The 72,089-nt window shown below is 41.1% G+C and overlaps 2 protein-coding genes across 2 annotated transcripts; one reads left to right on the forward strand and one right to left on the reverse strand.

Annotated features, from left to right (window-relative positions):
• Positions 1 to 41,658: 41,658 nt before the first annotated feature.
• Positions 41,659 to 46,581, reverse strand: ZIC2 (Zic family member 2). Its single transcript, XM_063425404.1, has 3 exons — positions 44,995 to 46,581; positions 43,504 to 43,667; positions 41,659 to 42,739 (listed from the first exon to the last, which is right to left on the reverse strand). Exons 1-3 carry the CDS (start codon positions 46,115 to 46,117, stop codon positions 42,530 to 42,532), a joined length of 1,497 nt encoding a protein of 498 aa, XP_063281474.1. The 5' UTR covers positions 46,118 to 46,581; the 3' UTR covers positions 41,659 to 42,529.
• Positions 46,582 to 55,981: 9,400 nt separating this feature from the next.
• On the forward strand, positions 55,982 to 64,502 carry ZIC5 (Zic family member 5). Its single transcript, XM_063444675.1, has 2 exons — positions 55,982 to 57,100; positions 63,985 to 64,502. The coding sequence occupies exons 1-2, from the start codon at positions 56,044 to 56,046 to the stop codon at positions 64,419 to 64,421; spliced, it is 1,494 nt and encodes a 497-aa protein (XP_063300745.1). The 5' UTR covers positions 55,982 to 56,043; the 3' UTR covers positions 64,422 to 64,502.
• Positions 64,503 to 72,089: the final 7,587 nt, after the last annotated feature.

Raw genomic sequence — 72,089 nt, forward strand, 5'->3', positions numbered from 1 at the left:
CAAGTCCCTAAGCAGCAGTTAGTGGTACCCAGGAAGTTCAGGGCAGAATTACTTAAGTTGAGCCATGATATCCCCTTAGCCGGCCATTTAGGGGCTTTTTCTGGCCAGGGATATCCCAAGATATCAAAATTTATTGCAGGACCTGTGACGTGTGTCAAAGGACAGGGAGAAGGGGAGATCGCCAACGGGCCAAGCTTCACCCGTTACCCATCATTGAGGAACCCTTTCACAAAGTAGCTATAGACCTTATAGGCCCACTTAGCAAGTCCAGTACCTCCGGGAAGCGCTACATCCTCACCGTGGTAGACTATGCTACCCGGTACCCAGAGGCAGTAGCCCTATCCAACATCGAGGCGGAGACCGTAGCTGTGGCATTAATCAAGATTTTTACTCGGGTGGGCTTCCCCAGGGAGATCTTATCTGACCAGGGAACCTAGTTCACCGCAACTGTGACCCAGCAGTTATGGCAAAGTTGTGGTGTCAAACCCCTGTTCAGCTCTCCGTACCATCCCCAGACGAACGGGCTATGTGAGCGTTTCAATGGTACCCTTAAACAGATGCTTAGAATGTTTACAGCGTCCTATTCAAACTGGGAAAGGTTTCTTCCTCACCTCCTGTTTGCCTACCTCAGGCCTCTACAGGGTTCTCCCCCTTCGAACTTCTCTACGGGAGAAAAGTCCGGGGACCCTTAGACCTTATTCGAGAGCACTGGGAGGGCAATACAGGTGAGGAGGGAGTCCCTATCGTGCAGTAAGTTCTGGAGTTCCGGGACCGCTTGCAGGCGGTCACGGAATCAGTCCGGGAGCACCTGCAAGCGGCCCAGAGCCGCCAGAAGCGATGGTACGATAGGGGGGCTCGAGATAGAGTCTTGGAAATAGGGCAGCGAGTGCTGGCTCTGAAGCCCTCTGAAAAGGACAAACTTCAGGCCACATGGCAGGGGCCTTTTAAGGTGGTGGAGAAAATTAGTGACACCACGTACATAGTCAGCAAGTGTTCAGATGAAAGGATCAGAAGAGCCTTTCATGTGAACATGCTGAAACCTTATTTTGAACGGACAGCTGTATGCGCTCCTGCCTGTGAGGACAGCAAGGGGCTGCCCTTACCAGACTTACTAGCCCCCAGCCCCAACTCCATAGATCAGGTACAGCTGGACGAGAAGTTAACCTCCCAGGAAAAGGGCGAGGCCTCTCAGCTGCTTCAGGAATACCGGGCCATGTTTTCTGCCTTACCTGGGTACACCTCAGCTGCTGTCCACCGCGTGGAGACCCAGGGAGAGACCCCACTAAGACAGCAGCCCTTCCGTATTCCTGCGGCCGTTAGAGACAATATGCTCTCCGAGATACAGGAGATGCTCCAACTAGGGGTTATAGAACCCTCCCAGAGTCCTTGGGCCTCCCCGGTGGTACTGGTACCGAAGCGAGACGGCACGACTGGCTTCTGTGTCGACTACCGGAAGCTCAATGACCGAACCATAACCAATGCCTACCCCATGCCCAGAATAGATGAACTCTTAGATAGAATGGCTTGGGGGAATTATCTCACTACCCTGGATTTATGTAAGGGATATTGGCAGATCCCTCTGGAGCCCGCGGCCATCCCCAAGTCGGCATTCGTCACCCCATTTGGGCTATTCCAGTTCCCTTTGGGATGAAGAATGCCCCGGCTACCTTTCAGCGGATGGCTGACCGACTCCTAGAGGGATTTCAGGACTTTGCATGTGCCTATCTGGATGACATAGCCATCTACAGTGGCACATGGGAGTCTCACCTCGAACATGTCTCCAGGGTACTAGAGAGAATTCAGGCAGCAGGGCTTACGCTTAAGCCCGACAAATGTAATGTAGGAATGGCGGAGGTTCAGTACCTCGGGCATCGGGTGGGTTCCGGCAAACAGCGGCCTGAACCCGCCAAAGTAGAAGCTATTGCCAATGTTTGCGTTTGCGTTTGCAAGTGTTTGCGTTTTTAGGGACGGCAGGGTATTATCGGAAATTTGTCCCCGATTTTAGTGCCCTGGCCAAACCCCTCACTGACCTAACCAAGAAAGCCCTTCCAAAGTAAGTAGTTTGGTCCCCGGAGTGGTTGGAAGCATTTCAAAAACTAAAGGCCGCCCTCAGCGAGGCACCTGTGTTGGCCGCCCCAGACTATAGCAAACTGTTTCTTGTACACATAGATGCCTCCATGTTTGGGCTAGGAGCCGTACTAAGTCAAGTGGGGGATGATGGAATGGAGCACCCGGTGGCGTACCTTAGCCGCAAACTACTACCCCGGAAAGTCAGTTACGCCGCCGTGGAGAAAGGATGCTTAGCCTTGGTATGGGCCTGCAAGAAGCTCCAACCCTACCTGTATGGCTGCCCATTTACTTTAATGACTGACCACAACCTATAGCAGTGATGGCGAACCTATGGCACGCGTGCCACAGGTGGCACGCCGGGCCCTTTCTGTGGGCACGCGGCCATAGGTTTGCCATCGCTGCAGAGTAGGCACCTACCTGCCCGAAATGGCAGGCGCCTACTCTGCTTCCGGTTCGGGAGGCAGGGGGAGGCAGGGGAGGGATCTTTGCAGCAGCAGCTCCCCTGTCCTCCCGCGAGCAAGCTGTGTGGAGCGTTGCCGCGCGTTACCATGGCAACGCTCCACACAGCATTGCGCGGGAGGACAGGGGAGCTGCTGCAAAGATCCCTCCCCTGCTTCCCCCTGCCTCCCGAACCGGAAGCAGTACTTGCCACCACCGGACCACCAGGGATGACTGTGCCCCCCCCTCCTTCATTAAAGGTAAGAAGGGGGGGTGGGGGGGGGGTAGAAGATAATAATTTAATGTACTTTTTTTCAAACGTTTACCCCCCCCCACACCCCATCCCCCCACACACAGCACCCCTACCCCCCAGCAGAACCCCTACCCCACACACACAGCACCCCTACCCCCCAGCAGAACCCCTACCCCACACACACAGCACCCCTACCCCCCAGCAGTACCCCTACCCCCCCCACACACAGCACCCCTACCCCCCAGCAGTACCCCTACCCCACACACACACAGCACCCCTACCCCCCAGCAGAACCCCTACCCCACACACACAGCACCCCTACCCCCCCACACACAGCACCCCTACCCCACACACACACAGCACCCCTACCCCCCAGCAGTACCCCTACCCCACACACACAGCACCCCTACCCCCCAGCAGTACTCCTACCCCCACACACACAGCACCCCTACCCCCCCAGCAGTACCCCTACCCCCCCACACAGCACCCCTACCCCCCCACACAGCACCCCTACCCCCCAGCAGTACTCCTACCCCCCACACACACAGCACCCCTACCCCCCACACAGCACCCCTACACAGCCCCCCTACCCCCCCACACAGCACCCCTACCCCCCAGCAGTACCCCCTACCCCCCCCCACACAGCACCCCTACCCCCCATCAGTACCCCTCCCCCCTCCCCCACACACAGTACCCCTACCCCCCCAGAGTACCCCTACCCCCCCCCCACACAGCTCCTACACACCCAGCTCCCCTCCCCCACTTCCAGCACCCCTCCCCTCCCCCACACCCGGCACCCCTCCCCTCCCCCCTACATACAGCACCCCTCCCCTCGCCCCTACATACAGCACCTCTACCCCCACACACAGCACCCCTACCCCCCCACACACAGCACCCTTACCCCCGCCCAGCACCCCTACCTCCCCACACAGCACAGCACCCCCACACAGCACAGCACCCCCCTCTCACACACAGCACCCCTCACACACACGCAGCACCCCACACCCACCACCCCACCCCACACACAGCACCCCTCACACTCACACACAGCACCCCTCACACACACACAGCACCCCTCACACACACACACACACACACAGCACCCCTCACACACACAGCACCCCTCACACACAGCAACCCTCACACACACACCCCTCAATGCAGTGTGTGTGCGTGTATTCAGCAGTCTGTGTGTACGCAGCAGTCTGCGTCTCTGTGTGTACGCAGCAGTCTGCGTGTCTGCGTGTACGCAGCAGTCTGCGTGTCTGCGTACTCAGCAGACTGCCTGTCTGCGTACTCAGCAGACTGCCTGTCTGCGTACTCAGCAGACTGCCTGTCTGCGTACTCAGCAGACTGCCTGTCTGCGTACTCAGCAGACTGCCTGTCTGCGTACTCAGCAGACTGCCTGTCTGCGTACTCAGCAGACTGCCTGTCTGCGTACTCAGCAGACTGCCTGTCTGCGTACTCAGCAGACTGCCTGTCTGCGTACTCAGCAGACTGCCTGTCTGCGTACTCAGCAGACTGCCTGTCTGCGTACTCAGCAGACTGCCTGTCTGCGTACTCAGCAGACTGCCTGTCTGCGTACTCAGCAGACTGCCTGTCTGCGTACTCAGCAGACTGCCTGTCTGCGTACTCAGCAGACTGTCTGTCTGCGTATTCATCAGTCTCTATATTCAGCAGTCTGTGTGTGTATGTATTGCATTTGTTGGAGATACTAATAAATATAAGCTTAATTTTATCTATTTATATCATTATTTAAAATTTGTATCATTGAACTCTCTGTTGTTGTGTTCTTTTAAAACAAAAGTTGTTAATTAGTTCGGACAACAGTCCGAGTTGTTTTTTCTAAACTTAAACCTCAATATTCAGGTTTAATTGCCGTGTTGGCACTTTAAGGAAAAAAAATTGGCATGTATTGCGGTTTGGGCACTCGGGCTCAAAAAGGTTCGCCATCACTGACCTATAGTGTGGTTAAATCGAGTAGCCGGAGACAATCTTAGACTATTACGCTGGAGCCTGGCCCTACAACCGTACAACTTCACTATGCAGTACAGGCCCGGCAAACAGAATGGAAATGCAGATGGTTTAACAGAGATGGAACTTTAACCTTTGCGTTTCCCGGTCATCCCCTAGCCAACCCGTCGGGGTCTAGGCGGGTATGCCGACCCATGGACTAAGGGGGAGCAGTGTGAGAAAACCCACTGGGAGTCAGCGTTTTCTCTGAGCATTTCTCTGTTTAGTTTAATCGGCTAGTTTATGCCACATTGGTTCGGTAGATTGAAACTACCGAACACAGACCACCCTCCTGGCTCATTGACTTCAAAGGAGCCCGTCAATTAAGCGCTCTCTTAGGGTGGACGCCATTCTTATATACAAATGGCACGTGGCGGAGGAAAAAGGCGGCCATCTTGTTTGTTCGGGACAAAGGCAGCGGGACTTGGTCGTCGAGTGTCTGGAACTAAAATCGGACACTCGACTTCTCGAACACCGGTCTCAAACATACGAACAATGGAACTGTATTTCCCGAACAGCTAGGAGAGCGCTTTTCGGTACTTTGATGTATTTGTATGAAGGGAACAATCGCTCCTATGAGCCAGGAGGCTCCGTTTGTGGATTATGGAGTTATTTAACATTTTCAGAATTGACCGACCGCACACGCTGAATTTGTGGAACTATTTTGGGCAAGAGCTTCGTGTGCGGTCGGTAACTTAAGACTTCCACACTTTTTAAAAAACCCTGAACCAATCTTGGTGAAAATGTAATATGTTGTTCCCCCAGATCGGGGCTATCAGGGGATGTGACATTTGTGGGGATACCTTAAGTATAAAGGGGTGTTCTGAGTTTTGGGGAAAATGTGTGCACTTCGCCTGGAGATAATTCTGTTATTCCTTAACTTATCTCATTATCTCACAGGCGGAGACAGGGAGTGTTTAAGTGTAACTGTACCTTTTGATTGGCTATTTAGTTTGTGTACTGTGGGAGGTCCTCCTGCAAGGGGACCTCCATAAAAGCCTGTTTGGTCTCAATAAACATCAGTCTTGTTACACCCTTCATCATGTTTCGACTGGTGTTTGGGTACCTCATTACTCCTTGGGGAAAGCTGTACTAGAGGATTTCGTTTCTTTGGACTTTAACTATCAACCAGAAGAACCGAACGGCGAGCTATAATCACCCAGGCTCTCAGCCGTTCGGCTCAAATCATACGAACCCATAGCTACCACTTCAGGGTTCGTTACAGTACCCTCAGCTGAAAGCTCGCTGCCCAATATATTGCACAAGTTCTTAACTTGTGGGGCACTCTATAATCTTAAAAAAAATTATTATTCTAAATCTTACATTTTAAACGTTACTGTCCCCAACAGAAGATCTAACCAGATTCGCAAGTTTTCTTTTCCAGTGGTCGACAGAGAAATTAAGTATTTAGGGGTGTGACGTCTCACCAGGGACTCTTATCAACTTTATTAAATTAACTTTCTTCTCATGCTGACCACCTTTTGTAAAAACTTAGATGACTGGCCCCTGCTGTACATATCTTGGCTGGGTCTCATTGCTGTTATGAAAATGAACTTGCTGCCACTCATCCTCTACCTTTTTCAAACGCTTTCAATACATGTACCCTATACTTTGCGTCCTTTCGCTCTAGGTTTATTAGATATATTTGGGTAGCCAGGATATCAGCACTTTATTCTTACTTTACCGAAAAGAGAGGGGGGTTGGCAATCGCAGACCTAAAGTTATCATCAGTCAACACATTTACTGAGGGTGGTGGAGTGGGCTACATACGTTATGCATAAACAGTGCAAAATCATTGAGAGTGCCCAGGTAGATAGGCCAGTTTACACTTTGCTGTGGATAAACCCTGTCATCAGTAAGAAACTTTCATGCCACCAGCAGTTCACCCACTCCACTCTACTGGTATAGCATGGATTTGTTCCCAAACTGGGGCTCCTCCTCCTTCTGTTCCCCCCTATATCCATTGACTTACAAACCTGACTTACCCCCGGGGACAGACGCAAAAGTCGTCTCCTAAATCACCACAGTTGAGACATGCAGTTGCGGAAGGCAACTTAAAACCCTCCATACCCTACTACCCAACACAAAGGTTAAATTTGTGCAGCAATTTAGGTCCAAACAGGTGAAGAGTTTTCCCCACACTACCCCAGCAATCAGATGTGTATAGGAATCTCACGCCATTTGAACTCTTCTGCGATGACTCTGATCGTTTCCCACACGGTGTCTCCTACATATACTCTACCCTCCAATGGAAACAAAACTCATCTCTCCCCACATTTATGAGCAAATGGGAAACTGCCATAGGCATAACTCTCATCTCTGCTCTGTGGCTCAAGATATGCGATTTGGTGCACCACTGCGCCCCAGCCAGTAAGTCCCAGAAAATGGCATACAAGTTCATTACCATGTGATACAGAACTCCACAACAACTTAGGGGAATTAACCCAGACCTAGACAGTCAGAGTTGGTGGTACCACTCTGCTGAGGGCAACTTTCTACAATTTGGTGGGAATATCCCCTTATTGTACATAATATGTATTAAATCTGATAAAATACATTAAAAGAGAACATTTTGTAATAATATCCCTCTATACTTCTATTCCCCATGAGAGAGGTTGTGCTGCAGTGAGGTATTTTTTGGAAAATGAATTAACATTTGATCAAGACCAAAATAAAGTGTTTTTAAATGAGTACATGAGGCAGACTATAGAGAATAATTATTTTCAGTATGATTTTAACTTTTACCAATTTCTAAGTAGATCAATGGAAAGTTGGTGTGCGCTCAGTTATGCCAATTTATTTATGGCCCATTGGAAAGAGTCCTTTATTTATGTGTAACATAAGTGGAGCACATTCCTGCTTATCTTCTGCCGGTACGTAGATTGTTATTACTCACTTGTAATCTGATGCAAAATAATTGACATTTTTAGCTTTAAAAATTCAAGTTGAGAATAATATTCTTATTTTAACTAGTGCATAGGAATAGTTGTTTTATTTAATATTTGTCATTCTTCTTCATGGATAAATAATATTCCCAAGGGACAACTACATGTATTAAAAATAAATTGTAGCGATACGGTTGATTTTAATACACAAGCAAACAAACTCTTTAAAAAAAGAACATTTAAGGAAAGCTTTAAGTCAAAGATATACCACAGTAACAGCTAGTTAATAAAAATTAAAGGACCACTCTAGGCACCCAGACCACTTCAGCTTAATGAAGTGGTATGGGTGCCAGGTCCAGCTAGGGTTAACTAATTTTTTTATAAACATAGCAGTTTCAGAGAAACTGCTATGTTTATCAATTAGTTAAGCCTTCCCCTTTTTCCTCTAGTGGCTGTCTCACTGACAGCCGCTAGAGGCGCTTGCGTGATTCTCACTGTGAAAATCACAGTGAGAGCACGCAAGCGTCCATAGGAAAGCATTATGAATGCTTTCCTATGCGACCGGCTGAATGCGCGCAGCAGCTCTTGCCGCGCGTGCGCATTCAGCCGACGGGGAGGAACGGAGGCGGAGAGGAGGAGGAGAGCTCTCCGCCCAGCGCTGGAAAAAGGTAAGTTTTAACCCTTTTCCCCTTTCCAGAGCCGGGCGGGAGGGGGTCCCTGAGGGTGGGGGCACCCTCAGGGCACTCTAGTGCCAGGAAAACGAGTATGCTTTCCTGGCACTAGAGTGGTCCTTTAAAAATAAAATAATTTTTAAAATGACTTCCAGAACCCACGAGTATGTTTCGGTTCATTTTAAATTTAGACGCTGATCTAAATTAAATATTGCCTCCCAACCCCAGAATAAAATTTAGTGGTGCTCCTAATTTTAGAAATAATCTGGTTAGCAGTTTTCGAAGAGAGGAAAATAATACTAACTTATAAATAAGGAGAATTTTTTTTTTAGATGTAAGAAATTATTAGGGTGCAAAAATAGTACCTCTAAAGACAACGAAGTAGCAAATGAATGGAAATCTATAGTTAATAAGAGAAAATATGAAATTAAAGCACAGATAACCTACCTCAGCAATAACAAAATATAACCTGTCCTTGTAGCCTACAGTGCTTAGAGAGAACAACACGACCCATCCACAACGAATATATGAAAATATATACAATATATATGGAATGCCAAATCAAAGTGTGTTTGAGCATTTTAAAACAAAACATAACCAGGACCCCAGTGGTTTGAGTTTTATGGATATCAAGACATTTAGGAAAAACTGGAGAGGTGTTGGTCATATTAAATAAATAGGTCAGCATAAGGTGGGTTTATTATTAGGAAACCTTATACCCACAGGACTCAACCTAGATTTTGATTCGCTTCTGCTACAGAATAATTGAAGTTACTTAATAAAGGGTAAATATTTGCCAACTGAATCAATTCCAGGCATTTAAGAAACAAGATAGGAACCCTAGTCTAGAATTTAATAACAAACTTAAAATCCTTATAAAAGAGGCAGTAAAAAGAGGAACAATTACAGAAACTAATTTTAAGTTTTTAACGAGTATCCCAAAGTTCCCATGTTTTATTTTCTTCTAAAGGCCCATAAAAGTCTAACACAAACACCAGGAAGATCCATAATTAGTAGGATAAAATCCATAGATTCAAATGCACAGACCACTATGGCATATATGGAAGATTCTAGGTGTTTAATTCAGGAGTTGAAATATTTAAAATGTAAAGGCCTCAAGAGGCGTTAATGATATTTGCACAGTATTTAAATAATAATCATTTTACATGGGCAAAGCCAGTGGCCATACTTACTGGACGCATTTCTGTAGAGCTACAAGCAAACTAGAGCTTTAAACTGTTAAAAGGCAAGGTATACATTTCCTTACCCAGCTTTTGCTGATCCCTTTCTCAGACTATGGGGCACAAAAGCAAGAAATACCAGGCGAACAAACCTCTAAATACCGCTGATATTGGCGATATGCTGTAGAAGCCACAAAGCTCTCAGAGGCCTGCAATGGTGTCACCTTCAGACAGACCTTCACAGGCATCTAGTGAGGAGTCCTTTGCAGAGTAGGGAAACATAGCGACTCTGGCAGAGGGAAAGTACACTAACTTCCAGGAAGACAATGGTCACGGAATAGACGCTGAGGGATATTCTGGATGAGCACCCCACAACATTGCGGCCTACATAGGCTTGTTTCGGGAGGAGATGAACGGCGGCGTACCTGCACAGTTCTTCCACAATGCAGAGTTACATACTGCTGCTCATAAGAACCGCATCCCGAGCGTGGAACAGAAGCTGCTGACATTTCAACTTTCTCAAGCCCAAACCAAGGAAGGCATAGCAGCTATGGAAGACAGGAGATGCTTGAAGAACCTAAAAATGCATGGCCTGCTGAAAACTTTCAAGGCTGCAGAGATTCCTCGTCTGTTTTGCAGGTTACTTACCAACTTCTTCTCTGCTAAAAAAGTCAAAGTCATGCTACTAGATGAATGGTACTGGATTCCTAAACCAGCCACTGGTGACTCTGGGACTAGCAGGGACATCATAATCCGCTTTCAACAGAGTCAAGATCGATTGGCTTTCATGGCGGCGGTCCGCAATAAATCACCATTCCGCTTTGAGGAACCTTCTTTGCTGACTTTTCTAAAGCCACCATGGACGGGCAGAGGCCCTTGCAGCCCTTAACCAAGGAAATTACCATTCACAAGGTGCAGAACAGATGGGGCATGCCACAATGCCTATTAATACATTGAGAATTTGACATATTAAGCGTTGTTGAGGCCTCAGAGGTGACAGCCACATTACAGAAGCTTGGGCTCTTTGCCAACATCACTGAGCCACACAATCCTCCACTTTCTGTGAGACTGACCGCATTAACACCACGATGTTCACCCATTTGTGCCAGCACCTCTTCAAGGGGATCCCTCATCTGCTTCGAAACCATTAGTGTCTTGTATGCAGCATCTTAGTTTATAGTTTTGTTTGTGTTCACTCTCTTTTTGCTTTTTTACTAATTCCAATGTGATATGGGAACTGTTCCTAGGAGCACAGTTTAATGCTGTAGTTCGACCTTAACCTGCCAACTAGCAGGAGTTCCCTTTCCATTACACTCTCTCCCCTACCTCCCACCCCCTTGACGGATACCTACGATTTCCATCAGTGAAACCACAATATAACTGTAGGCCTCTACAGCCTAGAATTAGATTATTTTACCTCACACCTGGGTAATTCCTAAATCATGGACTGTTAGGTGTACCTTGAGGAAAGGGTTGAGGAGCACTGGTGTAGAGGACTGAAAGGAGTCCTGAGGAGTAAAAGTATTTTTTGAGATAAATCTATCTTTTTATCTTTGTTCATTTGTGAGTGGGTTTTCATTCTGTGTGGTTTTTAAATATTAAAAGAGGATTGATAAATCATAGTGTGTTTTAACATTTTAAAGCAAAACATAACCAGGACCCACTTAATTGAATTCAATAGGTATCAAGAAAGTTGGGAAAAACTAAAGTGGTGATTATATTAAACAAAAAGGTCAGGAAGAAATGAGGTGGGTTTATTATTTGGAAACTTTAACATCCACAGGACTCATTGTAGAATTTGAGTTTAAATATTTTCTAGAAATATGTGCATTTGTTTAATAATTTTGTATTTATGTTTTACATTTTCGCCTCATTCCTCTCTTTTCTTTAATACATAGCATTAGTATTCATTTTATATTTTTATATATTTAGATTTTTTTGTGTACAAAGTGCAGGTGTGTAACTCACTATCAAGCTTTCCAAAAATATGGGAGCCATGGGAATTTTTCAGGAACACCAGAGACAGTAGATTTGGTTGGGATACTATATATAGGTATTTCCCCAACGGCCTTTTCTTTTCTTTTTTTTTTTTTATTCTTCTTCTTTACCTTTTCTTCTCTCGGCTTCATCTTTCTGTACTGTAGAACTAACGATAGGTTTGGCGGCCATCTTTTCTTCTAAAGGTGCAAGGCAGCGGCTGAATACAGCAGCTAGACCAATGCTGTAAATTGGCTCAGCAATATGTGAGTGGGACCAATTTGTATTAATTTTTTTGCATTACAATTATACAGATTTCACTATGGTCTATCTTCTGTTTATACCAAGTTTATGGTAAAATTGCATGAGTGTGTGTACTACAACTATTTTATCTTATCACTGCAATGTTATAAGATATTAGTGTATGTGCACTGCTTACATATACTTATTGTACATTTATCATTGTGCTCTCACCATTTTATTTCATTTTGTGTGTGGTTGGGTGACCTATACAAGGTGATAGTAGCACTTACTTTTAAAACATTTTAGTTGCTTTTTACAGCGGTTAGACCAGTGCTTGCTACTTAAGGTCTTTTACAAGTTTGATTTTACGTGCTCTTGGTGCCTGTGTAGTGGTTGAGCCTCATCAACACTCCACCTTGCCCTTATCACTTTTGTTGAGTTTCTCTCCTTGGGGGTGAGACCCCTGATTGGTACTCACTGTACCTGTACAGTGTTATTTGCCTGTATATGTGCCTATATGTGGGATTTGTAGAAGCACCAACTGTGCCTGTATCTTGAGTAACATCTTTAATCATTTGCTGTCCTGTATTTCCAGTTACTCCTCTGTAAGTGTTTGTGTTTTACTACTATGTATGTTCAGGGGCGTACCGTGGGGTTGGTGAAACCGGCGCCCGCCATGGTCGCAGGCCCGAGGGGGGGCGCAAAAATCAAGTGTCAGTGTGACAGGTAAGGAAAAGGAATCCGCACGCACAGTACACACGAGGAGGGGGAACCCCTCCCCCTCCTTCCGTTCAGCGTAGGAGCGTTGGGTGTCACGTTACTACCCGGCGCTCAGTGTGAGAGTGCGCCGCCAGTGAGAGGCCGCCCCCCTTCCCTGCTCTAACAGGTAAAATGACAGGGAGGGCGGCCATCAGAGAGAGACAGGGGAGCAGGGCATGGCTGACAGAAAGACAAGGGAGGGAGCATGTGGGGCAGGAAGAGACATGGGATGTAGACATGGGGAGAGAGAGAGAGAGAGATGGGATGGGACATGGGGGAGAGAAAGAGACATGGAATGTAGACATGGGGAGAGAGAGAGAGAGACATGGGATGGGACATGGGGAGAGAGAGAGACATGGGGGAGAGAGACATGGGATGGGGATCATGGGGGAGAGAGAGACATGCGAGGGGGTATGGGAAGAGAGAGACATGGGAGGGGGTATGGGGGAGAGAGAGATTAGGGGGGAGAGACATGGGATGGGGATGGAGACATGGGATGGAGATTACATACTCTTAGTACAAAGAGTTTTCAATTATACAATACTAGTGGATAGTCCAATCCCACTGGTCCAATATACCCCCAAATAAAAAAATAAGTCAGCTTCATAACCTAAGAATATACAATAAGTCGAAACATACTAGATGAGTGGGATTATGCCTGTGTTTTGATGGACGTATGCTTTTGTGAATGTTTTGGTCTACTAGGATTTTTTTATTACTTTTTCTACAATAAAGTTTTTGTTTTAATGATCTCCAACTGGGAGTTGTAATTGTTTGCTGAGGACTGCAGCAGGAAATGTCGGACAGACTTTTTCTGTGCTATTTGACCTGCCGTGGTTGAACCTGTGCAGGAGCGCAAGCTTATACTGTATTTTAAGGAAATAACCCTTTCTCCCTGTTTGTATTAAATGTATACTTTTTATTCTGTTTGAAATGAATGCAAGCATCTCTGAAATGGCTGCTCATAGAAAATATGTTGTATTCCTAAATATATTTAAGTAAGGGTTACTTTACTTAAAATAAATAAATATATATATATTTCCACGATCCCAGCACTCTAGTTCCTGGTCTTTAATGATGCTCTGGTGCCAACTCCAGCCATAGTATAGGAAAGAAGATGAGTGCACTCTGGAGACTGTAGTAGTAAAGTAGAAATGCTTTTATTTAGCACAAATAAACATCAACCTTTCAGTCCTCCTGGACTTTTCTCAAGATATCCGTATATATATATATATATATATATATATATAATAAATAAATAGCTTGGCGCTCTCCTTACCGGTGTTATGAATATATCTGCCTGGGTGCCATCCACAGTGCGTCCAATATATAAACAAAGAAGGATCCAGGATGCACTCGCAGGACTTTGCCAAAAATAATGTGATTTATTTAAGTAATGTGCATACATCAAACAAAAAACGATGTTTCGACACCTGCGGGTCTTTTTCAAGCTTTATATATATACATACATATATATATATATATATATATATACATATATATATAAAGCTTGAAAAAGACCCGCAGGTGTCGAAACATCGTTTTTTGTTTGCTATATATATATTGTGTTATGCATATTTTTTTAGGAATTATTTTAAATAAAAGACACAATTTTAAAATTAAACGTTTAAAAGAGGAAGTAGTCTAAAAAAATTAAAAAAGCAATGGCAAAGAAAAAAATATCCAAAGAATATTTTTTATACATACTCATTGCTTTGATGATGAGTCTGATGATATCTTTGATGATGACTTTGCTTTCTGGTTAATAGGGGGTCCTAACAGTGGTGCATTTGGAAATGGTGCTGCCCTAGGCATGACAGATCTCGGGCAACCCCTAATTTAAGAAAGAATACACCAAAAAGTGAAGGTACCCAGGAGCTTGAATAATAACAGTGAGTGTAAATATAAGAGTAAAAATATGAAAATACTCTACAGAGTGGGTGCTATTTAGAATTAGGGAACTTATGATATAATAAGAAACACAATTGTAGAATAAAGAGTGTTCAATCACAGGCAGCACAGTAAATACTCATTAGATAAAATAGATAAATCTCAATGACTGGTCTAAAATACTTTCAAATTATTTAAAAATCCCCTGTATTGGTATAAACAATTGAATTGCAATAGTGTTGACAATTACGATGTGATCAAATAGCACCACAGAAATGTGATATGGTTAATAGTAGAAAAATAAAAATAGAAATAATAAGTAAAATAAAAACAAAATATAAATAAAAAAAAAATATCAAGCAGGGTTTAACCAATTCGATGAATTGCTGAATAAAACGTAATAGTCCGAAATGATTATGGATTGCTCAAAAGTCCACAGTGAGTATCTAATTGTCAGTAAAAGCAAAAAATTCAAGAAACCACTGTGGTACTCCGCAGATGTGGCCAAAATAGTAAAAAACAAAAAGTTAGCATTTAGTAATTATAAAAAAACCCAGAGTGAGGAAGACAGAATGACCTATAAGATTAGGCAGAAAGAGGCTAAGCAAGTTATAAGAGCTTCCAAATCACACACAGAAGAGAAAATAGCACAGTCAGTAAAAAAGGGGGACAAAACTTTTTTTAGATACATAAATGAGAAAAGAAAAGTAAAACAATGATTAGTTAGATTAAAAACAAAAGAAGGAAGGTATGTAGAGGAGGATAAAGGTATAGCTGACTGCCTCAATTAATATTTTTGTTCGGTATTTACAGCTGAAAATGAAGGAAAGGGACCTCTGTTAAAAAAAAGGATAAATGAGTCATTTATTACATGTGAGTTTACAGAGGAAGAGGTTCTATTTCAACTGTCAAAAGTAAAGACAAATAAGTCAATGGGACCTGATGGAATACACCCAAAGCTATTAAAAGAGCTTAGTGGTGTACTAGCAAAACCATTAACAGATTTATTTAACCAATCATTGTTAACAGGAGTAGTCCCAGAAGATTGGAAGTTAGCGAATGTTGTGCCCATTCACAAGAAAGGTAATAAGGAGGAGTCGGGCAACTATAGGCCAGTAAGCCTTACTTCAGTAGTGGGGAAAGTGATGGAAACCATGTTAAAGGATAGGATTGTTGAACATCTAAAAACACATAGATTTCAAGATCAGAGACAACATGGGTTTACTTCAGGGAGATCATGCCAAACTAATCTTATTGATTTTTTTGATTGGGTAACTAAAATTATAGATCAGGGTGGTGCAGTAGACATTGCTTACCTAGATTTCAGTAAGGCTTTTGACACTGTTGCACATAGAAGGCTTATCAATAAACTGCAATCTTTGAGTTTGGATTCCAATATTGTTGAATGGGTAAGGCAGTGGCTGAGTGACAGGCAACAGAGGGTTGTAGTCAATGGAGTATATTCGAAGCTTGGGCTTGTCACCAGTGGGGTACCTCAGGGATCTGTACTTGGACCCATTCTCTTTAATATTTTTATTAGTGATATTGCAGAAGGTCTTGATGGTAAGGTGTGTCTTTTTGCGGATGATACTAAGATATGTAACAGGGTTGATGTTCCAGGAGGGATAAGCCAAATGGCAAATGATTTAGGTAAACTAGAAAAATGGTCAGAGTTGTGGCAACTGACATTTAATGTGGATAAGTGCAAGATAATGCATCTTGGACGTAAAAACCCAAGGGCAGAGTACAGAATATTTGATAGAGTCCTAACCTCAACATCTGAGGAAAGGGATTTAGGGGTGATTATTTCTGAGGACTTAAAGGTAGGCAGACAATGTAATAGAGCAGCAGGAAATGCTAGCAGAATGGTTGGTTGTATAGGGAGAGGTATTAGCAGTAGAAAGAGGGAAGTGCTCATGCCATTGTACAGAACACTGGTGAGACCTCACTTGGAGTACTGTACACAGTACTGGAGACCATATCTTCAGAAGGATATTGATACCTTAGAGAGAGTTCAAAGAAGGGCTACTAAACTGGTTCATGGATTGCAGGATAAAACTTACCAGGAAAGGTTAAAGGATCTTAACATGTATAGCTTGGAGGTAAGACGAGACAGGGGGGATATGATAGAAACATTTAAATACATAAAGGGAATCAACACAGTAAAGGAGGAAACTATATTTAAAAGAAGAAAAACTACCACAACCAGAGGACATAGTCTTAAATTAGAGGGACAAAGGTTTAAAAATAATATCAGGAAGTATTACTTTACTGAGAGGGTAGTGGATGCATGGAATAGCCTTCCAGCTGAAGTGGTAGAGGTTAACACAGTAAAGGAGTTTAAGCATGCGTGGGATAGGCATAAGGCTATCCTAACTATAAGATAATGCCAGGGACTAATGAAAGTATTTAGAAAACTGGGCAGACTAGATGGGCCGAATGGTTCTTATCTGCCGTCACATTCTATGTTTCTAATTGATAAAGTGGTAATGTAACATAAGTTGCCCAGCCCCAGCTTGTAGTAACAATGTAGGGTTAAGTGGCACTTATGTCTTTTGTCTACTTTGATATGAAAAGACGTAGTAACTGTCCAGAATAGATACACTTAGCAATCTAGTATAGCAAAAACTAAATGCTCTAATATTCAAGTACAAAGTGATGATGTTAGGTTTAAATAGTGGTATTATGGTTGAAAATAGTCACTTGGAGCTGAATTGATAAGTATAAATAGCAAGTTTATTAATAAATACAAAAATTGTATAAAAACATCAAATGTTAAAAATCATGGTGAAATACTGAGGTAGGTGGATATTCTATTAAGTCTCAGGTGTAAAAAAGTAAAAAACCTGTAATCCAGACCTGGATGGATGTGGATTGAGTTCTTGGTTCCTTCTCCTGGAAGGAGCTCAAACATATGAGCACAATCAACAGTAAAAGGACAAGCACGACACAGATTACACATTTTGTAAAAACCAACAGTAAACAGTGAGAAAAGGGATGTATAGCATTCTACATATAGGTAACATGCATACTCATAAAAATAATTTTAGGCAAAGTCGCTTTAAAAGAGGTAAAGCTTAACACTCTTCTTTTGAATGGAATAAGTAAAGATTTACTTATAGCAAATAAGTCTGATTGAGGAAGGACTTGTGTAGCATGAGGAGATCGAAAAAGCCATATACTACAAATAAAATTAATAGATGGTGCTATTGTTGAACCTTCACTGAATGATAGAGGGCTCCTTGTTTAGCAATGCCTGTAACCCTGAATCCAGGGTAGGTTACTCTTTTCAGAATGAACTATGTTGCCAAAGAGCAAAATGGAGCTCATAAACTTAAACTATTTAAATAAAACAACAGCCAATAATACACAAATATATACGCAATGATGGTGGAACCTTAATAGTAGGCATGTGCATGGGGAAAATATTCAGCTCGGTTCGGCATTCCGAAATTCAGGACTTCGTCAATTCGGGACTTCGACACTTCGGCACTTCAGAACTTCGCCACTTCGGCAACTTCGGACCTTCGGCAACTTCAGCACTTTGGCCACTTCGGAACTTAGACACTTCGGAACTTCGGCAACTTCGGCCACTCCGGCATTTCGGGACTTTTCTTGCAGCCGCTTGGTAGATAACTCCCTAATTTCCACGATATTAGGGAGTTATCTACCAAAAGGCTGAAAGACCTAAATTGGTCTTTCAGACAAATTTACTAATACTAAGTAAAAATTACTTAGTATTAGTACATTTTGCCCCTACTCGCTATACGGCGAGTAGGGGTATGTCTATTAAACAGTGAGCAGCCCGTGGCTGCTCACTGTTAAAAAAAAAAAGGGTCCCCCCTCCCTGAGCGGCGGGTGGGGGCCCTAAAGTAAAAAAGGGGGGGAGGACCTAATGTCCTCCACCTGGCCCCCACCCCTGAGCGGTGGGTGGGGGCCCTAAACAAGAATAAGGGGGGGACCTATTCTCCTCCCCCTGGCCCCCACCCCTGAGCAGCGGTGGGGGTCCTAAATACAAATTGGGGGGACCTATTGTCCTCCCCCCTGGCCCCCATCCCCTGAGCGGTGGGTGGGGGCCCTAAATACAAATTGGGGGGGGACCTAATGTCCTCCACCCTGGCCCCCACCCCTGAGCAGTGGGTGGGGGCCCTAAACAAGAAGGGGGGGTAAGTATATTAGTGCTTAGGCAATACTGTGCTTCGGAACTTCGGCACTTTGACACCTCGGTACTTCGGCAAATTCGGCACTTCAGCACTTCAGCACTTCGGCACTACTACACTTCGGAAATTCGGTAATTTCGGCACTTCGGCAATTCAGCTATTCGGACATTCAGAAGCACCCGAATGTCCGAATTACCCGAAATTCGGCCGAATTTTAATTCGAACCGAAACTAATTGCACATGTCTACTCAATAGGTTTGTGGTTGCACTACACAGGTTTTTTGTAGAAAGTCATATGTGTTCTAGTCCCAAACAAGACCCTGGGTATAGAAACTATCCAGTCCACACATCAAAAAGAGAATTTTCATTCAGATTTACAAGTTTTTCCTGGTACAAAAGGGTGTATGCTACAAATATCCCAAGTGTGCATGGATATCTTTCTCAAAGGAGCTTTCAGTTGGCCATGAGGCTCAAATGCTTTAGAAACATTGTGGCTTCAGGGTAGGCATACAATCTAAACTGATGCCCCTCTCTATCAGCAATTAGGGAGCACAAATGCCTAACATGCAAAATATTAGCCTCTCATAGGGTTTGGGGTAATGATGAAAGGGATTGGCATCAATTAGCTTGGCCCTAAAAAGATTTAGAAAAAAATGAAGGTGTTGTGTGATTCAAAATATAGTGTGTTTTTTTTTTTTTTTGCACCTTACTGTAAGTAGGGAAGTAGTTTATTCAATATAATTTTAAAAAAATAATGTGATGTGGTGCATGGCCCAGAGCTTTAGATGATTTAGAAAATACTATCTAGCAAATAGTCTTAGTTTTCTTAGGTGGTAGTAATGCGTTGAATACACAACTGGAAATCTGAGGCAATTTTGCCACATCAACAAAACCCACTATGGCCCTCACCTTTAAATTGCGTTTTCTTTAGGCATTATGAAGAGCATAGCTTAAGCTTCCCATGCCAAGAGTATAAGTCCAGGTGCTGAGAATCAGATGTAGCTACATGTGTACACATATGCTGTAGATCTTCTTCTGTTGTTAAAATCAGTTAGGATGGTTAAGATCGTCCTTGACTACTGCATTGTCAGTCATAAATAGCTCGTGAGTTTCAGTCATCATCATCTGCAAGTCATCTTTTGTTGATGGAGTGTTTAGATTATCATTGATAAGAGATGTACAAGGTCCCTCAGTGACAATCTTTTATCTCAAAATATAGTATGGTTGTGCAACTTAAACCACGAAAAGTTTGATAATAAAATCCGACAGTCATTTTTATCCAAATATGAGTACTGCAGAGGAAATGAAAAGACCAGGATTTCTTAGTTAGTCTTTGTAAAAATCTGTCTCAAGCTAAGATTAAGTACAAATTGTGTATTCTTCACCCCTTTCTATTCCTCTTTTCTGACAGCCATCTTTATGCACCAAAGATCAAATGGAAATGTGTAAATTTACATAATTTTGGGATGCAAATTAGTGCAACCAAACTAGCAGTTAAATGTATATATTTTTGTTTTTCATTGTGCTTGATGAGTTACTTGTATTATATATTTGATATATTAATTATGATTGCTTCTTCTCCAATATTCTGTACATTTGTTTTGAAATGTTTTTTTCGCCATGCTTAAGGACAAGTCACCAAAGGCTAGTCCTTGTTAAAAAAATTAATTATAATAATTTGGTAGTTTTGTTGACCTGTGTATCCTGTCTGGTTTGTTCAGGGATTACAGTAGGAATTCCATTTGCTGGGAAGGTTGGAAAACAGATTTTTCCCAGTTCACCAGGAAACCGAGATTTTGAAGGTCCACGACAAATGGACAGCCGAATTCCGTGTAGTCTTAGGAAGGCTACCACTGGTTTCAGGACTTTCGTGAAGCACTAGGGAGCTGAGGACAGGCCAAAGGGAAGGCATGTGAAACGCCACTTTTTTGTTCCCCACCGGAATTGTAGTAGATTCCTGTGGTCCTCTGCCACGGGGACTGACAGGTAAGCATCTTTCAGACCGAGTTTGACCATCCAGTCCATCAGTAGAAGTAGGTCTCGGAGCAAGTGGATGCCCTCCATCTTGAAATGCCGGGAAAGCAATCAAGTGTCGCAGATTTACGACCGGACGGAAGCCTCCGCCCTTTTTGGAACCAGAAACAGGTTGCTCACAAAACCTGGTGTATCCTGAGGGATTTCCTCAATGGCATTCCTGGTGCTCAATTCCCTGATCTCCATGGAGATTAGATCGAGATGGGGTTTGGGCATATTGATCACCCGCGGAGGGGTGTCCTGTATGGGCAGGGCTGTTAAGTGATACCCCTGAGTATGTCTGTCAGGATGTGTGTGTGTGTGTGTGTCAGGGTGTCTGTGTGTGTCTTATTATGTCTGTCTGTGTGTGTCAGTATATCTTTGTGTGTGAGTACGTGTGTCTTAGTATGTCTGTCAGGGCGTATGTGTGTGTGTGTCAGTGTCTGTCAGGGCATATGTGTGTGTCAGTATGTCTGACTGTGCGTGTCAGTATGTCTGTGCGTATCAGTCTGTCTGTGTCAGGGTCTTACCTGAGTTGGGAGTCTGTAGCGCAGATATGTTGCTCACCCTTGCAGATAGCCACAGGCCGAGGTGGTCAGGTAAGAATTCACCTGGCCTGTGGGTCTGTGCACGGGGGCTGTGCAGGATGCAGTACCAAATACGCAGGACAGGCAAGGACTGAAGCAGCAGGATAGTCGAGGGATAGCCGAGGTCAAAGGATGCCAGAGGTCAGGAACAACGAGGAGTAGCCGAAGTCAAGGGATGCCAGAGGTCAGAATAAACGAGTCAGAAGCCGGGGTCAATAACACGAAGTAGATGAAGCAGGAACACTGGTACGAAACAGGAACACAAGAAATAATACACCTCTCCAGGGTCACTATCAGAATCCAGTGAATCCCCATAGTCAAAGTCCTCAGTGTGGGGTCCTTTAATAGCTTGGGATTTCCCAGTACCAGCTTCTGGTACGGCTGAAGAACTGTCCAGGCTTTTTAGGTTCCGGGTACAGGTGGCAAGCACTTCCATAACTTCGGCAGGAACAGTGTTCGTAGCTAACAACGCTTTGTCGAACATTTCAAGGTCTTCTTTACGGACCGTAGTGCCATTAGAAGCAATGGCACAATCCACAAGTAAATCCTTTTCAGGTGGGCAGGAAGTAGCGGTGGTACCACAGGAAGTAACTTCGGCAGTAGATGCAGGCGGCTCTGGAGCAGGAAGTGTAGTTTTTTCCCTGGAAGCCAAGCATGGGCAAGAATAACGGCTCCCTTGTAGCTTTTTAGGCTGGTATGCGGTGTACACTGGACGAAGGAAGTTAGTACCCAGTCGGAGAGCTGGAGGTCTAGGAGGGCGAACAGGACAAAGCGTGATGAAGTGCCCTTTCTCTCCACAGTAATAACACAGGCTATGGCTTTTCCTTCGGTCCCTTTACCTAGGTGTCACTTTGCAGTGGACAAGTCCTAATTGCATGGGTTCCTCAGGGTCAAGTGGAACACAGGATACCTCTGGAGTTTTCCTGGTAACTGGATCATAAGAGGGCATCACTGGGGTGTGGTGATGGTACTCGGTTCTTTGGTTACGTAGACTCCGCGATTTTTTAGTAGGTGGAGCTGGCTTGGGCATAGTGGTCTTGCATTGGGCGTCCATAGCAGTAATAAAGGATTCCCAGCTGACAAGGACAGGACTCTTCGTCTGCAACATTTGGTGAGCCCAAACTTTGATGCGTCCAGACAACAGGTTGATAGCTGCTCTGACCCTGATGAAATCTGTGGCATAAGTTCGAGGCTTTAAAGAAAACAACACCTCGCAATCCATCTTGAAGCACTGAAAGGATGTGCGGCTACCATCAAAACGGTCGGGCATGGTGACAAACGGTTCAGGATAAGCCGGTTCCGGGGCTGGACGTACTGCACCTTTAAGAAAAAAAATGTCTTGCTGCAGCTCCGAAACAGTCTGGGCCAGGCTGGACACTTGCTGGGGTGAGGGTGAGCACATCTCTGCGGACTCCATATTGGTCAAGTCTTTTGTCAGGGTCTTACCTGAGTTGGGAGTCTGTAGCGCAGATATGTTGCTCACCCTTGCAGATAGCCACAGGCCGAGGTGGTCAGGTAAGAATTCACCTGGCCTGTGGGTCTGTGCACGGGGGCTGTGCAGGATGCAGTACCAAATACGCAGGACAGGCAAGGACTAAACCAGCAGGAATGTCGAGGAGTAGCCTAAGTCAAGGGATGCCAGAGGTCAGGAACAACGAGTCAGAAGCCGGGGTCAATAACACGAAGTAGATGAAGCAGGAACACTGGTACGAAACAGGAACACAAGATCAAAGACTTGACACTGAGCACAGGGCGAGGCTGGGTTTAAATACCCTGCTGATGACCGATCCGAGTCAGGTGAGACACAGCCAAGTCAAGGTGCAGCCCCCGGTGTAGTAGCCATGCCAGGATGAACAGGACCGGAATCAGTAGTCTCTGTGTAAAGCTGCTGTGGCTCAGAGGCAGAAAGCAGGACTAGGACTGATAAGTTCCCTGGTTCAAGTCCCCTGTTGGGAACTCCAGGAGCGACCACGTCTGGTTGTCTGTCTAACAGGTGAGAACCCTGACAGTCTGTGCGTGTCAGTCAGTCTGTCTGTGCGTTTCAGTTTGTCTGTCAGTGTGTCAAAATGTAAACATTGCATGTGTGAAAGTATTTACGTGTGTGTGTATCAGTATGTCTGTCAGTGTGTGTCAGTGTGTCAGTATGTCTGTCAGCATGTATATCTGTGTATCTGTATTTAGTATATCTGTTTCTCTATGTGGTCTGTGTGTATCTGCATGTGTGTCAGGTTTTGTATCTGCGTGTCAGTGTGTATATCTGTATGTTATCATTGTATGTATTTGTGTATCTATATGTTGTCAGTGTGTATATCTGTATATAGTCAGTGTTTTTATCTGTGTTGTATATATGTCTCTGTATGTGTGTCAAATTGTGTATCTGTGTGTCTGTATGTGTTCGTGTGTGTATCTGTGTCAGTCTGTATCTGCATGTGTGTTAGTGTGAGTGTCAGTGTTTATATCTGTGTATTTGCATGTGTTTCAGTGTGTATATGTATCGCAGTGTATGTGTACATGTACATACATCTCATCATTTAAATCGCCAACACTACACACAAGTACACCCCTGCATTCAACATTCAACACTACATACAAACACAGTTCTGCATTGAAACGTCAACAATACATACAAACACATCTTTGTGTTAAACACCAAAAATATATATAAACACACCCCAGCATTAAAAAAATGTTTAAAAATACACAGATGCATGCTTGCATTCAAACACCAACACCACATACAAACACATTCCTACATTTACACAAACACACTCCATACAAAAACATGCTTCCATTCAAACACACAAACACAACTCAGTGCTAAATACAACTCTGCAAGTATGGGAAAATGGTTCTGCTACTGCGTTGGGAAGTGGAGATTGTGATTGCATGTCAGGGAGTGGGGGTCAGGGGGCCCCATCAAATTCTTGCCCAGGGCCCAATCAATATTAAAGACGGCCCTGGTTCTATCCAAATTCAGTAACAACAAACAAATATGTGCACATTACCTGAAAAGTCAGTTTGAACACCTTAAAGAAACACACACACTAAAGTCCATGTGGAGCATAATAGGTTAATGACACGCTTGTCACCCATCAGCAGCAACAATACACTTGGCTGTCAATAACCATCAACCAGCGATGTGATTCTAAAAACCCTTAAAAGTTACATTTTTTACTTACTCTTTTACCCTTGCAAAAACAGCCTCTCAAGCTCACAATCACAAGAATAACAATTAAACCATGGTTTAGGCCTGGTTTTAAGACAACAGCATTTTCTGAGATAAATGGTCCATGAAATATTAGATTGTGATCACTTTGAATTTCATGATTGTCATTAAGACTTGTATTAGACCTGTGTTTTGAATATGTGCTACTCCGTGGCTACTACTTCTATACTATTAACTCAAGACCATTGATCTTCAGGTTTCTCCTCAGCCTCTTAAGGAAATTAATTTCACTGTGTCTCTCTACCCTCTCCATGTCCATGTGGATGGTGGCTGACCCCTGCTGTGTCTCTGTATTTTAGCTTATACATGTTTCTCTAACCCGCTTCTCAAATGCTCTGCAATTCCCTCTGTGAATTTCAGCCTTCCACCTATACCTCTTTCCACTAAAGCTTTCATTGCACCATGTGTCTTTCACTATTTCACATGTCTCTCAGCTGAGACATGTATCTCTTAGGTTTGACCATGACGCTTATCTTACTTCCCATTTAACATTTTCCTATTTAACTCAGCTTCCCGTGTTCTTTAACCCCCTGTAAGTGTTATCTCATGTGAATTTAATCAGACCCACTCCACCTGTCTACCTTATCAAGCCTGTAAGTTGCCCTATAACCAAAGAATCATCTTAAGTAGACAGAACATCTAGAGGCACACTGATGTGATGAAGGCCTTAACAGGTTGGTGTGCTAGTATTTTGAAGTTGTTAGTTTGACTGTCATCACCATCACTGGGATCATATGAACTCTGCCCTTCCCTCTGAGTTAATCTATTTCTTCCAACAAGGGGAATCAATCCCACTTTTACCACCAGATTTGACAATACAGACCCAGGAAATAGCCTCCTCTCCAGGTGTATCGTCCAGGCAGGGCCGGACTGGCCTACCGGGAAATTTCCCGGTAGGCCGCCGGCCCTGGGGCCGCTTTGAGATGTGGCTGCACTCGGCCACAAGACAGGAAAATATTTTTTTCTGTTAGTCCATGCGGCCGCTCGTGCCAGCCACTGCTTCGGCTGTTTGCGGTCAGAGGAGGCTGGAGCAGAACGGACACATTTCCTTTCAGCCGCCGGATGTGAGCGGCATATGACGTCACATCCGGCGGCTGCGCGGCGGCGGCTCTGCACTGACTGCCGCATCACTTTCCTCCTGCACCATTGAGGTACATCTTCTAGATCAGGTAAGAATAAAGGGGCTTGGGGGACCTATTGTGTATTGCATTAGGAGAGGGGGGACAACTGTGTATTAGGGGAGGGGAGGGGAGGGGGACAACTGTGTATTAGGGGAGGGGAGGGGGACAACTGTATTAGGGGAGGGGAGGGGGACAACTGTATTAGGGGAGGGGAGGGGGACAACTGTATTGGGGGAGGGGGGGAACAACTGTATTAGGGGAGGGGGGGAACAACTGTATTAGGGGAGGGGGGGAACAACTGTATTAGGGGAGGGGAGGGGGACAACTGTATTAGGGGAGGGGAGGGAGGGGAACAACTGTATTAGGGGAGGGGGGAACAACTGTATTAGGGGAGGGGAACAACTGTATTAGGGGAGGGGAGGGGAACAACTGTATTAGGGGAGGGGAGGGGGACAACTGTGTATTAGGGGAGGGGAGGGGGACAACTGTATTAGGGGAGGGGAGGGAGGGGAACAACTGTATTAGGGGAGGGGGGAACAACTGTATTGGGGGGGAGGGAGGGGAACAACTGTATTAGGGGGGGACAACTGTATTAGGGGAGGGGAGGGAGGGGAACAACTGTATTAGGGGGGGACAACTGTATTAGGGGAGGGAGGGGAACAACTGTATTAGGGGGGGACAACTGTATTAGCGGAGGGGAACAACTGTATTAGGGGAGGGGAGGGAGGGGAACAACTGTATTAGGGGGGGGACAACTGTATTAGGGGAGGGGAACAACTGTATTAGGGGAGGGGAACAACTGTATTAGGGGAGGAGAGGGGAGGGGGACAACTGTGTATTAGGGGAGGGGAGGGGAACAACTGTATTAGGGGAGGGGGGAACAACTGTGTATTAGGACGAGGGGAGGCGGGGACAACTGTATTAGGGGAGGGAAGGGGAGGGGGGGACAACTGTTTATTAAGGGAGGGGGGACAACTGTGTATTAAGGGAGGGGGGACAACTGTGTATTAAGGGAGGGGAGGGGGACAACAGTGTATTAGGGGAGGGAAGGGATCAGCAGTGTATTAGGGGAGGGGAGGGATGAGCAGTATATTAGTGGAGGGGAGGGGGGTCAGCATTACATGAGGGGCTCAGCAGTATATGAGGGTGTGGGGTGGGGGTCAGCTGTGTAATAGGGGAGGGGGGACAGCTGTGTATTGGATAGTGGGGAGGGGGTCAGAAGTGCATTAGATAAGGGGGGGGCAGAAGTGTATTAGATAGGGGGAGGGGGATCAGAAGTGTATTAAGGGATGGGGGGTGACCTCACTGCCCCCTACCCACCTCACAGCCCCGCTACCCACTGACAGCCCACCTCACAGACCCTCTACCCACCTCACAGCCCCTACCCACCTCACATAACCCTCACAGCCCCTCCTCTACCCACCTCACAACCCCTCTACCCACCTCACAGCACCTCTACCCACCATACATAACTCCATACCTACCCACCTCACAGCCCCCCTACCCACTGACTACCCACCTCACAGCCCCTCTACCCACCTCACAGCCACTCTACCCACCATACATAACCCCTACCCACCTCACAGCCCCCCTACCCACTAACTACCCACTCACAGCCCCCCTACCCACCTCACAGCCCTCCTTCCCACCTCACAGTCCCCTACCCACCTCACAGTCCCCCTACCTAGTCACAGCCCCCTACCCACTCACAGTCCCCGTACCAACCTTGCAGAACCGCTTCCTACTCACAGTCCCCCTACCCACCATACACCCCCCATATCCACCATACAGAACCCCTACCCACCATTTTAGAAAAAGAAATATATATCAATATGTAAGGCATATATGTATGCATGTCTTGTCACCCCAGATGATTGATTAATCTATAAACACATTATATATATTATGTGTTTATATATTTTATGTGTATTATGTGTTTATATAAATATATTATTCAATCATCTAATGCAGCATTTTCCCAATTACCCTAGGGTTCCGCGAGAACAAAATTGGGCTTCCACAGCGATTTGCACGTCGGGTGCCATTTAGGGCCATCTGATGGGTATCGCTAAACAGGGGTTCGGTCAGTCGCCGCGGTCATCTAAAACCACGACGTGACCCCTGTAGTATTGGATGCTGGGAGGAAGGGACAGCACTTCCTCCCAGACAGAGCGCGACGCCTGGAGGGGGAGAGGGAGCAGCGAGGACCTCTGCCAGCAGCACTGAAGATCCTCCTGCAGAAATGTTAAAACACTATCAGTGTTCCACGGGGAAACTTAATTTGGAACCCCTGATCTGATGATTGAGTAATATATTAACACATAATACATTTCATATATATATATATATATATATATATTATATTACTCAGTCATCTAGGGTGGCAACACATAGCCATACTTATTACATGTGACAATACGTGGCGCAGTGACTTATGGGGCTGGCATAGCTTTTTTTTCCAGGGCTGCTTTGTATCCCCAGTCCGGCCCTGCGTCCAGGAGGGATTGTCGCTAAAACCAAGGTCAAGTCAGTGACTATATATTATGCTGGTCTCAGTAGGGGAGTGTCCATGAAACAAGATGGTGAAAAAAGGTGGTATCCAGGGCCTGGGTAGACACAGAGTGCTTTACACATTTGAACAGGAGGTAGGTATTGTTCCCTCTGAATCTAATTCGCCTGCCAAACTGTGTAGGCATTAATCCTTCTATCCACTGGGGCACGTCCCTAGACACCCTCTTTCTCCTTCCAGGCAAGCATCAACATCTCTGCCTGTTCTCTTTCTAGCAGGCAGGTATCAATTCCTCTGCCTTGACGTCTACGGATGCCACTTTTACAAAGGTATCTGTGGTACACCCAAGTGATTAGCTCAATGCTGATGCTACAACAACACTCTACAGGAAGTGATACTAAACCCTGGAGAAGACTTCCTCTTGGAAGATCCCTGGCAGCAGGGAAAAGTGAAGCTAGAAAACAGCTCTGAAGACTTTGCAAGTGTAATCCCTGAAAAATCCAGTTAGTACACAGAGTTACAAAAGAAACTTCCACTCAATATTTTATTTTCACTCAGGACTAGCCCCTATCCACATTATATTACACTTATGGCGACTTAGACATAAGAGACACCTAGGGAACCACATGAGGTGTCAGACATACAACAACCCACAGTTCCATAACTCCAAATATCAAACCAAGTCCCAAAAATTCCCAGCCCAAGGTTAAACAACTCTGGGGATAATGGTGGCCAGCCATAAATAAAATAGTTGCCAGAGGGAACAGTAGAGTTCATATGGTCCCAGTCCTAGCATCAGTCCATGTGTTTGAGCTTCATTTCATTCCTTGCTGGTGGCAATGTAGAGCTTTGCTCTAAGTAAGCTAGGTGTTTTTGTTAGATCTACTTGTGCTGCTTGCAGTGTTTGTGCATGTACATTGACTACAGTGTGTGGTTAATTCTTATTTAGTGACATCTAAACATAATCACTTCACCGTTTATGCATTTTATTTCCTATGAGATGCTGCTAGCCAAAAGGCAAGCAGAACAGCACAGTAAATTACGTCCACAACATCTAGTGTGCCAAAGGCTAGCACATTACTGAACTAGAGTGTAAACGTGCAGCCTACTTTGCATAGAAATGTGTTATTTTATTTATACTCTATTTATTACTGCATATTTTGTCATCCATGTCTTGGAGTCAAGTCTAAATACTCTTTGTATCTAGTTTATTTTGTAATTGCAGTGATAGCTATTCAATCTTGTTATATAACTCAAAATACATTTATAGGTAACTGTAACGGATCGCCTGGCACCCCGACTGGGTACCTACATTTGACGGATGCTCCTAGTGCTTCCCGAGGGCTCCAAGCACTCCACTAGACACCATAACCACCGCAGTTTGGTTGGGATCTCGCCGTCTTCCTCCTACTCTGGGCCCAAGACCAGGGACCAGCTTCCAATAGGAAGATGTCTCCTAAATCCAGAGAACAGGAACAAGCTCTTACAAGAGCTTACTCTGGGGAGTATAGTGATTATAGCAATCCCCAGAGTGTAGGTAATTCTCCAATCCCCCAAACATGATGATCTGTTTATTGAGCACAAAGGCATTTCTTTTATACACATTTTCCCCACAAGGTTACCACCCACGTGGACCTTGTGGAGCACAGTACACAAAGTTACCAAACCAATAGGAACAATAATTAACACAGTAACACTCCCACATACAGTCAGCAAGCCCTCCCCTCTGCCTGTGATATAATTAAGCTAGTTAATGGAATAACCTAATTATCAACAGGCAGAAAATATCCACTTTTACCCAAAGTCCAGAAACACCCCAAAACACAAACATATCCCCATCCTACATCACTGGATAGCCCTGATCTGGGTCATCAACATATCCAAAAATCACCTAGATCAGAGCAGGGGTTCAAAGGTTTTATGGAAGTCACATTTGACCGACCGCAAGCATGATTTTCATGCCCAAAACAGTTCCACAGAATAAGGCTGTGAGGCCAGTCTATCTTCTCAACCGAATGCTCAATCGAACACACAAAATTGTGAATATTGACCGAATTCACGTTTTCATGCTGTGTCCAAGTCTACATGTGGGGTCTTTGCATATTTTCCCCACTACATTATAGCCCTCCTTGGGGAGAAGGAAAGTAGATAGTTATATTTGCCTGACCTCTTTCATTGCCTTGTTGATAATTTGGCTCCTCTTCTCATGATTGTATCACCTGCCAAAAGACTACATCAATGGTATACACTCACATTTGTGACAGAGTACAAATAGGGGGTCTATGGAAGTCTCTATGAGTGTATATATATATATACCACCTCAGTATTTAGATTTTATCTTATGAAAGACTCAAAAGTGACAGACAAAATAGCAGAAATGATAAGTATTCATTTGGAGACGTTTCCAATTGACTGTTATGTCACCTTGTATTCTACACTAACTGAAATGTATTTGATGAACAAAACACTAATTTCTCATGTGATTTCTATCCAATTATGTGGGAACATAAAACAAAAAGTGTCTTTGTTTTGCAATGTTTGTAGATAGTTACGTTTTCATTTAATCAGGTGTACCTGCCAAATATACTATTTCTTGTAATTCATCTATCTTCCTGTCTGTTTATGTATCCATCTAATCTATTTGTGTTTCTACAATGTTGCTTGTATGTCTGTTTCTATTTGTCATTGTCTCCCTTGCAGTCTCTCTATTGTCTGTCTATCTGTCTGCTGTTTATCATCTGTCCCTGATTAACTGTTAATCTGCTATCTTCTATACCTATTTGCATTTTGATTATAATATTTGCAAATTTCACAGTAAGTATTTATTTAATAATCCAAAAGTAAAGGAAAATATGTTTAACCCTTAGTAGGCAGTTTTTACATTAGCTTGGATCCCAGTGTGTATGGTAAAGAGATCTCCTCTGCGTGGAAACAGATAAATGACCTCTGTATGATGGAGTGTACAAGGCTCCCATATTAAACAGGAAATGTTACTGATCTCTAGAACTGCTCTAGGTATGCCCTGAGGGGAGAATACACTGCCAGTTACTGATACAGTTACCACTTAGCTGTCATATTGGTGACAGACAGCCTTGGCAATGCATGTGTTTCTGGACTATATTACTAGGGTGCTTAGCCAACTAAAACATTGGCTGAGATTCATGTGAAATGCAGTGTGCAAACATTGTCTGTGCCCAGGTCTGCACTCACTGGTTTGTTTGTATTCTTGGATCATTGCTTTTTTACTATTTCAGATGTCAATTCACAATGTCTGAGAAAGAGATGACAGAAGTGTATGGATGCTGTAACTTAATGGGCATTTGCCTTTATTTCGTTTATAACACTTGTAACATCTCATATCAGTTGCTTCATTTTACAATTCGTTTATCTGAGATCTTTATTTTATCCTGAATGGCTTCACAGTAATGTACATTATTTTACTAAGCAATCAACTGCTTTGTAATTATAGTAATGAAAATAGGAGCCTATCCAAAGACTCTTGTGTTGTTGTTGCTCATATTATTATTATTGTTACAATTTATTTATCATGTGGATGTTTTGGTAATTGTGACTGACGTTTCCGTCCTTTGAGTAAACTGCTAATTAAATGGGGATATTTACCCCGAAGCTCACACTTTAATTCCATATATAAACACTTTACAGAAGTATTAACCATATGCACTCCAAACTGCCATCCGGTCTTTTTTAGATTCCATTACATTTCCAAGAAATTATAAGCCGTGTGGGTTTAAATATTAAATAAATCCATTTTACTGGTATCCTCTCCACATTGTTTTTTGGCAGTTAGGAAAAAAGCAAAAATAATGGTGTGACTTACTTGTTGTATTTGTTTATTGCATGTATTTGTCCTTGCATGAGATCATTCATTACATAAACATTATGAAATATTAGTGACAATATGTAATATTTTTTGTTTTCCTGCTAAATAAAAAAAATGTACATTCCCTCGAAATAGTTAGTACTAGTTGTCCAACATATATATTTATAGTGTTGAAAAATATGATTAAATATACTCCATGTCCATCCACACAGGCCTCATATACCTTGTGACAATTACTATATATTCTTAAAGGGTTCAGATGAAGAATGCATGGATAATTTGTGTATATATAGTGTGTGTATTTGTGTGTGTGTGTCTGCGCCTTTCTGTGTGTTTGTCTATGTCTAAATACATGTTTTACATTGAACGCCTTTGCCCCATATCACTGAAACGGTAATCGCTCTTCTATAGCAAATACACAGCTCTGTTTTTGTCTATTCACCCAAATAATGCCAATTCAGGGCACGAGAAGGAGCAGAAAATGGGGAATTGTCCCCAGAGCTAGGGAAACCATCCTAAATCACCAGAACACCACTTGAACTTGAGTTCCCATTGTTTCAAAGAGACATCAATGATTTTAATGAAACAGGACCCCCCTCTCTGTTAGGACTGGGATAAAAGCAGTGGACTCCCCATTTTCTGAGCCTGCAGCTGGCGTTTGTTGGCTGTTGTACTCAATAGGAGTGAGGAATAGCTGTACGCAGGCTAAATAGACCTGGCTGAACAAAGCACCTTGGAAAGGAATACATGGCTCCATTGTGCTAGTTTGCTACAAACCTATTAAAAGACAAATAGCGTCCATCAGGTTTAACAAAACGCGTTTGTATTATACATACTTATCTGCTTCAAATACACTTATTGGTACAATGGGCAGACATTCAGACAGACCCTCAGAGAGGGGCAGCAGCATTAGAGCATGTCCCTCTAAATCCATGCCTGAAAACACAGGAGAAAACACAGTCAACCTGCTGATAATTGTTGCCTCTATTTGTAGATGAAGAACTGTAAGTAGTTAAGTTCAATGAGAAACGGCTTTAGTGTAACGTGCAAGGCACTCAGGGAAATGAGTGGGCATTTAACTGGAGAAATGAGCTTTATACAGCCTTTAATTGAACACCTCTAAACTCAAATTAGACTCGTGTTTCCTACACTGCTTTAAAATCTCCTTTTCCTTTGCTTTTTGGGGAGTTTGCCAAAAACAGAAAAAGAGAAGAAAAAAAAATCTCTAGAAAAAAAACAAAAAAACTCGAGTTAGGTATAGTTTGTAAATGGATAGCATTTGGTGAGATTTTTTTGTTTTTTTACATTTCTTTTTCTTTGTTACATGATTTGTTTTTTGTGTCTAATGTTACACCAATCAGCAATACTTAAAAAAAGAAGTGCATATGTTTGAATGTTCGTGTTTCTATTATATGCATATATGTGTCTATACATACGCAGACACACACTCCCATATTCATAGATATACACTTATTTTATTAATTCAAATATATATAATTAATATATATATATATATATATATATATATATATATATGTATATATATATATATATATATATAATATATAAAAATGTACATTCATATAAGGAATATTTATATAGATTTTGGAAATTTACTTAATTTTAAAACAGAAGAAATATGATGTCATCAAATGTTTGTTCAAATATTTCGTTCTATTATTGATTTTTTTTTTTATAGTAACCCGTGCATTAAAATACATTCAGAATCGCATGTGCATAATATAAGCTAAAATATTTAAGTTGGTGTAAAAAAAAATCCAGCTCGGCCACATTTTCCACTTGGATATTTTGAAAATTCGATGTTTAATTCTTACGAATTCGCTATTTAGTGAATAAATCCCATGCGATATAACGATTTCCTTGTATGTTTTTTTATCTACTTTAGGAAAATGTATTCAGCTGCCATATAAATGTAAAATAAAAAGTAAATAAGTTCGTTGTTTTCTTATTTTTTTCTACTGCTGAGTAATATTTACATTTTATTTGTCGGTGTCTTTCTTATGTGTTCAACGAAATTGTATGTTTTGCCTATCGAACAAATATATAAAATAACATTTAAAAAATGTGAGAATACTATTGGGAATGTGTCTTAAAATTAACCTTATTAATATTAAAATATATGATATAACAAAGCTTATTAACCCTGAAATATTTTTATTTGTTATGTATTTTTATATTAGCTTGTTATTTGAAGCATAGGTCATCAAAACATAAACCTTATTTCAAAAACTGTAATAACAGCAGTACTATTGTTATTCGTTCTAAATGCACAAACTTGCCATTTAAATTATTATAACATCCGCGTTAATGGTTAAATTAAAGATGTAAAACACCATCACGAAATAGAGAAGTATGATGAGGTGCAACCGACTTCCAAAATTTAGGCCAGACTATTCCAGTAAGAAATATTCTTCACTTCTTCTTAGCCAAGTTGGAGATTTTCAATCTCGACGAATTCAGCCTAAAGGTTACAAGTCGCTGTTTAGTGAATAAGCATCTACAAATATCTGCACAGCTTCCAGTGGATTTGGATTTGTAACAATAATATCCTGCAGTGTCCTGCAGATATTTACATTTTATAGCACAGCAACTCACTACTAAAAAGTGTAAATGATAGGAGAAAAGTATATATAAATATATATTATATGTGTGTGTGTATATATATATAATATTTTCCCTATTATTTAGACGATATAATTTTGTCTGTGTGGTGTTTTTGTATATTTTCTAGAAATGCATTTCTGCAGTATGTTTATAGATATGTAAGTGATTTTTGTCAAAATTATTTTTATACTATATTAATATGTGCGTGTTTGTGTGTGTTCAGTTATATGTTATTTACGTATTTCAGGACCTTTTTAGAGAAATCTATTGTGACATATGTAGATGATACATTACAGAATCTATTAAATTAATTGGATTTTTTGTTTACTGTGTGTGTGAATTTTTATTGAAATGTCTATGGGCAAGCAGCACATACAAAGATACAGAACCATGTGTTACACGTGCATACTAATTGTTAATATCCACCCACGTGTGTTTGCCCGGTATATGAAGTGGATTATCCTGACTGTATATGAGGTGATGATTACATATGTAATATAATGTATTTTTGCATGTGTCGCACATTCCCTATCGCCTGCATGTGAGCGGTAAAGTGGTTATTTATAAACAGGCGGACACAGTGTGAGAGTATGAGCAATGATCACCCCAAACAGGTATAAAGTGAATGGTTCTAAGTGCAGAATGTAAAGCACGTGAGGAGGATAGAGGTTCCACCATAGAATGCTGGGAATGACAAGTGCTGGGTGACTCATATTATATATTGTTATTGTTTTATTCTTTAATGTAACTACTATGTCATACAATGTTACTCCTTACTCCTGGCTGTATTTACAGTATTCGATTTCACTGTCAGTACATTCGGAGCTCCCAGTCTAGAGTAGGCATTGCAGTACTGACAGTAGAGGGCACATTTTGCTCTTACTCTATGATACATGGAAACTGTAACAGCCAAGGGTTGCAGAGCATTGCAGATTAATATGTGCTCATTATACATATAATACGCATTATGTAAAATGATTATATACAGTTGTTTTTGTTTGTTTGTTTTTATTAATTCAAACAAAGAAAAAAAATCATTGGCATGTGTTTTTTTTGTTTTTGTTTGTTTTTTAAATGCACGTGTAATCTAGTTACAGCTTATGTTCGTGGTAGTGTCAATACTGCATTATGTGTTTAAATCTGGTATTTGTATAGTTGTAATAATAAGCAGTATGTTATAGAATCCTCTTAGTGTGTTCTTTGGTATTATGAGTGTGATCTTGACATTCTGTATATAGAGGTTACATGCTTTTTTTTTTGAGCTAGTGTTTGTTGTGTAGGTGTGGTCCCTGTGTCTTGCTGCCTGTAGTGTTGTGTGCTAGTATGGGAATGTGTGCACAATGTGGCCTGTAGCCGGTCAGTACAGCTTGCTGAATAAATCTCTACATGTGGGCAGGGCATTATCTCCTATCTCCTGTCCGGCACCTTGAGTTCTGCAGCCTATTACTGACTGCCAGACAGAGTTACCAAGGACACTTAACCCCTTCGCTGCAGTACATCCTTCAACGATCTGTACAAAAAGTATTCTTCTTCATTCATAAGGCGCCCACACATACGGTAGTTTTAGCAACCAGCATGTTCTCTGGCTCTGCATCAAGTTCAATAGAAACACTATACACACTGTTCAATAACCATATGTTACTCATACAATTCCATTACCAGCATATATACATAATGAATATAATGTACCCAGAGACAATGTTATTCTTAGTATAGCGCCTACATGTTCCGTAGCGGCATACTGTAGGTCTAGATGTCTTTATAGCAATAGGTTTGTATATTGAATGCACTCATGGTAATTGGTACATGTCTTCACGTGTGTGCCTGTATTGTACGCCTGCATGCTGTTAATGTACTCCATACATGATGGATGTTGTACAGCCTGTATGGTGTACCTATAATCGATGGGCGTCCTTGACTCCTTGCAAACATTTAATAACCATTGATGCTGTTCTTGGTATGGAGCAGGTAACCAAATATTAGTGCAGCTGACCTGATCTAGTGTGGGTCTGGTGTCATAGGGCTCCACTAAATGTTTACTGTGTGTGAAAGTCAACACTAATTAAAATCCTGAAGCAACGTTCATTAGTATTCATGACATGGAATTAGATTTAGTTTTTATCTTGCTCCCTGGATCAATATCTGAGCAGCATGTGTCAGGAATGAGCAGGAATGTGGTCACTGCATGTGGCTGACCTCTCACTGTCTCCCTACAGGTCACATAATCTTCATCAAAAACAGGTCATACTGTCTTCATCAGGAATTCAGAGAGCCAACTGCAGCATTGAGCTGGTGGAGAAGACAAGGCTTGATGGTTGAAGGAAAGGCAAAGTATACTGAAACACAGGCAATGGTGAAAATGAATTATATTAGCAACATTCTAAAAAAGGAGTCACCCAGCATAAATTACTGAACGTTACACAGAGTCAAAGGGTAATCTAATGCATCTGGACTAAATTGGTGGGTGCTGGCATATTTTATACGATTTATAAGTCTATATAAACACATTTATAGCAAACTATAAATAGAAAGTATTAACCATTTGGATATCATGCAGGTGCCTGAAGCACACATTGCATTATTCCCATGTACATATAACTGAACTTGCTTGTTTATGATGTGGGGGGAATCTGAAATCGATTGGTCTATAATGTCCAATTCTTAGAATGCCATCTGTTCAGACTTTGAAACTGACAGCGACATGTCCACTAACGTCATACCTCAAAAGCCAGATTTAAAAAAAAAATAAATAAAAAAAAAAAAAATGCATAAAAATATTAATAATTAAAGAATATATACAATTATTATATATATATATATATATATATATATATATATATATATATATATATATATATATATATATACACAATCATTTAAATAATGTATTATATATACTTATTTGATTTTTGTAAACTTTTACCCTATCTGCATAATAATTGTCTATGTTGCTGATCCCACTCCCCATAATTATAACTGACTCCAGTGTTTGGTTCTGTGTGTCTAACAATTGTCTGATGCCTGGATTGAATCCCTATTTAATTGTAGCCTGTATCAATTCATTTACTGTCCCACTAGAATGTGCGAGTGTGCAATTTTAATCCAAGGAATGTACAGTAAATTGCAAGAACTAATATTATTTGGCAGATTAATAGATATATTATTCAGTGGCTAATAACAGCGTGTGTGTTATTAGCTAGCTTATTAAATATATACGGTTTCCATTTAATGATTTCTATACAACAAACCTCATGTGAAGTGTATATAAAACTTCTAGGTGATCTATAAAACATAACCCTTGAGATGTTAGTATTGTTTTATTTAGTATTTCAAATGCTTTATTAAATTTAGTATTGTTTTAAACTTTACATACCAGTCATTAGAATCTGGCTCTGCAGGGGGGTGAATGCTAGTGACCGCTCTCAGCAGGGTGTTGCTTAGTCTTGGTGTTTAAATAATTAATACTGTTGAAGAAGATATGGGGAGTTTCATCCAATAAGAAGTAAGAACCGTTTGAGTATCAGCATCAAATAACAATTCTCCAACCGAAAGGGTTAAAATCACAGCCAAATACATTTTGTAGGATTCCAGGAATCTCATAGAAGACACAAGTGCAAATGACCGCAGGATAGCAGTCACTGGTGGAATTGTGAGATTAGTGCCTACATTCTATTCACATACAGAATAATATTGTTGCTATCTGTGGCTGCATTGAATACATTCCTCTATATGACATTGAATCACGATACGGCTCCTTTTAACGAGCTTCAATAAAATATTACATTCTCTTAAAGTTAACGTGATGTATTTTGTTACACAATTGTGTTTATTCATTAGAATGGAAGTGAATAGCGGTTTGCATTATATTGTGTTACTGTGTGACTTTATGTGCTTTGTTTTTTAATACACAAAAACAGATCACATGAATATTTGGATTTATAGTTTTGAGAAATGGTGGACAGAATTAGACTAATCAGGTTCAATATGCCCCCTTACATTTTCTCGCCTGTGCCCCCTCACATACATCCAGTCACCTTACTTCAATATACTCTCATGCTCAGGATCAAAGCTGCAGACACTTCAATGTTAATACAGTGGGGATGGATGAGGTAGACAGATGGATAGATACACACTCATGTATATACCCTTTAAATTTGAAAGATTCGATATACTAGTATTTTATTATAATTTACTTTTATTTTTCACTTATAGTGTACTCGATATAGATCTGTTAAGATGATACTAAATGATTGCAGACTAGCTCCATAATTACATTATGTTGAAGTGCCCATTATATTTTTCATTATAAAATTAAACACTCATAAGGTGCAGTTTATGAAGAAGAAAAAAGCTTAACGATCAAATAGTTTCTCGAACTGTGTGATATATCTGTATTGTTAAAAAATATATGTTGTATTAATTTTTTAAAAGATTCGTAGAATAACTACTTCAATTAATAGACATGACATTATTTGATGTAGTCATTGTTTGAATTTCTCTCAGACAATGTATAAATGATCATTTCACTGGAGACAGATTGTCTCACTGTTTAGGGCACTAGGGGACTGGATGCCTGGTAAAGAGGCACTAGTTGCACCGTGGTACCGAGGGCCACAGGATTCAGCTCTAGCTCTGGCTGCATTCAGGGCTGCAGGGTATTGCTGGGTGGCTGTTGCTATGCGGGTACGATTTCCCTGGCAGTCTGAAGCAGTGACACCGGCTAGATATTAGAGGCTTGGTGGTGGGATGAGTGGTTGCATTGCTGAGGTGCTGTAATCAATCCGTGTTTTTGTTTGTTAGCTGTGGGTGATAGGATCAGTAGGGTTCTTGCAGTTACTGCTGGTTTGCATCAAAAGGCTGTTGCAGCGGCTGAGATAGGGGGTTGCAGTGGCTGTGTGCTGGGATGGGTGGGGTTGCATTGGCTGGGTGCTGGTATAGGGGATTGCAGTGGCTGGGTGCTGAGCTATCGGAGGGAGTTGCAGTGGCAGGATGCTAGGATGGAGGGTTACAGTAGCTGGGTGCTGAGATATGCAAAGGGGGTTGCAGTGGCTGGGTGCTGAGATATAGGGGTGGCAGTGGCTTGGTGCTGGGATGGAGGGTTTCAGTAGCTGGATGGTGAGATATGGGGGGGGGTTACAGGTGCTAGATGCTGGGATATGGGGGGGGTTGCATTGGCTGGGTGCTTGGATATGGGGGGGATTACAGTGGCTGGATGCTGGGATATGGGGGGGGGGGATTTGCAGTGGCTGGGTGCTGGGTTATGGGGTGTTGCAGTGGCTGGGTCCTGAGATATGGGGGGGGGAGTTGCAGTGGCTGGGTGCTGGGATATGGGGGGTGGGGGGGAGGAAGGATTGCAGTGGCTGGGTGCGGTTTAGTATTTTAGTATCCTGCAGCAGCCTACAAACTGTGATTCCTGGATGGCAATACGTTTGTTACAGTAACAGATGTGTTATGCCGGTATCTGCACAGACCCATATCTACATTTCTGCCATGTGGCTGTCACAAGCAGCACAACCACTCACTCAATATGTCGTAAAAACGCATTAACGTGCCACAATTAAGCTGATTTGAATGATTTCTTCCTGGTGACTGGTCCTGAGATGTGGGTACAGCAGGTCTGAGCTCTGCCTGGAACACTGCAGCCATCACGTGCAAGTTCAAGGTCACCGCCAGCCCGCCCAGGTCAGGGTATGTCACAGTAGTCCATGCTTTGTGCACATAGGGCTAGCAGCCATTCAACACGCTGGCTCTCCAGGAATTCTCTCTCCAATCCACTACATTCTATATATTCCCAACTCCACATTCACAACAGAGACTAGCGAACAGGAATTTCTAGCCACAATATTTATATAATAATAAATATAAGGAACAGCACAAAATATACACATAGACACAATCATCCAGCCATAGATATAGGCAAAGCCACAGCAGATCAATAAATGAAATTGATGAAAGATCAATCAAACGACTAAAATGTGTCCAATTCATAATTGTAATATCTATGCCTTCTACGAATAGTACACAATAACTGACTTTATACAGGGACCAGCTTAACCGTGCATTGATAGAAAGCAGACAGGAATTTGTCACCTTTAAATATTATTGAAGGATAGCTTATTACAACAGTCGAAAATATAAAATACTTTAGATTAAATGATTTTGTAAAATGTCATGCAAGTCATTGTGACAAGAAAACCGCCAAGACGTGCCTTTATAAATCTACATTTATGTGATGGTATATAGACACCTAAAATAGCGATCTCTGATATTTTTGGTCAGAACGATGATTTCCTCATTGTCGAAAAACATTCATTCACAACCCGCCGGGGTTTTCTATATACAGCACAATTTGAGAAAAGGGACATTCCCGCAATGCTGTAAAATAATGGCCTACTTCAGAGTTTAGTAAATAAGCCTGCGATTTACCGAATTGCAGAGAATTTAAAATCAGAATGGGGACGTTTAGGCCACTAAAACCGATTTTATAACAATGAACTAGTTTGGCACAGCTTGTTTAACGAGTTTTAAAATTCAAATTTTACTTCGTAATAATTCGACGTTTGGTCCGATCCTTTATGATTCGGAAGTAGAAATAAGTCCAAGTGATATGATTGCAGACTAGTTTGCATTGTGAGTACAGTCATGTGTGGTAGTCGAAATGGTCACTCACACATAATCTGCTGTAACACAAACATAGCTCTACAATAAAACTAGGTTCTGCACTTCAGCGAGCGATAAGGAAAAGACTTGTGTTCTCTCCTATATAACAAGAGTGGCATTTTTACAAAACATGTACCTTAATAAATGATTCATTTAATTCGTTCTAGTTACTCAATGTCTTTCTGGTGAAGTTGAAATAGCTTAGTTATTTTACCAAGAGCCTAATCAAATACTGCACCAAAAAAAAAAAAAAAAGCTATATAACTCAATCCTTGTTTTTAAAGAACTCCTCTAAATGCAGCGTGGCCCTTAACACAAAGATACAATTTGAATATATCCATACATTAAAAAAAAAAAAAAATCTGACTTTGCAGTTTCAACACATTTTATTATAGGTGTGTATGTATGCATTACTCTTAAAACAGGTCACAAAAAAAATAAAAATGATGAAACCACTTTAAATAAAAAAAAAAATCTGGAACAATTTATGCTCACAAATTGTACATATTTATAATTAAGAAACATTCTTTATAAATAGTGTTTCCTCTGTAGTAAGTCAATATCATAATTTAATTACAAATGGATAAATATGGTAAAAGGGCTATTTACAGGAGAAAGGCTGATAGTTATGGGAAGAAGCAGACTGCACAACGATTACATTCCCCCTCCCAGCGGTCTTTTTAAACATTAAGAGTAAATCGAACTTGCAAAAAGCACAAAAAACAGCACATGGACACCCCTCCCCTCCCCAGTTAACAGAAATAAAGTACATTCACGAGCCTGGTGTATAAGTGAACGCCTGTTATAGTTTAGACAAACAGTAGAGACTTTGGCACAGAGTTTTATTGTTTCCCAGCCCAGCTGCATGAAAATTACAATCAAGTTTCGTTAATAAAACAAAACAAAAAAAAAGTAGGACAATACGTAAAGATCACAATAAAAAAAGTAAATAAAAATGTGAAAAAAATAAACAAAAGAGGACATTTTAAATCTTCCACCTCCCCCTCCCTCCCCCCAATTGAAAGAAAACCCATCCCTTGTTATGCAGAGTCCTATGTACAAAGGAATGAGACATACATTGCAAGAGGTCCAGATTAAAGTCACTTCAACCCATGTTCATGTAATGAGAACATGTTAGGGTAGGTAGGTAGGTACGTAGCTAGATTACAAATCAGACTTTTCATTTTAGAAGGAAGAGGGATAAATAACCATTTGCTTGAGCTCTGTTCCTGCATCCTCCTGGTCACTGTACATTGTGTTTTTATCACTCTGCTGGTGTGTGTATGTGTGTGCTTTTCACAAATCCCCCCAGAACTCTTACAAGCCCAGGGTCTATATCTGCTCAGTGGTGAGTCCTGCAATGTCTCTGGTGGCCTATAGAGTCCTGAAGAAGCCATGCAGGGGCCCCTAGACGTACCATTCATTGAAATTTGAAGATAGAGCTCCCCCAGGCCCATTGGATACACTGTGTACAACATTCACTGCGGCGCTGGCTGGGGACAGGTTAGTGCTCTGTGTTTCAGTGTTGGGGGACACCAGACCTGGGGGAGTTGAAGACTCATAGCCAGAGCTGGCAGCGGGTGACGACTCTGAGCCTTGTGGAGAGGACTCGTGGACCTATGGGAAAAAAAACAAAACATTTTAGTGATCAGAAATGTATTTAAAAAGGCTATCTAGGGATGAAAAATAAATAAACCAAAACCAAACTGCTACCCATTACCACAGAAATAATTCATACGGGTTAAAGAGGAAAGTTTGGAAGAAAAAAAAATTTATAATAAAAATATATATAAATATAAAAGATTTACTAAATTCAGAATTGCAGCGCATTCAAATCTAAACTACCATTTGGCAAGAAAACAAAAAGTTTGTCTATTTTAGCCTCGATTTGGCAATTTGGTTTTCAATTCACCAGTCTGTGTACTATACGTACTTTTAGATTTATTCACTAAACAATGCATAAGCCAGTTTTTACACAGACATACTGTGTATGTTTGAAAATATTTTTTAAACTTTTCTTTAAAATAAAAAAAAATAAAAAAATAATAATTATAAAATTGTAAGGGCACGAGTGCACACAGCGCATTAAAATGATAACCACCGACGTATAATTGCACACAGCGAAGGAGGAAAAATATTTTTGGCAAGCCCTGATGTTCATTAATGTCCATTATTCGTGGGAAAACAAACATGACGTTTATTTCTGGATGATGTGGATATATACACGGTGTAATTCTATAAAGATAGATACACATCAAAACCACTTAAAGCAAATATCGAAAGCGGCTGACAATGATATATATATATATATTCAGCTTTAACTACAACTCTCAGCAGTCCAGCCTGCCAAATGTGCAGGGAAGTGTTGCGACCTTTCCTACCTTCATATGCTTCCTCAGGGAGCTGGGGTGGGTGTAGGACTTGTCACACATCTTGCACAGATAGGGCTTGTCCGAGGTATGGACATGCATGTGTTTCTTCCTATCGCTACTGTTAGCGAAGCGTCTATCGCAGCCTTCAAACTCGCACTGGAAAGGCTTCTCTCCTGGATCAAGGGAAAGAAAAACAATGAGATCAATCTATGGGAAAAACAATGGCTACCACCAAACTGATCACTAGAAGCAATGTTCCAATAACGGTCTTCGTTAAATTAAACTATTCTATTCGTATGTTAGAGAATTCGAACAGCCAGATTGCAGCGGGTTCTCAAGACAAAAATACATACAATTAAAAAACAAACAAACAAAAAAAAAAACCCACAGACAACAAAACCAAACGAAACATTGTCAAGGCTGGAATTTAATGGCTTCTTGTCTGTGCCCCGGGGAAAGACATGTAAATTGTCGTTCATTTGCAAACTAGTCAGGAACCATTGTTAGGCTTATTCACACAGGTGGAGTAAACAAGCAGCTTGTAAAGAAAAAAGGGGCAAATACATTTAAAAAGCATTCATTTGCTTTTCACAGCCTGTCCCTTCCCCCAGTCACCATATATCCAAATGTTATGCTGTTTGGAGCAATTTAGAGGTGTGATCACTCAAATATCCTCCATTTGGAGGGAATCCACTTAGCATTAAATTCCATTAGCACCTAAATTGTTTATAAAAGAGACATCTGTTCACATACAGGAGTTTAATGCAGACTTTCCGTGCAAAGAAATGCTTTTAATTTTAAACCTTGTTAAATCTCGTCTAGCACCTGAATTCAGTCCCAACACACCACTAAGTGGGCCTCACATCCTCCCAAATATTTATAGTTACCGTGCAAAAAAATGTGGAAGGGTCTTAACATTTATTATTTTTTTGTTAGTTAGTGAAGAGAGGAAAAAAAAAAAAATGAATAAAAATGGGGAAGATGTATGCCACAATATAAATACAATCAGTGGCATTTTAACAATCAACATAACTTAGCGGCAATGTATCAATTTTTGTTAGATTGTGCATAACGTAATAAAGTAATTAGTCACTACAAACGTTGAAATTGGGATGCAGATGAACAAGTAGTACATCGAGCTATTTTGGGAAGTGTGTTTTTTAAAATTCATTTCTCTTTATTTTTAAATACTGGGAAAACTACACGTCAAACTAAACGGTCACAATTGAACATCTGAGCTCTTTCCAAAGAACTTAGACACAATAGCAAACACTGACAGGCTTGTAAAACCGAGTCCATTACAGTCATGTACATACATGCAGAGCACATCACATGACATTTAGCAGGGAATATTTGGGGTGCATAAAGTAGCCCAGAAGCAGATGGAAGATTAAGCCAGACATTTTACCAAGAGAGTAAGACAAACATTTACATTTCTGAGGTTGGTGTTACCCTACCCCCACCCTCTACCCTAGAAAAGGGCATTAGACGGACACCTACCTGTGTGAGTCCTTTTGTGGATTTTAAGGTTTTCTGACCTGGCAAAGACCTTGCCACATCCAGGAAAGGGGCATGGGAAAGGTTTCTCTCCAGTGTGGACTCTGATGTGGTTAACCAGTTTGTATTTGGCTTTGAAGGGCTTGCCCTCTCTGGTGCACTCCTCCCAGAAGCAGATATGGTTGCTCTGCTCGGGGCCCCCAACATGCTCCACAGACACATGGGTGACCAGCTCATGCATGGTGCTAAAAGTCTTGTTGCAGCTTTTCTTGGGGTTACTGAGCTGCTCGGGGTCAATCCACTTGCAGATGAGCTCCTGCTTGATGCACTGTTGCCTCATGTACCTGAAGAAGGCCCCCGGGTGGTGGTGGTGGTGGTGATGGTGGTGGGCAGCCATGTTCATGCCCATGTTCATGGGGCCGTACTGGTTGTGGAGCTGGGCTGCGGTGTAGGGGTCCCCCCTGGGGCTGGTGACCTGCCGATACTGCTCAGTCCTGCCGAACACCTCCCCAGGCAGACCCAGCCTCATCTGGCCGCCCAGGGGGCTCTGTGTAGCGGCTGCATGTTGCTCGTGGATGCCGGGGAACAGCAGGTGGCTCTGGGGGTGCTCCCCGTGGGACAGCTGGTGGTGATGGGGGTGGTGGTGCAGGCTGCCAGCTGGGGGCCCAAACAAGCCGTGCTGACCCCCTCCCGCTGCCCCGGCACCCTCTGCGAACCCCCGGCCGCGGAACAAGAAGTCCCGGGGGCTGTTGAAGGCTGGCCCGGTGTAGGCAGCATGGGGGGCCAGGGCTGAGGAGGGATACCCGGCCTGGGAGGTGAAAGCCGAGCCCTGCCCCGGGGGGGACAAATCGTGGGGTCCATTGGCCCCGGAGCCTACGGGTACCCCGGCTCCCCCGCTGCCTCCCCCTCCGCCTCCCCCGGAACCCCCTCCAGGATTCAGCTTGAAGGCGCCCATGTGCGCCGGCTCCACGAAGCTGTTTTGCGCCAAACTCAGCTCCCTCTCCTGCATCTCTGCGGCCGCTGCAGCTGCGGCTGCCACTGCGGCATGGTGGTGGTGATGGTGGTGGTGCCGGGCAAACGTGCCCACACCGAGAGCTGGGAACTGGGGACCAGCGTCCAGCAACATGTCCGAATAGCGTCAGATCTCTGCGGCACAATCAGGCCGGTAAGCCGGGATAGCGGGCGGCGTCCTGGAGCAAACTACTGCAGATGGCAACACTTGGAAGAAGCTCTCCTAGGGGCATGTACGTCAACAGCAAAAAAATAAAAATTAAAAAAATTTACATTAAAAAAATAAAATTAAAATAGGTGATAAAATAGAATAAAAAGTGACAAGTCCAGTCTGTTCTATAGATATCCTGGTACAGACCATAAAACAACGTTAAAACAGAGTCCGCCAGTCTGTGAATGGTCCTGATAGGGTTCAATGGGACCTGCTCAGAAGAAGTGTCCAGATATCACCCCTCCTCTCACACAGCTCTCCCCGCTCACGGTCGCTCTCGGTCGGGGGACTGAGCTCAGATTCCCCCCCAGATGAAGGATCGGGCGGCAGATGCTCCTCTCTCTCCGCTTCTTCTTTCTTTAAGTTGCTGCTTAGGGTAGTGGGAGGAGGGGAGGGAGGAGTGTTTGGAGGAAGCTTGGTAAGGGTGGGGGAGAGAAGTGGGGGGGGGGTGGGGGGGGAGGAGGTGGTAGTGGAAATCCAAAAAAAAAAAAAAAAATACACACACAACAAACAACCATAAAAGAAAAGTGATATCACAGAGCATGGAGCAACTGCAAACAAGTCAGCAATCCTGCTACAGAGTTCTAGAATCTTGGACTCCACATTGTCCTTCCAGCAGATCTCCTCTTTCCCGTGGCTTTTGTTTGCTTTACTGTCCTTTTCAGCGGTTTTCGTTAGAAGGGGCTTTTGTTTTTGTGGTGGTGATTTTATGTTTTGAGGATTTTTTTTTTTGGTTTTTTTGTTTTATGTTTTCCTGTAGCGGATTTTTATTTTTCCCAGTCACCCTTATCACAACCCCTCCTTCTGCTGTCTTGTCTACTCTGTGACTGGACTGGCGGCCGTTCTCCCCCCACCGCCCCTTTAACAGCTGCCCGCTCACGCACAGGACGTCATCCTATTGGCTGCTGGGTTTGCAGGCAATCTCCCCAATCAGCCTGACAATCAGGCCGGCTGCCCCTCCCCGCCCAACGCTCCCACCCCTGTGGCTGCAGCTTAATCCAAGAGCGCTGCCCATTGCCCAGCACCAGGCATAGAACTGTGCAAAATAATAGCACCTTCTGCAGGGCTGAATGGGAGAATGGACAAGCCTCACTGTGTGGCATGACATCGTGCGTGTTTGTGACTCGCTGTATGTCTGTATGTGTGGGTTAACCAGAAATGCCCATTTTCCAGGTTGGAATCACAGTGGTACAGTGAAAAAAAAAATGATGCACCCAATACACACTTGTAAGAAGTTAAATTACAAACGCATGATATAGTCCCTTGATAATTATTGTGGATACATAACAAAAGAATAGCATATGCTTTAAACCATATACAGTATAAACTACAGTATACAAATACATATAACCTTTAACTTAAAAAATATTTAATAAAAACAGAACGCAGTAAAACACAGTTGAATGCATTTATTAAAAAAAAAAAAAAACCTCCATCGGGCATAAACACACAATGTCAATAGGTAGCATAGCCCCATTTTATGTCAAGATGTGTCTGTTTTGTAATTTACCAAAACATAACCTTAATATTAACGTATCCTTTATAAACATCTGCTTTTACCTCATATTAACTCTAATTAAGTAGTATATAGTCAATACAGAATAATTCATTCTACTCCACGTAGAATTCATAGATATTTACTAAACATGACCACTTATCCCCTACAGACTGCTAGTCACCGAGACTTGTGATATAATGGATTGCTGTGCTAAGCCCCGCTCATTTACTTCGTTATAGCTTATTTGTTGTTAATAATCATTCTTTAAATAATTCTGGCAGGGATTAAGTGGAAATAAACGTGTTGATTTAATTTTAGGGTATTTGGTACAGTGTACCAGAACGAGATTTTCCTAATAAAGCACATGAATACTATTGAGGATGTATATAGTGTATAGGGCTTTCCATCGTTATCGCTTCTGAAGTGTAAATGCTTTTATACATTTAAATAATAATCATTATATTTTATATTGTTTAATATAGTAATCTAATTTCGTGCATTTTACACACTGAGCCGTAATTTGAGTTAATAGTAAGCCAAAAGCCTTTCAGGGAGAAATATATTCATATATTGGTATATTTTGAATGAATGTATGTGTGTGTGTATAAATACATGAATACAATATATGTAAACGTATAAAACACGTCATGTAGCTGTCAATCTCTGATCTGTTGTTTGCTGGTATATTAGAAAGACGTTAGGTAGCAAGGATGAAGTTTTGGAGATAAGAGAATGCACTATTTACAAACATTGATACACTGATACATTGATCGCTGGCTCTGGGTGCTGTCACAAGCTTTGCTATTTCTTTAGGGGTAAACTGAATAGTGTTTTCCATGCAGTCCAAGGCCAGTGTCTCTGGGGTCTGGTTATCTTGCAGACATGGGGCATGGACTGGAACTGAACCCCAGTGAGAGCTGTGCCCACTGCTTTTAAACTGGCACAGTGTCTGCATGCACTCAGGCCTGGAGGAGGGCATGGGATCAACAGGCAGATACATTTACAGATATGTTTGCCCTTGATAATAGGGAGACATTGATCTGTACATAAAGACATAATCAGCACCTCTCGCTAATTACTGTTTGTTTTCAAAGCTAGAGGCACATAAACAATTAAACGTCTGTCCACAAGAGCAATCCAAGCAGGGGGAGAACCGCCTTGTAGTAGGAGAAAGTGAAGGGGGCCTTATCTGATCTTACATAGTCTGCCCCCTGTGCCCAATACGGCTAGGCTTCATACCACCCCGGGGCAACACAGGGCTTATTGTCTACCCTAAAGCTAATACCATTTAATTTATCTCATAACATCTCAATTAACACTACACTATTCCTGTAAAAAAAATACATTATTTATATTCCTCTATAATTGTCTAATCTACCTACCTATCTATCTATCTATAATATACATGTGTATCTATCTCTGCCTGTCTGTCTGTCTATCTATCTACCTCTCTATCTATCTGTATGTCTATCTATCTATGTATCTATCTATAATATACATTTGTATCTATCTATCTCTATCTGTCTATCTATATATCTGTATGTCTATATATCTGTATGTCTATCTATCTATCTGTATGTCTGTCTATCTATCTATCTATCTGTATGTCTATCTATCTATCTATCTATCTGTATGTCTGTCTATCTGTCTGTCTATCTGTCTGTCTATCTGTCTGTCTATCTATCCTATCCTACATATCATTGTGTTTAGAAAGCAGGCTTTATATATTGAATACCTCCCATAGCCCTTGTTCCCAAGTGAGAAATGCTTACCTCTCAGGCTAAGCTCTGTCTTTCTTCCTGCTCCTTTCTCCTCTGTCCCTTCCTTTCTTTGCTTGCTGCTTTTCCCACATCACCCCTCTCTATGTGTGTTGTGTGTGCCGCTTCAGGAGGCTTCAGAGCTAAAGTTTAGGGTGAATTCCTTAATTGCAGCCTGAGACCCCGCAGGCTGGCCTGTATGTGCTATTCTTCCTCGGCTCTAGTCCTACTCTCTCTGCAGGAAACATACAAGCCGATCCAAGTTCAAAGTCACTTTTGCCGTCCCTGTTAGAAGTGCTTTATTTCCCTCCAAACCACAAAACCCCTTTCCCCATGTCACAGGGTGAAAAGGGAAGAGAAAGGAGACTGCAATCACTTGTAGGGCCAATGCCAGAAATGCAGGCTTAAGCTGTTTTTGTTTAAAGGAGAAAGCTGGCGTTAAACTCCTATTTTATTTTTTTTCATGACTCAGTTCTTGTCAGCTATCTTGGAGTCCAGGTAGTTACAGATCTGCAGATCCAGAGAGAGTCTGAAAGGGTAACAATTTTGTACTTTTTTTCTTACTAGTTGTTTGCCTTAGGGTTTTTCCTTTACAACATTATTATCTAGAAGTACGTTAAATATAATTTGTAGTAGCCCACAGAACAGCAAATTCACTAAACAGCAAATTATAGTGAATTCAAAAAACAAATTGCAAAATTTAAGCTGAACCAATCAAGCTGTGACTAAAACTGGGTTCCATTATGCAAATCATTTTTAACATCTCTGAGAATTCGCTATTGAGTGAATAGACCCTTGATTGTTCTAGACTTCCAGGAGAGTTATTCACTAAACCACGATTTGTGATTAATTGAGCTTGGCAACAAAATCAAGTTCAAAATAAATCAAGCTGTAACCATAGGTGAATTGGGCAATCTTTAAAATTCGGCAAGGACTTTAATTTGTATTCTAATTTTATTCCATTAAAGGGATAATATTGCACCTTTTCTTGGGGGAAAAAGGCCTTAAATAGTAATTGTATTTCCTAAAAGTGAAAAGAGCTTTCATCATTTTAATTTCAAGAAAAAGGAATGTGAATTTGGTGTTAGCACTGGGGTTTATTTACCAAACAGTAAATAGACAGCTAGCAACATTTAGGTCGAAAGATACTAGTTGTAAGAAATTTCCATTTAGGTTGCACTGAATCTAGTTTCTGAACTCATCTATTTTAGTCTGGGGTTTTTCTACCCACTGTCTAGACACCATAACACGCTGTTTAGTGAATAGACCCCAATACAGCAAATAAAACCCAAGCAGGTTGTATTAATATGTGTTTATCATAAGATAAAGCAATTTCATTAAAGCCAGATCATTTATTCACGTTTAAATTAGAACCATAAGTATCCGAGGCATCATGTTGTTTGTGATGAGTGATACATATCATTTCAAGTTTTTGGATTACTTTGTTCTCGCAGGCATGGTATTTATTATACATACATTTCTATGCCTCTCGCAATGTGTTATATATTATCCTAAAATGGAGATGAAAAGAGGGAGAGATCGCACCGTTGTCTGTGTGACAGACCCTCGTAATGTCAACATGGTCATCAACAGGATATTGGGTTGCAAGTTACCTTTGATTGTGTTGACCTTGGGTCATTCATGGGATACTCGACCCTTGACCCATTGAAGACCACATATGTTGCTGCATAGCCTTACTGTGTAAAACATACCAGGAGATAATAACACAGCTCTTTGTCAGTTTCACTAACATGGGCTTGAAAGACAAGGGAAATCGTGAAAATCTGCCCCAAACCTGCAAGATTTTCCAGTTTATATAGAGAGCAGTCAGTATACATTGCTTAGCTGCCAGAGGTCGGATATTTATTTCTAGGCTTCCTATATCCCTGTGGGATACAATGAAAACACATCCCTTAGGGAAACGCATAAGTCTGTATGTCACCTGCTGTCAGCCAGATATATATCAGCTATTTAAAAACTGCCCATTTACAAATGTGTGTGTCTGTGTGTGCATATACCCACACAAACCACTCTGCACAGGAGAATTGGAACTAAAATACCTAGTAATCAGGTTTTTATATTTATCTCACTATATTACTACAACAATCATATTATAATACAGTGAACAGAAAGAAAGCGACAGACAGATAAGACAGATACGACAGACAGAGAGACAGACAGATAGATAGATAGATAGATAGATAGATAGATAGATAGATATAAATAATACACAGTAATGGCCTTTTAGTGTAAGCTTTGTACAGTACATATATTACACACATTATATATACAATCTGGGCAAATCCCAAAAAGCTGGTACTATGTTGGAAGAAGAGGCTGCTTTCTCCCCACTTTGATAAGGTTTCCAAATGGTTTCTGGGAGTTTGTGAGACAATTTATGCTGTCGTTCATAAATAAGAGGACATATGTTAAACATATTGCTTCAACGTGTAAACCCGTCAACTTGTCACTATTTGATTCATTTTTACAACTCCTTTAAATGCGGAAAGCGAATTACCTAAAGGCCTGGCATTGTTTAGGATTTATATTCTATTCCATATGTGGTGAGCTGTAGATTTCAGTATACAAACAGTGTCTGTTAGCTTCCAATTCTATATAGTATATTAGAAGACTAGATAGATGGATAGATAGATGGATGGATAGATACAAATGTATAACAAAAATAGATACAAATGTATATTATAGATAGGTAGATAGATAGATAGATAGAAGCATAAATATTTCATACAGTGGGTATTAGTGCTTTCCAAAAGTTTAGAGTTTTGATTAGCAGAATACTACCAGAACAACTGTTTATATATATATATATATCTTGTGTATTGTTTATTGTATAATATGGCCCCCAGCAGCACCCCATTTAAGCATGTTTAGGTGAGTGCAACCATCCCCCCATGTTCCTATATATATATAGACTTGCAATTCTTATTGTGATAAACTGTTACATTTTGATAGTGTGAAAAGGGAAAATATTCACCCTACAAATTGAATGTAATAACCCTTGCATTTTATTCTAGCAATAAAAAAGGCAAACAAAACATTTGATGGCATTTCTTTGCATTAAAAGCCATTAAATCGATGATAGAGGCACAGCATGCTAAGTTTAACTAGTAGTGTAGGGGTTGAGTTGAGCGAGACATAGCACTCACCGTAATACAATGATTTCATTTTACAACTTTCCCATTCTTCATTAAACCGTTACATTTTTAGCAACTCAATAGAACAGAACAGTTTCAAAGAAAAGTGCTCGCCAGGAAGTGTGTTAAATGCAATAAAGCATTATTTATAAACCCTATGGGGTATGTTCGCTAAACGGTAAATTGTGGTGAGTTGGAAATCGACTTGCAAAATTTAGACCAAAATAAAAGCCATGATCGGAAAAAAAATATACATGTCTAACTCAGTTATTTAGCTTAAATGTTGAAATTCGGCTCGTGTAACCATAAATCTCTATGCATGCAGTAACTTTACCCCTGTGTAAAGCTATATGGGGCATCATTACAGTATCTGCTAATGTGTTTGTAACACTTGTAACTAATCATCTCTAGTGACATATGTTCCCAAGAGGGTATCTAGGGACACTAAATTGATTTATTTGTTCATTTATTTTTACTATATAGTGTTTATGCTTAATTGATTTATGTAATCATTTGTATTAGGTTTTTTTTTTTCTTCTGTATATTTGTTGCCACATGTCATATTAGTCTAAACAAAATATAATTGATTCATTGAACATTAATTGTTAGAGTACAACTATCTAATAGTGCAGTTAACATATCAAATTATTTTCATTTCAAATTAATTCACTTAAAAAATGTGAAGAACTAACAAGGGAATTGCAAATTTGTAGGCCAAAATAGCCAAACGACTAGTATTCTACAACTATTTTACTAGCAAAGTTCATTTTTGCCTAGAATATTCAATTCTACTGTGATTTTTTTTTTTTTTTTTTTTTTAGCAAATCTCTGATTTTTTAAAGACATATTAATGTCTGTCTATTTTGCAATGTGTCATAATTTTAGTATTGGACAAAATACGGTAAAGACAAAATACAAGTGTTTCTGATTAAAAAGCCTGATTTATATAGGTTGATTGTGACCTAAATGTTGCCATATAGGTTGATTGTGACCTAAATGTTGCCAGTAGAGTCAGTAGAATGTTTAAATTTTTTTTGTTTTATTTTTTTTTCTGTGTGTGCAGAATATAGTATTTTAATGGGTCGATACTACACAATATATATTTTTTTACCCGATGGAGTTTTTAACGCAATTATTCAAGATACATAACAAAGACACCAGACTTCTTATACTGATGAGTAACTAACGATATATTTACAAGGACTTCCACAATTAGGACATATATATTGCAATTCACAACATGCGGTTTCATGATCCTACCAAATGCAATATAAGGGGAGCAGAAACGTTGTTTGCAGTGCGTGTACAGAGTCATCATGTATGGTGTGCATGGAGTGTGAACAATAGTGAATCTATAAAATACCTTTTTCAGATGTTCTTCCTGATATATTGAACTGAAATTGACTTTTCCATGACTAGTCATGGATATATATATATACGCCTACTCAACCTTCCAGGACAATTTGTGTCCTAGAAGCGTGTTCAAAGGTGCTGAAAACTAGCTAAACTTGTCAGAAAATTGAGAGTAATATTTTTTAAAGGACAATGTGATCTTTCATAAGGGTGCTAGCTATTAAAGGGAGAGCTGATAAGCATTTTAGTTGTGGTGGATTTTTTTTTTTAATTCTTTATTTGTATTTTTGGTCATAGGTTGGTAGGGGTGAGGGTTACAGAATCAGAAAGGGAGGGTGGGGTACATAGTAGGGTATATATCGATACAATTTCCAATGGTATCATCTCACAGTATGAGGTGGATTTTTTTTTATTATATGTGTGTCCTAAATTTTGTGAGTCAGTTTTTTTCCCCATCTGATCTATCTCATGTTTGGTGGCTAGTCTTGTTAAACCACTAAAAATGTTTTATTTAAAATACACTATTGCATCTTTCCTTTTCTAAAATTAGTCCACCGAGTACATGAAAATATAGATAAGACAGGGCCTCACTTAGTCCAGAAGTGTCAAAATGATCTCATAACTTCTCTGATGTCCTATTTCCATATGTATAATCCTGATGACAGATTTACACAATTCTCTTGATGAAAATAATCTAACTGATTTGTCATATTATCTCTGCTATAGATAGGATTTTGGGAATTGTGAAACCTATTCCTGACTCGACAACTATGGGGCCTACTCACTAATTCTCTAAAAAAAAATAAAAATGGCGATTATACACTAAACACCAATTTATACTGAACTGAAAACTGAATTTATGGTAAAATAGCATAGATGGGGGAAAAAAAATCTTAAATTCTAACGACATATTTTTTCTGCTTGTTCAAAATGTTTAGGTCAATTGTAAAACACAACCCATTGCTTAATGGATAGACCTTTTTTAATACGCCAATTTAGTAAGTGTGCAAATATATTTATCACATTGTTATAGCTAGATGGCAATGTGGTGTATCTAATTCTATTTTACTTAGACGTGAAATAACGTTACACACTCCCATGCCAGCTTGAGGGGGTGAGGGAAGTGGGTGCAAGTTCTTGTATTTTGGAGGGTTATTCACTAAACGGTTAATAGTATCGTGTGGACAATTACAAAATTTACAGGATTATTTTTTTCAAACTTGTTATTTTGATAACGTGTTAATACTCCCTCAATCATCACATCTCACTGTTTAGTTATTAACCACCACGTGTATTAATTAGATGATAAGTGAGATTGTATACGTTTCCTGTTCATTTCCTGGTAGTATATAAACTATAAATAAAACACTGGTGTAAATATCGCCGACATAAATACAGAATCTCCCGCAGGTTCCCAATACCCTATAGGGTTACACACAGCTTAGTAGTAAGGCGATTGTTGAATTAAATGTTCAGTTAATGTTTGTTTATACATTGAGTCATCCAAAGTTGAAATAGTTTTGTTTCTGTTATAAAGTCAATGGATACACTGCAGCCAATTCTCTAGAAGTGAATAATTAATAGTCACACCTTGTACGCGAGCAGTGTATCAGGGCGGCAGCGCCCCTCCCCCTCCTCTCCATGTGCATGATTCTGCTCCCCACTGCCTCTTGTCTATCTGTTCTACATTCTAGAATCTAGATCTTCAGTAAACTTTCTACAAGTGCAACTTTCTGGAGTGGAATGCAGGCTGAGAGCATGGGGGCGGATCCCCGCTGAGCGGCGGCCTGACAGCCAGCCAATCAGAGACGCGGGCCTCCTGCCAATCCTGGCAACCCGTCCAATCCTAGCTGTGCCATTGCTAAACTCTGTGCCCCCACTGCGCGCCTCCAATGCTGCGCGTTCTGCCAATCGCTGGAGGACAGAGTGGGGAAAGGAATGGGCAGAGTTGGGAGCCAGACAAAAGAAGTTAAAGAGCGCTTAATCTGCCCAGGTTTTTGAAGGATGGTAGAGAAGGGGGAAAAATAACAAACAGCAGTGAGTGTGGATGGACTGGCTGGTGTAGGCATGGAGCCCCCATTGACCAAGAGGAGTCAGACTCTGAGGTTAGCGGATTTGGCAGCGGCTCAAGCCCATCCTCACCAGACTATGACAGGCTTCCCGGGGCTGGGGGGTCATCAAGCTCACTCCCACCCTGCCCACCTCCACCCTGGGGAGTTGGGGAGTGACCCTGGAGTGGCCCTGACTCCATTCGGACCTGAGCACATGGCCCAAGCCAGTGCCCTGAAACTTAGTCCCTCTCAGCACATGGCAGCTCACCCCGAAGCTCAGACTGCAGCTGCCTTTGCCTCGTCGGCTACAGTCAGCTACCCAGTAGCCCCCTCCCACCCTGGCTATACTAGTAGCCGGGACTTTATCCTCAGGAGGGAGCTGTCCACCTCTGCCATGTTAGGAGAGCAGCATCCGGCCAGCAGCTCCCCCCATCATCATCACCACCACCCCCACCACCCACACAGTATGTTCATCTCCTCCACTGGCACCTATGGGCACCCCGAGGGGGGCAGTCACCCTCTCTTCACCGGTCTGCACCACGAGCAAGCGGCCCCAGGAGTCCCCCACCCCCTGAACGGCCAGGTGCGCCTTGGCTTGGCTGGAGAACTTTACGGAAGAGCTGAGCCCTTCAGAGCCGAGCACTATGCAGCCTCCTCCATCCACAGCTACAACTCTATGAACTTAAATGTCAACCTGGCTGCAGCAGCCGCCCACCCAGCCGCCGCGGGGGCCTTCTTCAGGTACATGAGGCAGCCCATCAAGCAGGAGCTAATCTGCAAATGGATCGATCAGGAGCAGAGCTCCAAGAAACCGTGCTCCAAAACTTTCAGCACCATGCACGAACTGGTCAATCATGTAACGGTGGAGCACGTTGGGGGCCCCGAGCAGAGTAGCCATGTCTGCTTCTGGGAGGAATGTCCCAGGGAGGGAAAACCTTTCAAAGCCAAATACAAACTGGTTAACCACATCAGAGTGCACACTGGAGAGAAACCTTTCCCATGCCCCTTTCCTGGATGTGGCAAGGTCTTTGCTCGCTCTGAAAACTTGAAAATTCACAAACGAACTCACACAGGTGGGTATTTATTTTCACTCCATCTCTCTCTCTCTCCCCCACTCTCTCTCTCTCTCCTAGTTCTGCAGACGTCCCCTCACACATGTGACTGTATTTCATGAATAAGTCATTTAGTGACAGCACAAGTTTCTACTCCCAATCGATTGATGGAGGATATCTCTGCTGAAGGCAAATACAAAACTGCTTCCAATTTATAGTGTGTAGTGATAGGATTTTGTTGGTGGAGGGGAAGTTTCCAGGCTATCACACCATAGATTGAATGTCCATGAAAAGGATTTTGGTGGGAATGGTCACTCAGAAGGGAGACAAAAGGCTGAAAAGTCCCTTTGAAATGCAAGAACCATCACAGTACTGTGCAGCCCATTCAGGACATTGCCCTGGGAATTAGCCACTGTAAATATTTACTATTGGGTGCTACTAGCTCAGTATTTGCGCTTACAGATCTGCCACATGTGTTCTCATCCTGATTACTTTATGTGCACTAGCATGTAAGCACACATGTACTTAACACCATCACAGGTTCTGTTAAGTGTGTGAAACAAACAAAAAATAAATATGTTGTCTCACATTTCTAGTTCAATTTGCATTGTATTATATAATATATCAACCACGTTTGAGTGTGTGTGTGTATATATATATATATATATGAGATATATGTATAGCTCATGAATTAATTAGTTCCTGATATATGTATATATATTAATGTAGCATTCATACTACATACTTTTAATATATTATTCCTGCTATATACTTTCAATGTATTATTCCTGCCATATACTTTCAATGTATTATTCCTGCCATATACTTTTAATGGATTTGTCTAGTTTGGCCATAAGCCCTTTTTTTAAAAATGTTTTTGTTTTTTTCTAAACTCTGGCCTTTAATATTGTAAAATGCAGTAATTTTCTAATGCAAACTACTAAGAAATATCTCTTTCTCTATCTCCCTCTTTTTTTTAATTCTACCTTTACTTCGCACATGTAGGCCATGAACCAAAAATATTACTAGATACATCATTAAATTCTGCTAGTTGCATTTTTTGAGAATTAATTAGTGGATTTAGGGGACTGGGGAATGTTTTAGTGCTTGTTTGGTTTTTGTTTGTTTTTTCATTCTTCAGCATTTGGTAATTTACTACATATATATATTTTTTTTAAATGTAGCTTTTTAATCCTATTTTTTTAATCCTATTTTCCAAAAATCCTATTTGCTGCAGTGTTTTGTGAGTGTTTGCAAATCAATCAGTATTCATTTTATGACTTACTTCCTCTTTGGGCTCTCCTAAGAGAGTCATCCATACAGTCCACGTTTCTGCGGTGGAGATTAATGGATTAGTTTTATGGTAAAATACACATTGTTCACTCAATTTGTCTGTAGCGACACAAGTTTCTATATTATGCTGTGCATCAGTCTGAATAGCCACGGGTAAGGTCTATGGCTGCCAGTAGGGAGTATCTGAGGTTAGTGCTGACTAGGTGCCATTTACTCCTGGAGGTATATCAGTTGTTGCCACTAGGGGGTATGGTTGTGGTTACTATCGACTGTTTAGTTACTGCTGACAGGATATTAGAGTCCATCAATGTTATTGATGACAGTGTCAGTTATCACATTAGGCATGTCATTGGCTAGCAAATGGGGAATTATCTGTTTACATTAGAATATAAACCATATTTCAAATACTGAAACTGATGGAACTGGGGTGCAAAGTTCTATATTCACAGCAATATTCATAGAAAGTACGGGAAGGTTTATCCTGGAAGCAAGGCCCTATGGTTAGATTACTGCATGTTACTTAGACAGCTACTACTGATAGTATATGTGTATGTACTGAGGAATCTGTGTTGCTGCTGGGGTTAAATCAGTGCACACAGACGGTCGTCCATCATACATTACTCTGGGGATTAATGTGTTGGTAATTTGAGTGGCGGCTCTGTGGGTATGGGTACAGGTAGATATGTACTGTGTGTAAATGCCAGCTATGAATGAATGGGGGTAATTAAACTGACTTAGTGGTTACTCTCGGAGCGATATGTACTACTGGCGTGGGAGCAGCAGTATATGTAATGGGTACTGCTTTAATTATAAGCATACATTTGTCAACTTAAAAACTTGTGTGGTAGAGTAAATAAGACTTACTGGTAGTAGAGGTGGGCATACATTGAGTACTCTGGATATGAAAAACATTATGTATAAAAACACCTATTTGAAGACCTGACGTGTGCAGGGTTATTTGCAAAAGGGAAAACACAAAGTGAATTGAAGTGAATTTCAATTCTAAGGCCAAAGTAGCCAAACTGAAAGCATAGCTGGGATTAAAATAGCCAAACTTTGGCAAGTTTGAAATTTACTGTGGATTCTCACTTCAGTCAATAACCCTGTTTGGGAATTTTCCCTCTCCGGCAATTTTGACCATGACATTTAAATTCACATTGGATTTCGTTTGAATTCTCTCTCTGGAGAATAAACCCGATGAAATGTAATGCTCAGTGCATTTTAGATCTGGCTCCTCAGAAGTAATCATTTTAAATATGTAAATTTGTTATGTACACACACCCAGACCTCATACTAGTAATCGTAGACTTGAGCATACAATAGTTGCAAACTTGTTTTTTATACACTTGCACACTTGAGTATCTAGATTGTGAAATCATTATTTTAGATTTGATATATTTGTTCCTTACAAGGGCTCCCTATTTTTAATCTACTTGTATTATTTATTTATTTAAATTTACATATAGAGGATAGACGATGGAAGATTAATATTTTCTTTGAGTCTTCTAGAAGTCACACGGAGAATGTTCACTTGCATCTACAATTCTAGAGAATTGTTTTAGATTGGTGCATGTATTAATTATATATTTAGCATTTAGGCTACATGTGAGTGATACCATTTGTGATATTTTGTTTGTTAAGCTGATAATGTGTTTACGCCATGGCTTAGGCTATTGGAGCTATATAGCTGGCTGGCTGGATAGCTCTGGAAGAGTATTTTTTCACTTTACTTTGCTGAGAGAGTCTATGAAGTCAGAGCACTTGGTCTGTTTCATTGGAAAGGCTGCAAGGGCTTATTGTACACACTGAGATGTAATAGTGAATAGCATATTAAATATAGAGTTCAAGGTATTGGGATGTTTTGGTGGCCAGACAGAGATGCTCTAAAAAGTGAGAATTTACTAGGGACAGAAGCATATCAGTCGATAGAATTCGGATGTTCTGCTGTTGTTAGTAAGTGTTAAGGGAAATGTGTATAAATGGCATACTGGATGATAGAGTAAAATAGCGAGGATAATATGTAAACGTTTGCTGAGGATTATCAGTGACCTGGCCCCTAATTATACAGCAATGAGCAGAGCTAGTGATGTATCAAGGGACAATTCCTCTACTACTTTATTGGTAGAGGTGGAGATTTTAGAATAGTTGGTTCAAAAATGCATGGGGCCATAGATCTGTGAGAGAGAAGAGGTGGGTTATATGATTAAGTAGGAGTGACACAGTGAATGTATGTCTGAGTATAGGGATGGACATATTACAGTCACTGGATGCATTAGTAAGTAGCAGTGTGTTGATGGTAGTAGAAGTTGTGACTCACATTATCAGTATAAACGGAGATTGGATGCTTTAGTGGAGTGGTGGTATGTTGGTTTGTATGGGAAGTGATTGAGAAATTGGACTTGTAAACAAAACGTAGAACATGTAATACATATATGTATTTTACCAGGTAAAAAAGATCCATGATTATATGGGAGTATTGCAAGTAATCTATTAATAATAATGCATCTGAATGTCTTAGTGTTGTAGCAATTATGTATTTACATTGAAAGTCAGTCTTTCTGTCTTCGATTTATTATTATTATTATTGATATATTTATAATGTATTAGTAGTGGTGTACACACACACACGATCTCGGTTAAATCTGGCTTTTACAAATGTATTAATGTATTCCCTGGTATACTGTGTATCCAATGTCTCCCCTATATACGATATAGCCTATTAATGCCCATTTTAGTCTCCTGAGTCATTTAATGTCCCCAACATCAGCTCAGTAAGATAATTTTCCCAAACACGTCCATTTTCAGTTAATGGGCACAACACGCCCCCAGGTAATCAGTGCCAATTCTTTTTGAACATTAATATCCTCAATTTCTTTAATCGGGCAATCTTCCTACGTCCCCCACCCAATTAAAGCTCTATCCCTAGTCCTCAACCCAAATACCCCATCCTCCAGCCAATGTCCTCAATACTCTCCTCTCCTGAAACGCAATGTCCACAAAACCTGCAATAATGCAGCATGGTTTAAATAAACAGGTATAGGCAAACTTCGGCACTACATCCCCCATAATACTCTTACACCCATAATGCTGGTAAAGCATCAGGGGAGGTGTAGCCCAAAGCATCTGGAGTGCCAAATGTTGTCTATGCCTGAAATAGAAAATGCCATGATAAACACGTCAGATCAACATTTCTTAGAAAGCAAACATATTTAAATATATCATAGGTTCAAAATATAAATGAAACTTGACAATTCCCCATTATTTTCCATGTCCTGAAAGGAACACTACTTGCTCTATAAACAACCTCCTCCAGTCTAACAGAGGTGCTATACCAGCAATGGGCTCCTGGCTTCTGGTTGACGAGGCCTCAATGCAACATTTAAAACATGCTGCTTATAGGCCACAGTGACCAGGACATTGGCCACCTTACAGAGGTGGCAGTGTAGTTGACAGTGTAGGTGACACAGGGTGACTGGACCTATCTTTGTCTCTCGTGGAATCTTAAGATCTAGATCTTTCACTCTGGGCCTACAGAAGAGAGGACATCCTAGGCAGAATTAAAGTAGGAACAGTGTGTGTTCTAGTGAGATACATTCCTATTACTAGGTCATGGATGTTTCTAAGTATTTGAAATAGATCATTACCCATCAATAAAATGAAGGAAAATGTATTATTAATTGAAATCGGGATATTAACTAAAGGTCTACACTTACAATAGAGATAGAAATCTACATGTATTATTGTTTTTGTTAGGTCTGTAAGATTACAATTTCTAGAGATGTACATGTATGGTGAAAGTAGCATGCTTGCATTAGTGCTTTGGTCATGCGATAGGTGTGGATGTACTAAGACTGGTGGTTATGACACTGTGTCAGTGAGTGATAGACATGAGAGAGATAATTAGCGACAGATCTGGTGTTATCTTAGCTCTGTGTGTGGTGTAGCAGTGACTGACGAGGATATATTGCTGCCAGAGTGAATATTAATATTGTGCTGCTGTGTGTCAGCAATATAAATGTCCTCTGTGACAGTAGTACCAGCCATTGTAACCTTTTAAATCCTTTATTTCTTGTAACTCAATCTCAAAAGCAGACCGCTGATTATGTGTGGGGTTTCCCTCCCCCTTTTGACTATTTTAAAAAGAAAAAAAAAATCTTGGAATCATAATATTACACCAAGGCTACGGAACTAGCTTAGATTCTGAGCTTTTGGCGCCAGTCATCTGTCAAACACCCTTCAGTATATGATACTTGAAGCGTGTGGCACCCAGATCTAATATATCTTGCTGTAAGATAATCCATCCCATGTGTAGTAAATTGTTAACAGTCTGGCCTGTAGTATCTGAGCTGACAGATAACACACTAGCACCCAGAGAGGAAGCATTGCCATGATCTGGACTGTGTTAGTGGCCACAAGCAGATTTAACAGCTAAGCTGTACAATTCTCTCTTCGCCTGATGGATAGGATTTTATTTTTCATTCATTCCCTAATGTTACTGAAAGTACTGGACATTCCACAGCGATATACAGCTTATCAATACAATATTCCCAGCTACAAAAATACAGATTGCTGATTTATTCATTTTATATCAATAAATATTCGAGTAATATGTGGATTAAAATATGTAAATGCATTATAGAATTTATGGTAGAGCTAGACAGACAGATTGAATTTAAATATGTTGCTAAAATTATTCTAAAATAGCTACTGCTAAACGTATATTATATATTATATTGGACAGACAGACAGGCAGATATACAGACAGACAGACAGACAGACAATTTCCATGATGGTATTTTCAGATATTTTTTATTTAAGTAAAATAGCGATTAATCGGTGGTATATCACTGCCTTTCAGGGCAATTTAATCGATTGTATTTTTATGAGGCATCGCCTTTAAAATAAAGTAGTATTTCATGTAATATTTAGATGGCGTACTACAACAATAAATACTGAATTACAGGACACCGTCTAAACCTAAGGCAATGTAGATAACACAGCCCCAGGCTGATCTTCACAAGCTCTGTAGCTGTTAAGTAATTCGGAAACCTATTAGAATAGATTTGCTAGAGATTGCTAGACATAGCATTGCCCCAGGTAAGCAGATATGGCCCTAGCAGTGATCTATCCATTTTATTACTGTCTTTTGCAATTACATTAGGACAATGAACCTGCGATTAAGATGTCCCTGTCACCTATACACCTCCAGTTCCTTTTTAATTAAAACCGAATATATTTAGGCATCAAAGTGTACACACATTATTGTGCCATGTCAACAGACATAGTAGATTTTTTGTATGTGTCACCGGCTTATATTTACTGTGCTATATGTAGAACCGGGAGTAGTAGAGACTTAACAAGGGAAACGCACATTTTAGGACAACAATGCCAAATTGAGCAAAAAAATTAAAAATAAAAATATATATGTATGTGTGTGTGTTATAATATAATAAGGGATACAAACACACAATGCTGCCTCATTATATTATATTTTTTTTATGAAAAAAAGGAATGACATAATACACACAATGGTACCTGATTATATGATATATGTTGTATTTTTTTTTTTATAACATTAAGCTGATAACATATACCTCTTTCATTTTCTGTAGGAGAGAAACCCTTTAAGTGTGAGTTTGATGGATGTGACAGGAAGTTTGCTAACAGCAGTGACAGGAAGAAGCACTCCCACGTGCACACCAGTGACAAGCCTTACTACTGTAAAGTGAGAGGCTGTGACAAGTCCTACACCCACCCCAGCTCCCTGAGGAAGCACATGAAAATACACTGCAAGTCCCCCCCGGGCTCCCCTACCTCTATCGGATACCCTGCTGTAGGGACTCCTTTAGAAGACCCTCTGTCCCCTTCTCAGGACCAGGTCAGGGGGAGATCTGCTAACCTGTCTCCCCAAGTGACCAACCTCAATGAATGGTACGTCTGTCAGGCCAGTGGGGCCCAAAATAACCTGCATACCCCTTCCAGCAATGGGGACTCCTCGGATTCTGAGGATGAGGGGTCTTACAGGAACTCTGAGAGGACTATACACTAGAACAACCATCAGTACATACAATTAAGGCAGCTTATTGGTGTCTATCCAACATTCTTGGCAGATGGACTGGAGGAACAAATGTTGCGGGTTTGGTTTTTTGTGTTGTTGTTTTTTTGTTAAACTTTTTATTTTTATTAATATATTTTTTTTTATGAGGGAGAGGGTTGCAGTGTTTTCATGCAAACCCTATGGTGTACACACACTTGAAAAAAAAACACAAAATGTCACCATGCTTCATAAACCTAGCAATGAAATGCCACGCTGGACAAATTGATTGTTTCTGGGATAGATGCCCAGCAATTTCTATGAAAATAAACAGTTCATCGTTCACTGCCAATGTAATGTTTATTTATTTATTTTATATTTTGTATATTTTTATGAACAATGACCTTTGCCCAAACTGGATACTATTAAAAGTGACAGTACCTCCTCAGACACCTGAAATTAGACTGGAACCTCAGCTTAATGGGACAACATGCTCTAATGGCCCAATTTTAAGAAAATACCCCACCTGTTGAACAGGAGCTTAATATTGACTTTGTATCACACCTATTTCCTACCCCTCTGTATTATCTCCCATTCCAAAACTGTTCTGAATTTTATAATATAGTCCATTTAAGCCACTCCTACACTGAATTTTGTCCCCAGTAGGTAGGTCTGCAGGCCAAAATGTGATTCAGTTTGTATCAGTGGGACCATTATTTTTTATATTGACTTGAAACCTGTTTTGTTGTATATTTTTTTCCATTTCATTTTGATAAGTAATTTATTATTGTAAAAAAATACCACCTCTTTGTGTGTCTAAATATTGTTTTGTAAATCTGATCTGGTGTGCGCATTAAATGTAATATTCTACATCAGATGTTAAACAAACAAACAAACAAACACAAAAATCCAATAGGTTTTAGCTATCTTTCTGATTGATAATGGAAGTCAAATCCGAAGCAGATTTCACTTATAAAGGCAGTTTGTTTTTTATTATTTTCATAAAGTTCCTTAACTGTATTTTAACCTCGTTTAAAAAACAATTACAAGCTGTGATGGAAATTAGTGGGAATAATTAACTCGGCATATATTGTCAAATTATGCATTAAATCGTGTCCAGACTACAGATTATTCAAGTGATATAAGAGTCAGTGTACACACCAACAGCAACATTGTTATTTTTTTTTAAATAATTATTATTATTATTATTTTTTATTTTAATAATTATAATGCGTGACTTTTCAGTTAACTGTCATCCGGGTATGTTTACATGGTTTCGATTGTTTTTCCATGAAATAATATCTGTCTCAATCACTATTTTAAATGTGCCGGTAGAAAAAAATAAAAAATAAAAAAATCACAATTCATGGTTATTATTAAAATGCAAATTAGCAGGATGTGGAACTAAGGGTAGAGATATGATAGGAATCATTTAACAAATGGGGATCCTGAAAATATTTCATCCACACTGCCACTTTCTCAGCTCTGGGTACAATGAGTATAGTATTGGTTGCTATTAACTCTTTACCTGCCAGTGGTGTGTGAATCGCTTGCTTAAAGCAAACCCCGGAGCTGAGTGGGTTAATTTTCTTGAAACAAATGTTTCCCTTTGTCATCAAAACAAATGCTGTTATGTTATTTAATATGAAAAATAAAATCCTATAATATATTTTGCAGACTCATTCCAATGAGTTACTGGGAGGAAATAATAATAATAATATTAAATATTAATAATGATTAATATTAATAATAAAAATAAAATCAGACCATTTCAGTATCTTCCATCATACTGGATTTACAATTTACAATGAGGGCGCTTATCACAACCCTTTTGCTGTCAGCCCCATATATCTCAAACAGACAGACTATAATATTATTCCAGTGTCCACATTATACAATCCTACTAAATACTGCTAATTCACCCTCAGAGACCCAGACATAGAAACTTTCCCCAGGGTGTATAGAAATCTGTGTATGCTGTGATCGATTGTGCTAGCCTTGTCATTGTTTATACAAAGTGTATGTGAATATGCTGTGATTTTGTACAGGTTCAATTTATTTATTTCCCCCCTCCCCTCAAACTGGAATATGTTTTTGCAAGAGTGCGCTTACACCAAAGACTGTAATATTGCTTTTTTTGGTGAAATGTTGGTGTTAGCTTATGCATTTTTCTATTTGATTTTTCTTTTAATATTTTTTTTATAATTTTTTTTTTACGAAAAAAGAAAACACGGAGGTCAGAAAAATGAAATCTATAAAATATATATACAGATATATATTTTACTTGAATCAGTTAAATGTGAAATGAATTCCTTGTGCATGTGTTCTGTGCAGGGTGATGCTGGCTTGTTAAATGGTGTACAGTACAGTGAATATTACTGTTACTTGTCTTTGTAAATTGTTCAGTGAGTTCAAAATATATTACATTTCTCTCCCTCGAAAAGAAAGAGGAACAAACAGTTTAAATTAAAAGTTAAGTATTCAAACGGCACAAAAGCGCATTCATTGTGTTTACTATCCAGTTTTTTTATATTGTTTAAATAAAGAAAAAAAAATCCAAATCCCTAACATTGTGTGTTTTGGCTTCTGTTGTATGGAACAAATCAAACATTTAGAATCGGTGATGGACACAACGTGCATTGCAACATTTACTGGTCGAGTTCTCCATTCGATTTATAGGAATTAACCCCTCTGCTGCCAGAGGCCATAGTCAAGGCTGTGCTCACTAGACTGAAGCTCAAGAGGTTAAAAAAAAGCGTCTGTACTAAAAAAAAAAAAAGAAAATCGAGTTTTCTACATAGCCTATTTGTTTGGCTGCTTCCCCCCACCCCTCACAATTATTTTTGTAAATGGGGCAGGTGACCCTAATTGAAGAGTATACTATATTTAATCAAAATAAAACATACCAGAAAGTAAATGATGCATCAAACCTAGGGTTTCAAATATTTTCATTTCTCTGTCAACATAACCAGGTGCTATTTGCAGCAGTTCGTTAAATGTACTTTTTTCAGTGTGTTTTCCATATTATTTTTTTTTAGTACTTTTTTTCCTATATATATATATAAATCCCCCCAAAACTTTAGTATGGTAAAAAAAAAAAAAAAAAGTGCATCAACCTTGCGGTGAAAGAGTTAAATTACTGGCCAACTAAACCGCAGAGGCATCGCAAGGCACACGTAATGTAAACCATGGCTTGCTTGAATCCACACAAGACATAAGGCTCCCTTTGAAATTAATTGGCTACACATGGCAACCAATGTTAAACTGAACCTAAACAAAATATTTGCAAATCCACATCAGTGTTATTTAATATTTGCTCAGCTAATATGCTGCAGAGTGTTATTTATTGCAGTGCTTAACGTGGGTTTAAAGGGAGTGCTCGAAATGTCAATAGCAGTTTCATCAAAAGGTTAGTGTGTATGGCTGCGACCCTTGTGCTGCTGGATGTGGTAAGGGGTGAGCAGGGCTTGCAAAGAGTTGCCTTCAAACAGATTGTCTACAAGCAACACAAGGAGGGCAAAGCACTTCTAAATGAAGGCTCTAATCAATGGGAGAAACTTATAGCTCTCTAATGAAGTTTCCTGTGAAAAGGAAGGCTCAGCACAAAGCCAGCCAGACATGAATCATTCCATGGGAAATATAAAAGATAAAAAGATAAGTGACAATGAGCAGACCTTGTATAGAGTCCAGGAAACAAGTTAGTCCTCTTTAAATCAATGGTGCTCCCTCTCCTGGTGCCTTGTGTCCAGCTATAGAGCCTGCTCTGACCACTGCCCCACTTCAAAGCCCTGGACTCCATAGAGGAAGGCTGGGCGTTTGGACAGTCTTCATGGTGTGTTAGGCTTTCTATGGCAATTGGCAAACAAGACACTCTCATGTGAAGCTGTGGCAGGGAAAGCCACTTATTGACACTAAGCTAGCCAGCTTCAAACACTGCACGTCACACACCAGACAGGGCTCCTCTCTATTAGGGACTGCAGGGTATTGCACAATACTCTCTGCAGTGGCTAATAGTCAGCCTTATTATAGCATGGCACACACATTGCTAACTCGATAATAACATGGTACACGCATTATGAACCTTATAACAATATGCACACACATTGTGAACTTTATAATAACATGGTACACACACTGTGAACTTTATGATAGCATGGTACACACACTGTGAACTTTATGATAGCATGGTACACACACTGTGAACGTTATAATAACATGGTACACACATTGTGAACTTTATGATAGCATGGTACACACATTGTGAACTTTATAATAATATGGTACACACATTGTGAACTTTACAATAGCATGGCACACATTGTGAACACATAGCACTGCTGGAGCTGGTTTAAACGTACAAGAATTGTTATTCTAAGTGAAGTAGCTTTGTCCTTGGAAAAAGTTAGAGATTTGGGTTATAGCTCTGTTAAATCTTTCAGAGAGAGGAATATGAGTGAATAAAATTGGAGATACAGATAGACAGGTGATAGATTTATATTGCTATGCTGGTGTTGCACAGCGCATGCGCAGGCCTCTTTGGCTTGGAAAAATTGATTCACTCACTCCCACCTCCGACCCCCCCAACCATGCACACAATTCACAGGCACTTACAACCACAACGTAAGTGTGTAATCAGGAGGGAGAAGTTCAAAGACGGATACTTTGAAATTCAAAGTACTTCTTCTTTATGGTACATCAGCAAGAAGCCTTTGGATTGCTATGGCAATGAGCTCAACCACAACAAGATGCATTCTGAGCCCTGCACCTCGATTTGAGACACTCTATTAAGATACAGATGCCTTGACCTTTACTTTCATGCCTGTTAGTTAAGTCAATTTTCACTTCATCAGAACCTCTTAGAATGTTGGCCCCAGTCCCATTCCATTTGGGCCCTTACACCCTGCCCCATTACCTTTCCCCCACATCAATCACCCCTACTAAATATCAGGGTCCCCCTATCCCCATAAGCAGTGTGTCACTTGGAGAGCAATTGTCCTCTGTTTATTTAATACAAGTACAGAATGAATAGTGAAAAATAAACACCATGAAAAATAAGCAAACAGATGACTCCTTGGAGTGAAAACCCCTGACTTAATAAAAGTGAGCGGCAGACAGTGCTCAATGAGAAGGCTTTTGAAGTGGAACTTATTGTAGGAGGAATAGTTTTCGGTTGCCCTAACGACGCTGCTGAATTGAAATCTCTCTCTTTTGTCAGCGATTTGTTCTCCTGTGCTGGGATGGCCCTAGCAGCCGCTTACATGGACCGCTTTAACATGCAGCCTGCAAATCAGTAACTTCCCAGCTCAGACTTGCAGACGCCTCTGTTAAAGGACAGAAAAGAAGTCAGGGGGAAACACATCCAGCTTGACTCAGCTCCTGCTTTCTTGATAGAGGCTGGTGTGTGTTGGACCAATGTATCCTTTATAGAAAGCATTGTCACTCAGCTTCAAACCCACTGCTATAGAGTGCATGGATTGATTGCTTCATCCCTTTCACAAAAGTCATTGTCACTTTGTGACTCTCCCATTATACAGCTAAAGGGACAGTGTCATTACACTCTCTCAATCCCCTGTCTGTCTCTCTGTCCCTAGCCCTGTCTGTCTAACTGTCCCTCTCCTTGTCTGTCTCTCTGTCCCTCTCCCTGTCTGTCTTTCTGTCCCTCTCCTTCCCTGTCTGTCTGTCCCTTTCCTTTCCTTGTCTGTGTCTGTCCCTCTCCTTGTCTATCTGTCTAACTGTCCCTCTCCTTGTCTGTCTCTCTGTCCCTCTCCCTGTCTGTCTTTCTGTCCCTCTCCTTGTCTGTCTGTCTGTTCCTTTCCTTGTCTGTGTCTGTCCCTCTCCTTGTCTATCTGTCTGTCTGTCCCTCTCCTTGTATATCTGTCTCTCACCTTGTCTGTCTTTCTGTCCCTCTTCTTGTCTGTCTGTCTGTACCTCTCCTTGTCGGTCTGTGTTTCTGCCCCTCTCCTTGTCTGTCTGTCTGTTCCCTCCCTTGTCTGTCTGTCTGTCTCCTTGTCTGTCTTTCTGCCCCTCTCCTTGTCTGTCTGTCTGTACCTCTGTCCCTCTCCTTGTCTGTCTGTCTGTTCCCTCACTTGTCTATCTGTCTCTCTCCTTGTCTGTCTTTCTGTCCCTCTCCTTGTCTGTCTGTCTCTCTGTCCGTTCCTTCACTTGTCTATCTGTCTCTCCCCTTGTCTGTCTTTCTGTCCCTCTCTTTGTCTGTCTGTCTGTACCTCTCCTTGTCGGTCTGTGTTTCTGTCCCTCTCCTTGTCTGTCTGTCTGTTCCCTCCCTTGTCTGTCTGTCTGTCTCCTTGTCTGTCTTTCTGTCCCTCTCCTTGTCTGTCTGTCTGTTCCCTCACTTGTCTGTCTCTCTCCTTGTCTGTCTTTCTGTCCCTCTCCTTGTCTGTCTGTCTGTACCTCTCCTTGTCGGTCTGTCTTTCTGTCCCTCTCCTTGTCTATCTGTCTCTCTCCTTGTCTGTCTGTTCCTTTCCTTTCCTTGTCTGTCTGTCTGTCTGTCTTTCTGTCCTTCTCTATCTGTCTCACTCCTAGTCTGTTTGTCTCCCTCCTTGTCTGTTTGTCTCTCTGTGCCTCTGCTTGTCTGTCTGTCTATACCTATCAAATTCATCCTCTCCCCCTCCCTCGCCATTTTCCCTATCCATCTGTCTCTGTCTATCTGTCTTTGCCCCTGGATTATGTAATTACCTTATAGATGTGTACAAAAGTAGTGTTGTTCTTAGTAGTAATTGTGGGATACAGCACACATACAATTGCTGTAAGGTTTCGCCTGTTTCATGTCTATGTGTGATTTTGGGTTACATTTGGCTAATTCACTATTTGTTTAAAATTACAAATGTATTTCCTAAAGGGACCAGACCAGAAAATGAAATGCTTTGTAATGTGTTCATAAAACGTCTTCTGCTCCCAACTTCAAACCAGATGTAAAACCCCATAATGTATAATTGCAGTGATGTTCAGAAAACTACATGTTATGAAGATAACTGCACAAAGATATATATTCCCTTATATACTTTATCATTCTACATGTATACATAGTAGCATATCTATAACCAACAGTAATGTCTGCATACATAGAACGCACACAGGAGTATATATATATATAAGATTTATAAACAAAAGTAAGAATTTACAGTGAATTCAAAGTACATTTTAAGCCCAAAGTAGCGAATTGGAATTGGAATAAATATTATTCACAGAGAATTTTAAATTTGAGGCAAAGGTAGCTGAGCTGAGAGCATAGCTGGCTTAGAGATATTTCCCAGTTCAGGTATTTTAGCCTTAAATTTTAAATTCATTTGAAATCCTCACTTTAGTGAATAACTTTCTTTAAAAATGTTTCCAGTTTCACATTTTCTTTTTCATTTGAATTCTCACCTTAGTAAATACGCCTGTCAGAATGTTATTAAAAGTGATCAGTGAACACATTTAAAGCCTAATTTGCTCAACATCAGAGATACATCTTTTCAACTCAGTAATTTTGGCCCCAGGTGTCCTGTCTACTATTTATTTGAGAAAAAAAAAACCCTTTGTCAGTATATATCACTCAGTAGCAAATACTGATGTCTATATATAACATAAGATTTAAAACTCCAATCCAGGGCTTAAGTTATTTAGCAATAACCCCCAGCATCCTCAGCCAATATCAGAAGTCATCAAGCAAGGGCCTGAACCCTT

The sequence above is a fragment of the Pelobates fuscus genome, chromosome 1 (assembly GCF_036172605.1).
Source record: "Pelobates fuscus isolate aPelFus1 chromosome 1, aPelFus1.pri, whole genome shotgun sequence".
NCBI classification, from domain to species: domain Eukaryota; kingdom Metazoa; phylum Chordata; class Amphibia; order Anura; family Pelobatidae; genus Pelobates; species Pelobates fuscus.

What these genes read in the sequence shown, in the direction of transcription:
- ZIC2 (XM_063425404.1), bottom strand. Translation starts at nt 46,117, where the DNA reads ATGTTGCTGGACGCTGGTCCCCAGTTCCCAGCTCTCGGTGTGGGCACG. An exon ending in CCACAAAAGGACTCACACAG is followed by an intron (nt 43,668 to 44,994) that starts GTAGGTGTCCGT and finishes CCCTTGATCCAG; the next exon opens with GAGAGAAGCCTTTCCAGTGC. An exon ending in CCCTGAGGAAGCATATGAAG is followed by an intron (nt 42,740 to 43,503) that starts GTAGGAAAGGTC and finishes TTTTTCCCATAG; the next exon opens with GTCCACGAGTCCTCTCCACA.
- ZIC5 (XM_063444675.1), top strand. Translation starts at nt 56,044, where the DNA reads ATGGAGCCCCCATTGACCAAGAGGAGTCAGACTCTGAGGTTAGCGGAT. An exon ending in TCACAAACGAACTCACACAG is followed by an intron (nt 57,101 to 63,984) that starts GTGGGTATTTAT and finishes CATTTTCTGTAG; the next exon opens with GAGAGAAACCCTTTAAGTGT.